General features: G+C 44.4%; 1 protein-coding gene and 1 non-coding gene across 4 annotated transcripts; both read left to right on the plus strand.

Annotated features, from left to right (window-relative positions):
• Positions 1-29,683: 29,683 nt before the first annotated feature.
• LOC123584490 lies at positions 29,684-29,828 on the plus strand. Its single transcript, XR_006705460.1, has one exon. It is a non-coding gene; the product is annotated as a U4 spliceosomal RNA (small nuclear RNA).
• A 1,280-nt stretch (positions 29,829-31,108) lies between these two features.
• On the plus strand, positions 31,109-59,899 carry ADPGK (ADP dependent glucokinase). Of its 3 annotated transcripts, XM_045449159.1 has the most exons (8): positions 31,123-31,417; positions 38,008-38,233; positions 39,517-39,579; positions 50,239-50,359; positions 54,727-54,923; positions 55,532-55,630; positions 58,324-58,441; positions 59,163-59,899. In XM_045449159.1, exons 1-8 carry the CDS (start codon positions 31,191-31,193, stop codon positions 59,360-59,362), a joined length of 1,251 nt encoding a protein of 416 aa, XP_045305115.1. In that variant the 5' UTR covers positions 31,123-31,190; the 3' UTR covers positions 59,363-59,899. The 3 variants fall into 3 exon arrangements, with proteins under 3 accessions (XP_045305114.1, XP_045305113.1, XP_045305115.1); XM_045449158.1 differs by having other exon boundaries at positions 31,109-31,417; positions 58,327-59,899; XM_045449157.1 differs by having other exon boundaries at positions 31,122-31,417; positions 58,324-59,899.
• Positions 59,900-64,103: the final 4,204 nt, after the last annotated feature.

Genomic DNA, 64,103 nt, shown 5'->3' on the forward strand with positions numbered 1-64,103 from the left:
TTGAGTGTCTATCTCAAACTTTCTGGGAGTCAGGGAAGGATTGAGGCAACATGAGGACTGATGAGATAGAAGTGAGGCAATCAGCCACCAAAGAGAGATGTGGGGGTAGGAGAGAGGTGACCAAGGGGTGTTTGACTGTAGTCTGTTTTGCAGTTTACAGAATTAGCCCCCACCCCATGGTTTCACCAACTCATCAGTAAAAGCCGTATCACTTGCTAACGATCTGGGGAGTCCTACTGACTTTTGGGGGAGGTGACCAAATGCGGTGTCCTGCTCCAGGGCGTACCTAGACAAGACTCAGTCGGGGTTCTCACCTAAAGTTTAATGTGCTCCATTCAAAGGGCTGCCTTTATTCTTAGATTGTGTCCTTCCTATCTTTCATGATGATGGGATATTGTTTTCATGTCCTTACTTGAAAAAATATACATTTTAACCTAGTGTTAAATATACACATTTAACCTAGTGTTAATAGAAAAGAAGACTTTTCTATTGGTCCTTGAAATCCTAATATCTGACCTAAAATCACACTCTGAAGGTCCTGTGTCTCACACAAATCTTACTGAGGTCAGAAGTGCCTCTTCCAATGGGAGTGATCTCTCTTTCATAAAGCTTCTGGCTGCTTCTGCATCAGCAGGTGCGGCTTTACTACTCACTGTAACATCAGGAAGGCCGTTGCAGTCTTTCAATCAATGAAAACAGCCCTTGCAAACAACAAATGAAAGTTTTAAGGACACTTTATGTCCTTGGGCAAACTTCTTGGTTTTTTCCTGAATAGGCATTAGACTTTGAGGCACACATATTTTAGTTTAATGTTCAGTTCACAATATCAAATTTTTTCCTCAGTCGTGCTTAAATACTGGTTCATCTTTATTACGCGTCATGAGGGAAAAAACTTTTCAGAGTCTCTTGTAGTCTTTCTATATCCCTGTCATGAAGTTTGGTGGCCGTGATCACTCCTCATCCTACAAACGTGTCCGTGTCCCCAGGCTCCACCTGCTCCTGGGATCTCCTCCTTCCTCTCTGACTACACCCTGATGAAGTGCTTCTTGCATGGTTTGCCCTTGACCCTGTTCTCTTTATTCACCAGAGGTCCTCAAAGTGTCATCTGGACCCACATTCAATCCACCTCGTGTGGGGCTGAGGGGACTGAGAACAGGCTCAAGCAGACCTTAAATGACACAAAGCCACCCGGTGACCAATTTTCCCCTGCTAGGTCAGACCAAGGTTTAGTGGGTGACCATCTAGGACAGGGCTTCTAGTGGCACTTCTCTCCTAGGTTTCCTATCACGATCTTTTAGGAAGGCTCCTACCAGCCAATATGTGCCGTGCCCTCTGTTCCCTTCTCCCTCCTCTACGATCAGTGACATCATCTCTCTGCATGGTTGGCCTTGACCTTCACAGCTCTTAGGTATTTAGGCACCTGTGCCCCAAGGTCACCGGGAAGGAACACACGGCCCCACCTCTCTGTGTCTGCGGGCAGAGAGTGAACATGGGGTCAGGTGGGCCAACACTCACCAGTGATGACCATCCTACCACTCTCTCATTCTTGCCAACACTTGGTATTACTCACCTTCTCTTTTGGCCAATGGACCATGTATGCAGTAATTTTTCATTGTTGTTCTAATTTGCATATCTTTGATTACTAATGTGGTTCGAGCATCCTCTCAAACACTCCTTAGTGCAAAACAAAAAGTTTTCTACTCAGTAAATTGTCTGGTCATTGTCCTTTGCCCATTCTTCAGTGGGCTGCATCTTAGCTGCTTGACTTAGCCCAGGGGCCCTCGGGAGGGGAAAATCAGCCCAGCCCAGAGTTACCTCCACCCACAAAAACAGCTTCCATCGGAGGGAGCTGCAGCCCTGTTTGGACACTCGGCTTCCTGAACTTTCTCACCCACATGTGCTTAGAAAAGTAAGTAGCTCTAAGCCAGGATAAAGGATATTTAAGACCCAGAAGCTCAATGACCAAGGTACTACATTAGGGAACAGTTTCTCTGGTGGGTGGGCTTCCTGGGAGGAAAGAGGCCAAGTTCCAGAGTTTATTTAGCCCCTGTCAGGAAAGGCTTAAGGATTATTCTGGGAGACACCAAGGTGGGAGTGGAAAGGGTCGTAGAAAGGCCTTGAGTACCAAAGGCTCCTTGTGTCTGCACAGGCCCCTCACCTATGGAATGAGGTGGATTATGGGAGGATATTTACCACCCTGCAGAATACAGGCTACACTTCCCTTACCTGTGCTGGCAGGATTGAACCTTCAAAGATGGAGCTTCCACACCAAGGAGGATCAGGGACTGTGAAGCCTTTCACACTAAACCTGTAGCTGTTCCTCTGTACTTTGGGAGCACAAACAATGCGCATGTGCACAGGCATGCCTCATTCTAGTATGCTTTGCTTAATTACACTTTGCAGATGTGGCAATTTCTACAAATGGAAGGTTTGCAGCAACCCTACTGCTGTTTTTCCAACAGCATTTGCTAACTTTGTGTCTCTGTGTCACATCTTGGTAACTCACAAAATTCCACTTTCTGATTATTATTCCATTTGTTACGGTGATCTGTGGTCAGTGATTACAACTTGCTGAAAGTTCAGATGATGGTTAGCGTTTTTAACAATGAAGTATTTTTTAATTAAGTCATGTGCATTCTCTTTTTAGACATAATGCTATTGCGTGCTTAATAGACAACAGCACAGTGTAAACATAACTTATATGCACTGAGAAACTGAAAACCTCATTCAACTCACTTTAGTGCTATGTTTACTTTATTGCCATGGTCTGGAACCGAACCCACAATATTTCTGAGATATGCCTATAGACGTGTGTGTTTTGTGGGACATTTAATGTTAATTATCTTATGTGTGTGTATACCCCCATATACTTGTGTGTGGATGAGTGTGTGTGTGTGTGGATCTGCTAATATACACATAAGTGTCTGAGTGAATATGATTGAGCACAAGTGCTAGTGTGCACATGTATGCACAATTCTTATACAGGACATGGCCTCGAGGCACAACATACTGTGAAAAATGAAGAATAAAGAGAGTTCTCAAGAAAAATAAGAAAAAGGGGCACCTGGGTGGCTCAGTACGTTAAGCATCGGACTTCAAATCAGGTCATGATCTCATGGTTCATGAGTTTGAGCCCCACATCGGGCTTGCTGCTGTCAGCACAGAGCCCCCTTCAGATCCTCTGTCTCCCTCTCTCTCTGCCCCTCCCCTGCTGGTTCTCTCTCTCTCTCTGCCTCTCAAAATACATAAATAAACTTTAAAAGAAAAAAAAGGAATGCTACGGGCCAAAAGTTTGTGTCCCCCATAATTCATATGTTGAAATCTGACCCTCCAAAGGGATGATATTAGGATATGAGACCTTTGGGGTGATTCGATCATGAGGGTGGAACCCTCATGAATGGGATTAGTGCCTTATCCAAGAGACCGTAGAGAGATCCCTTGTACCTTCCACCATGTGAGGACACAGAGAAAAGATGGTTGTCTTTGAACCAGGAAGCAGGACCTCACCAGATCAGGTGGATCTCGGACTTCCCAGCCTCCAGAACCATGAGAAATAATTGTTGTTTAAGCCATTCAACCTATGGTATTTTTGTCATAGCAGCCAGAGCTAGGACAGGAACTGAAAGAATTAAAATTGGGTCTCTGCTTTCTCCTCTTCTTCAGTGGTTCCTTCTCTGACTTTCAGCACATGGGAACTCAAAAAGGTTTGAAAAATCTCAGAGTTGGAAAGAGTCCTCTAATATTGGGAGCCCTTCTGCAGTATCCCCAGCAAGAAACTGTCTCTCTAAACACTCCTGATGCGGTCCTGTGCTCACTGCCACACCAGGGAATACAATCTCATCACCAGGTAGCTCTGGTCACTGGAAATACCTTCCTCATATCACCTGAAATCAGTATCCCTGTAAGTCCCACTCACTGATACAGCTTCTCTCTGACAGGTTTCTCAAAGTAAGTCTCTCTTCTCTGCACCAGCCCTAGCATGGTCTCTTGAAATACGAGCCCCAGGGCTGAACATGATTCTCCAGACTCAGCCAGAGCAGAGTAGGCAGGACAGATGAGAAGTATTTACCATGCCCAAAACAAGATAGAGATAGGAACTGATATCTAGAAAATTCTGAGAACCCCTGCAAATCAATGCTATAGATAGATAGATAGATAGATAGATAGATATAGATATATATAGTTATATAGATATATATAGTTATATAGATATATATAGTTATATAGATATATAGTTATATATAGTTATATAGATATATAGTTATATAGTTATATTACTATATATATATATATATATATATATATATATATATATATATTACTATATATCACAATAATAGAATAGGCAAAGGATAACAAGCAGACAACTCAGGAGGCTAGGGAATATTTGAAAAGATACTCAACCCACATGAGTAATCAAATAAATACAAATTCAAATGACAATGCAAGATTACTTTATATGTGTTAGACTCGCAAAAAGAGAAGCTGAGTAACACCAAGTGGCAGCAGAGCTGTGGGAATGGTAGAGCTCTCGCCACTGGTAAGCATGTCAAACACTGAGCCCAGGTCAGATGCGGCCACACTGCCCTCTGAGCCAGCAGACCCTTGCCTGGGTATACATCCCAAATGCATTCTCATACGGGTCTTTAGGTACACGTGCAGGGGCATTTATATAGTTGTTTTGTGATTGCAGGCAACGGGAGAGTGTGTTTCAGGTAGAGGACGCCACATACACAAAGCCCCCAAGGCTCCAGAGGGGGCTTGGCCTCTGCTCCGACAGTCTGGCCATTATTTTGAAGATAATGAAGAAAATGGCAAGTCCTGGAAAATGCAGCATATCCACCTCTGTGTGTGTTGGCTGTGAGTCCCCAGGAGGGCCCCGGAAGAGACGGAACGTGGCCAGCATACAAGGGACCGGCCATGGGAACTAACAAAAGCCAGAGGTATTTTCTTGTCAACCTTGAGCGGCAAGACAGCAGACATAGCAGAGAATAGCTAAAGCCGTTGCAAGAACGAATTTCCTTTGAAACAGCACAAATGAAAAACAAAATCCTCTTAACCCAGTGACGGCTCCTGATGGAATAAAGCGCTTTCTCTGAAACGACCCCCAAATTAGCAAAACCATAATTAGGATTACTAAATGAATACATCAGAATTCCATAGAGAAAATATTTACTCAGGCAAAACCTCCTCAATTCAATAGCTCTTTCAATTAATTTTTTTCTAAAGTTTTGGATTTCCACAGACTAATCTGCGGGTATTTAGAAGGATTTGTCAACCACTTGCCAAGTAGTTAAAAAGTGTGAAAAGTCTTTGCCAGGAAGCTCTTTGGGGACCTTTGCAAGAACATACAGAGGGGAGTGAGGTGTCCGAAAAGGCCTCCCTGCAGCCAGAAGGACACTTCTCTCTCCACCGCTGGTTCACCCCCCGCTGGAATAGACCTGACTAACGGTCCTGAGTAGCCTAGGATTGTCCAACGCCTTGGAGGACGTGAGAGCCCAAGCGCTGGTTGCCCCTGCAGGAGGCTTCCTGGCTATAGAACCTGGGGCTCCATTGGAGGGAGCTAATGAATGATTGGAGCTTACAGGGATTACACGATGAAGACAGACAGAGCTACGTTGCATTGAACGTGATACTCAATCAAGCCCGGGCCACATGCAGCACTGAGAGCTACTGGATTACCCTAAGATTTTGATCAGAATATCTGGGAGAACCTCTGGTGTGGGAGGTAAGGAAGGCCCTACCCAGAGCCCTAACCCACTTACCAGCATCATCTCCCACCTCTCTGTTCCTCACCCCTCCCAACATCTCAGACATATTCCCCACCCACACGGGTCTCTCCCTCCCCTTCCAAACACATCTTTTGCCCTGGTTGTGCCCTTACTTTAAATGTTCTTTTCCTTAAAGAAGAGAATGGCCAGAATGGAGACCACAGCGTAGAGGTACCCAGGGCTCCCCGTAACCCTGAACCTGGGCCTGGCGCTCTCCCACTGGGAGCCTGTGGCCCACCCCTCACCAACCTTGCGTCACTCTCTCTCCAAAGAAAATCCACTGAACAAAGCATCGGAGTCACCAAGGCATTTTGTTCTGAAGTTTCGACAAGGGAGACAGAGGATCACGTGGCAGAGCACACAGCAAACTCGACGAAAATTTTAGTTAGACGTGTCCACTCTCCCTGCAAGTTTCTTCTCGGCCACACACATTCCTCCCACCCACCACCGCACTTGACCTTTCTCCAGGAAGCTTCTGTCTCTGCTCCCACCACCTCCTATATGTACATATTTCCTTTTCTTTCTGCAGAGCAATTTAACCCATCCCTGACTTGCTTCCAGTTTTGCAGGCCCCCTCCCGGGACCCCCTTGACAGTCTTTGTACTCTATCTCCTTTAGAAGGCAGGGGGCAGTTGTAAATAACAAATGATACTTTCCCACATCACACCTTTTCCCCTTGTGAACATGTACCAGAACTCCATGAGGAGCACAGTTCGAGGCCTGGCTAAGGATGAGTGAACAACTTTAGGGGGCTCTCAAGCCACGGGATCTTCCCAGAGCCAGCAGAGCTTTGCTCTCCAGGCAGACATGAAGCCGCCCTGAGGTCCTTCTGAAAACCTTAGCAGGGCCAGTTCTACCCAGAAGTGGCTCAGGCCTCACCAGACCACCAGAATCAGAGGCCCAGACTAAAGTAAGAAAGTGAAATGATTGATCTTCACAGGAAAAGATGCCCGTACGGCAATCACCTGAGGGCAGTTTCTGTAAAATCTAAAGTCACAGGACATTCCAACTGGGGGGTCACTGGGCTCCCACATGCCTTGGGAAAAGGAGACAACCACATCCTACCTCTTCTCGTCAAGGTTTGCCTACCCATTTCCAGCTGGGAAAGCTGGGGTTGCCATGCCAATCCAAGTCAGGTTACACATTCCCCCCAAAATAGCTGTTTTCCACAGGGCTGGGCCTGAAAGCTGTTGGTGGTAGAACTGAGCTGAGTCTTCAGTATCTGTTTGTACCCACACGTGTTCCTGGGCAGGGGGACGGAAATAATTATCCCTCTCACTCGATGGAGCAAAGTAAAAAAAGCACATCCAATGCACTGGGGAAGCCCCAGCCAGATGTCTCATTTCAAAACCCCTAGGAGAGGCTCACCTTAATGGCACACGAATCTAAACCTGTGACTTGGGGTCCCCTGGGGCTGGGATGGGGGCGGGGAGCACTGGTTAGTGTCCTGGCTGGTGGGGAGTGGCTGTATTTCTGATGTACCAGCAAGGGGCAGCAGTGAGCAGGAACCAGGAGTAATTTGTAGGCTGCCTGCATCCCTGGAAACTGGAAACACCAACAGTGAAACCCTTGGAAGGATTGGACTTCCTGCTACTCAGATTGGTGGGGGTGTAGAGCCTTCATACATTGAGATATTTTTCTTTGGGAGCATTTTACCTGCAGACTCCACCAAGTGGGATGTTGTCAAATATGTATATAGATACTTACACTGATTAGGATATGCAGCTGACGGGTTGTACTTTCCAAAGATGGCCACCTCAATATCCCCCATCCCACACGTCCTTCTGTGGAGTAACCCTGCCACACCCCTATCAGGAGGTGGAGATTTTTTCCGTCTTGTATCTGAGCTGTCCAATGTCTGCCTCAACCAACAGAATACAGCAGAAGTGATGTTGTACCAGTTCTGGGCATAGCTTTTAACTGTCCTGGTAGTTTCTGCTTCCTGCCTCTCAGGACCATCACTCCTGAGATTATCCCTTTCAGAATGCAACTTCTATGTTGATTGTATTTTCTCATTTTCTGTATTCTGAATGCTCTGGCATTTGATCCTGGAGGGACTGCCCCTCCTAGGATTAGTTCATTTCTAGAGCCTCCATCATGAGTGTGGCTTTGATACACAAACCAAACTATCCAGAGCCCACACTTCCCCAACCACCCCATTTATCAAATTCCCACACACCAAGCCAATATTCCCCCTGCCCTAAGTCACCACAGAGCCAAGTATCAGACAACAAAGGACCACCCTTATAGCCAGAGACCGAAATTATTCAAAGTATCCAATCCTAAACTTACTCAGCATATCTACCCTGTTTTCCCATGAAAGTCCCAGGAAAGGTTCTGGACCACACTCTCCTCTCCCTCCTTTCTGTCTCCCCACTGACCCTGGTGCTTTTTTGTGTGACTTTGCATGGCATGCTGTGCCTCCTGTTTCTAGGGATCTAGAGTGAGTGTAAACTCTTTCTTCCATGACAGTCATTTCCGTGTCTGCATGTCCTACCATATCTGATTAACACAAATCCTGGGTACATTTTAGAACAGCCACCATTGCTGGGAGAAGCCCAAGCCACATGGAGAGGGCACGCAAAGGCCCCACCTGAGCTCCCTGACAAAAGCCTGTGTCAGCTGCCAACCACGTTAAGTGAGCCCTCTTGGACATTCAGCACAGAAAACCACAGCTCCAGCCAACTTCTGGCGGCAACTACAAAAGAGACCCCCAGTGGGAACCACTGAGCTGAGTCCAATCAACCCACGGAATGGTAAATGGTGTTTTGGATCACTCTGTTTTGAAGGTGATTTGATACATAGCAGTAGAGAACCAGGACATGCATGATACTCCTTCACCAAAGGATCAGTTCCTATAATAAGAAGTTCCCATGAATGGTACTGTAGCTCATTGCTACTCAGAGCTTGGGCACCGCCTAGAAGCCCATTACAAATGCAGAATTTCAACCCCATCTCAAATTTATGAAGCCAGAGTCTGCATTTTAACAAGAGCCCCTGATGAATCAAATGCACATTAAAGCTTAAGAAGCACTGCTGTGGCCAGTATTGACTATACTCTGCCTCGCTCTCCTTAAATCCTTTAAATAGTTCTCTGTGCCCTTCTCCCACCTTTCGTCTAGGTGTTTTTATTCCAAGACCTTGCTCTTGTGATCTTTAGACTATTGCCCTTGGGTTACTGCGGTTGCTCTGCCTATACACGCAGACAGCCAGAAGAGTCTGAGAATTTATGCCCCTGGATAGCTCACACAATGACTGACTAGTATGGCAGTATGAAAGCTCCACCTTTTGCCTCAAGGTGGAAAAAACTTTAAGGTATCATTTTCTCCAGAGCCGTCCGGGATTAGTATGGGACTTGGACTCTGCCTGAAATGTCAACCTTGCTCCATTTGCCCCTCTTCCTGTGCTGCTTCCCCCACTCCTTTTCCAATTTCTCTTAAGGACTCTTCCTTGATAAATCTTCTGCACGTGAACCCTCCTCTAGGATCTGCAATGGGTATCTAAGACAGCATTGCCCTATCACATCCTCATCACACAGACAGTAGACATTGGCTAACATATCAGGATAGGATTAGGTGGAGGGGAAAGGAAGGAAAAGGAGATGATGAGTATAGACAACTCTCTTGAAAAGCTTTGTGATAGAGAGGAACTAAAAAATAATGCTGTAATTGGAGAGATATGGAAGTTGTGTTAATTATATTTCTATATATGTAACCATTATTCCAAAACTTAGCAGCTTAAAGCAACAAACATTTGTTATCTCACACAGTTTCAGAGAGTCAGGAATTCCTCAGGGTGGTCCCACTCAGAGTCCATTATGAGACTGCAGTCATTATGTCAACCAGGGCTGCAGCCTCATCCGAAGGTTTGGTGAGGGCTGAAGGACCTGCTTCCAAACTCATTCACGTAGCTGCTGGCCAGTGGCTTCAATTCCTCTCCACTTGGGCCCCTCCATAGAGTTGCTTATGGCATTGCTTCCCCTAGGGGGAGTGATGAGAGAGACAGGTATTTGTAAATGCACAGCACGGCTTGGCAAGGACACACGGTTAACAGCTGGCAAAAATCCTTAACTCTTAGGAGGAGGATGGAGGAGCATAGGACTGTAGGGATGGTGAATACAGACTTCCACTTTATATATTTCTGAATTCCTTTTGTAATCTTAAAACATTAAAGGAGAAAGCTTAAGTGAATCACCAGTAGCTTGTAATGCATATAACTAAGCCTGTTGCAAAAATATCTACAAGAAGGAGAAATGAAAAGGAGAGAAAATTTGAACTGAGTCATAAAAAATATGTAAGTGGTAAAAAAAAAAATACAGATAATTTTAGAGGCACGTATCTGTCCTATGTAGGATTGCTGGAAGTGTGTAATAAGCTCTGGAATTGCTGCTGACCCCAGGTGGGTGGGAGTTCCTACCTCCACTAAGAAAGCCCAGAGCATTCTGGGAACCTTCTTTCCCTTTCCATTTGCTCTGCCCACCATAGTGGGACAACAACTCTGACCGGCTCCACATGGTCCTCTTTCACCAGCTGCCTATCTGGGGCCTGACAATAGGCTTTCTGGTCTGATCTTAATGAACATCTCAAAATCAGTTATCTCCTGCTTCCTACAACATGCATGACCATTTGCTGTGGATGCAGCATCCTGACTCCTCCAGCAGAGACAAGTGAAACAATTCATCCCCAGGTTCTAGCATCAGCCCCTAAGAGGAAGGACAGGTGAGTAGATTTCTTAACCCCAGAAATGCACCCGCCATGTGCAGGTGGCCCTGCCAGAGAAGTAGCCGTATCCTCCCAGTTCAAGGGGAAAATGAGCCTGACTCCCTCTCCCAACAGTCTCTGGAGCTGGAGAGGTCCTGGCTGTGTCAAATGCAACATCACACTCTCAGCACTGCCCTTGGCTCAGAAGCCTCTGCTCTCAGTATGTCTTTCAAGTCCCTCATCATCAACTGATGGGGGTGACTCAGGGAGAAGCAGGGGCTGCAGAGGCTTGTGGAGATGGAGAAACCTTGGGGATCTGCACATGCATCGGGACAACGAGAGAACAGAGGACTTGATGGCCTAACACGAGAGCCGCATGACACAGGGGGAAGTACTCAAACCAAGGTGGAAAAAGACAGTGGGGTAGGATTCAGGCTGGTGGTTTCTGGGCCAGAGGGGTCCCTACCCCAGCTTCTGGGACTTTGAGCAGCACGGTAAGAAGTGTGGTCTGTGGACTAGTGCCAGTCCACAAATGGTCTGTTACTGGAGTCTTAATGAGTTACACACAGAAACTGAGAGTAATTTTATATCTGTCGGATCTTTAAAACTTTAGCCTTGTATTTTGTATGGATTTTTTAAAATTCATTTTTCTAGTGATTTGTTTTTATTGGATTCGTACAAAAGAATTGGTCTGGATTGGATCGGAAAATTGAAAACCGATCGTGCACCACAGCAAATTTGTGAAGTCCTCCCATAGAAGGTCCCGCATATCATGAATACTCCAAAAATAAATTGATTAAGGAGCACACAGGATCTGTTGCTCAGCACTGGCTTAATGCAGCCTGCAGCCTAAACACCGGCTCCAGTGACGACACCATTCAGGCCCTAGTGAAACACCATTCCTGGTCTTTTGCCCCATGCCCTCAACAAAAGCAACTGTTGTCTGAATGTCACAAAGGTTTCTGAGCTGTGCTTCTGCCAACAGTGGAGACAGACACAGCTTCAGAGTAAGAGGAAGGTTTGAGTGGCAGAAGCACTTAAGTAAGAAAAAAGACAAATTAATTAACTTGTCAAATCCTTTTTCTCAGATAGCATGAATGCAATAGTTTCTTAGAGAGTGGAGTAGCATTTCCCAGTAGGGTACACGTCCATTTTCATGCTTCTCTGTGTGCTGCAGTTCATGGTCCAGAGCGTACTCACAAATTAGTGTGGTATTGACAGGTGCGTATGGTGGCTGAGGAACGTCTTGCCATATTAACACTTTACCTCTGTATAAACATACATATGGATATAGCGTGTGTAACTAATTCTTCACCTCACAGCATCAGTCTGGATATTACTTTAAGACCTGGTGAAATTTACAGTATAGGAGGTAGAAATTTATATTGTGAAATTTAAATATTTTGTGAGATTTGGGGCAATTGTGATCAATTTACCTTATGGAACTCCATTAACACATTGGAACAGGCTATGTACAATTCATGATTCATTTCCAAATTTAAATGCTGGTTTTAAGATTTTTTTTTTTTTTTGGTGACAATATCCCACTTCTTTCTGAAGCTTTCTCTAAATAGAAATTAATTTTTTTAATTACCTAAGAATTATGACTCAGAAAAGATAATCTAATTTGGCCTCATCATCAAAGAACATAAATTGTGCAAAAATCTTGATTGTAACCATGTTGCAATAAGGAAGGCAAGAAAAATTAAGTTAATAAACGGATACATAATAATTTGTGAATTACGTGGATCTTGATTTTATTGCTCATTTACACATCAGCAGCCAATCAACAGAATATCAAAATATGTTCAAAAATAATTAAATTCTATCTCCTTTACTGCTTTGCCTACTTTTATTTATATAAAAATCATAATGTTACATTAAAAAATGTTTTCTTTTTTTTTTTTATCTCACGAGGGCATGTTTTTTAAGGCAGGAGGATAAAATATTTTTACCTAAGAGTTTATTGGCTTGGCTTATAACTTTAAATATTGACACACCGACTATGTGGGCCTCCATTTAGGGTAGAGGTCTGTTTAGAGCTGCCTTCCTAAGGTAAGCCAGGGCCCCTCCCCCCTCCCCCCCTCCCCCCGCCCTGCCCCGACAGCTTGCTGGAGTTTAGCAAGTTTCCCCCACATTTAAAAAAATTTTTTCTTAACATTTATTTATTATTGAGAGACAGAGCGTGAGCAGGGAAGGGCAGACAGAATCTGAAGCGGCTCCAGGCTCTGAGCTGTCAGCTGAGAGCCCGACGTGGGGCTCGAATTCACACACCGTTGTGATATAATGACCTGAGCCGAAGTCGGACCCTTAACCGACTGAGCCACCCAGGCGCCCCTCCCCCACATTTTAATTCACTTAAGACAGAGAGCCTCAGGTGGATGGAGATGTGGCTTGACCACAAACATGAGAAGGGAGACATGGTTTTTAGAAATAATTATTTGCAATTGATCCCTTCAATTAGTAGGAAATTTTTGCCTGACTTTGGCTTTAAAAAGCCACCGTAGGTGTGACTGGCAGTGAATGTAAGAGCCACCCTCGTGGTCCTCCTTTGTTGGTGTCCCTTCTTTGATCCTGAAGGCCCTGCCAAGAGGGGCTGTAGGAATGCCTCTGTCCCAGGTGATCACTTCTCCAAATTCTGCTATGTAATCAGTGCTGCTGGCTACGGGCAGGAGGAACAGGGCTTCTAATCGTCCACAACAGCCTCCCAGTCAAGTGCCCCAGGTGGAGACATCCTGTGGACTGAAAAGATTGCAGCTTACCCCAGGCCTCTGGACTATGAGCCCTAAGGGAGAGCACAGTCATTTACACCATTTCCTGCTGAGAAGCATTTGCTTTGTTTCCGGGCTGAGTGTCTGTGTGCGCACGTGTGTGCGTATCTGCACGCACACGCATCATGCATGCACCTCTACGATCAATGCTGCAATAAACACCCTTGTACACGAGCCTTTAGGTAGATGCTTTTATTTCTCTGGAATAGATTCCCAGGAGTGGGATTGCAAGGTCAAAGGGCATATGTATTTTTAATTTTAATGGATTTTTCCAGATTGATTTCCAAAATGGCTGTAATAATTTACATCTCCACCAGCAATGATTAAGAGCACACTTTTTCCCCCACATAAAATAGATGTAGAAGCTCTTCCTAATTTTTCCAGCCTGGAGGGTGCAAACTGGTATCTTATTATTACTTTAATTTACATTCTCCTGAATTCTAATGAATTTGAGCATCTTTCTATACAGTTGGATATTTTCCTTCTCTGTGCCTATTCATATCATTTTGTCTACTTCTCTATTGGGTTGTTTATCTTATCAATTGATAGCTCTTTGCATATTACAGCTTTTAACCTTTGTCTATCATCTGCATTGCAAATATTTTTTTGCCAAATCTATTGCTTGTCTTTTGACATTGCTTGAAGTATCTTTTGCCATAAAAATGCTTCCATATATATACGGAAACATCTATCACTTAGATCTCCAAAATTTCCAACTTTGGTTGAGAAGGTCTACAACCTTAGTTTATAAGAGACCTATCTGGGGGCGCCTGGGTGGCGCAGTCGGTTAAGCGGCCGACTTCAGCCAGGTCACGATCTCGCGGTCCGGGAGTTCGAGCCCCGCGTCGGGCTCTGGGCTGATGGCTCAGAGCCTGGAGCCTGTTTCCGATTCTGTGTCTCCCTCTCTCTCTGCCCCTCCCCCGTTCATGCTCTGTCTCTCTCTGTACCAAAAATAAATAAAAAACGTTGAAAAAAAAAAAATTCTTTAAGAGACCTATCTGCCAAAATTTTTTATTGAAGTATAACATACTTATGAAATAGTGCCTATATTTTTATGGATCCATGATTTTTCACAAAGGTGAACACACTCATGTAGCCAGGACCCAGATCAAGAAACATAACATCTCCAGCATCCTAAGAGCTCCTTTGTGTCTCCTTCCAGTCACTCCCCTTCCAAAAAATTAACCTCTACCCTGACCTCTAACATCATAGGTTAATGTTTAAACTTTATTCAAATGAATCATCCGTATGTACCCATTTGTGTCTAGCTTCAACTCATATTATGTTTGTGAGATTCATTCATGTAATTCGTTCATTCTCATTGCTCTGCTGTATTCCTTTATATAAGTATACCACACTTTATTTGTTTTACTGGGGTTTTTTTGTTTCACTATTTTTTAAATTTGTTTTGGGCATGTGGTTTGCTTCCAATTTGGGGCTATTACAAATACTGGTGCTATGAACATCCTCGCACATATTTTTGGTGAATTTATGTCTGTATTTCTGTTATATGGAATTTATGTCCATATTTCTGTTGTATATTTACCCAAGAGCATAATTTTGGGGACACAGGGTATGTGTACGCTCAGGTTTGTAGACACTGCCAGTTTTCCAAAGTGGATGTACCAATTACACTCACATCATAACGTAAGAAACATCTAGTTGGTCTATATCCACCCAGTACTTGGTAGCATCTGACTTTTTCACCAGCCATTCTAGTGGGCATATGATAGTATTGCATCATGATTTGTCTTGCCAAATTTTTTAATATTTTATTTTTTACATTTTAAGCCCTTAGCCCATCTGGAATTTTATTTATTTATTTTTTTAATTTTTTTTTTTGACATTTATTTATTTTTGAGACAGAGAGAGACAGAGCATGAACAGGGGAGGGGCAGAGAGAGAGGGAGACACAGAATCGGAAACAGGCTCCAGGCTCTGAGCCATCAGCCCAGAGCCTGACGCGGGGCTCGAACTCACGGACTGTGAGATCGTGACCTGAGCTGAAGTCGGACGCTTAACCGACTGAGCCACCCAGGCGCCCCTAGAATTTTATTTTTTTTATATGATACAGTAGGAGTCCACTTTGACTCTCTCTATTCCAGACAATAGGCAGATATGTCAGATTAGATAATACATCCTTTGCCCTGATAACGCCTTGAGGTATAAGTAGTCAGGTGGAGAGTTGAGTGGGGCAAGCACTCCAGGCTGATGGAGCCATGTGAACAAACGCACAAGGCATGAAGGAGGATAGATGTGGTTAAAGTTAAAAGAGAAAGTGCCTGGCTGGCTCAGTCAGTGGAGCATGCGACTCTTGATCCCAAAGTTGTAAGTTCAAGCCCCATGTTGGGTGTAGAGATTACTTAAAAACACAAATCTTCAAAAAAAGTGTATAGCAGCGAGTGACACAGGAGGGTAGGCAGAGCCAGATCTTACCATTCTCGCACGGGTACATGGGTACAAGGTTGCTGTTGAATGGGCACACCAAAGGAAGAATGACCCTCTCGATTCTGATGTTTGGGGATGTTCTTTGAGATGTTCATTCTGAAAAGTGTGATTCTCAAACTCTTACTTTCAGGGGGATGTTGACTGAGGTACTTATTAAGATCCATTACATATATTATTTAATTTAATCCTCACAATAACATCACAAGGTGGCCACCATTAACCTCGATTTATAGATGAGGGCATGAGGCTCAGAGAAATCAAGTGACTGGCCCTCAACCACACAGCTACTAAGTGGCAGAGCTCAGTTTGGAACCCAGGTCCGTCTCCTTCCTGAGTTCCTTCTCTTTCTCCCAGATCCACTGCTGGTGCTGCCAGTGGACAGTGAATCAAGTTTCCAGCCACTTCCTAAACAATGGAGCAGGTTACAAAGCAGAGACTTATCGTTACTTCAGCCTCCGCCAACAGAACCTGCTGGTGGCTGTTTTCTCTTCCCCAGTCATGCTGAGTGGTGGTTTCTTGAGAAACAGTCACTGTTCCAGGTAGCAACGGCCTCTTCTGCTGAAAGGTTTGCAGAGTCAGACCAGGGTGGCTACTTTGGGGCCCATGGACAAGTTCATGGGTCTGTGGAGAGGAAGGGAGTAGCACCCCAGCAAAAGCACATAGGGCAGGAGAGACAGAGAGTACGAGGTTGCTACTGTCCTCAGTCCTTTTCTCATTAGCAGTGCTAGAAGGTCCAGCTGCTCTTCTTCTCCAACTGGGAGAGACCTCTGTGTCCCACATGAATCCCCTGGAAACCTGTGCCATTGTGAGCTCTCTGCTCCCCCTGCAGCCAAGGAGACATGAACACTCACCGGCATGGACACACGGGCACTCAGACATCTTGCACACAGACACACAGAGGGAACACACAAGCTCCACACTGACATAGAGCACAAACACCCACTTCCATAGAATCTGCCTCCTGGAATGTGAGATCCTGGGGAACCAAGCTAGCTCAAGAGTTTTCAAATTATGCCATGTGACTTATTCTGCAGAGGAAGGTCACACAAACAGTGAAGCAATTTCTCATCAAGGGGAAGATTTTTAACTGCTAGAGATAATTGTAGAAAAGTACACTGAAATGATGAGGGGCCATTTCCCTCTATCAGATCGACAAAGATTTAAAAGTCTGATAATACCCACTCTTGGTGGAGATGTAAAGATATGCCATTTGGCAGGGAAAAAATAAATGATTACAACTTTGGGGGAAGGTAACTTGGCAATATATATCAAAATGTTTAAATGCACTTGTCCTTCAATGCAGTGATTCCACTCCTAAAATTTTATAGATCAATAGACAGATACAGATATATCAGGGCGCCTGGGTGGCTCGGTTGGTTAAGTGTCCGACTTCAGCCCAGGTCATGATCTCATGGTTCGTGAGTTCGAGCCCCGTGTCAGGCTCTGGGCTGACAGCTCAGAGCCTGGAGCCTGCTTCGGATTCTGTGTGCCCCTCTCTCTCTGCCCCTCCCCTGCTCATGCCCTGTCTCTCTCTGTCTGAAAAATAATAAAAATTAAAAAAATAAAAATAAAAAGATATAGATGTATCACCACACAAAAATACTGATTAAGGAAGCTCATGGAAGCATTTGTTTATGATACCAAAAAACTGGAAAACAACTAAAAAATATCCATTAATAGAAAGCAGGCCAAATAAGTTGAAGGTAACTATACCATGGAATACTACTAAGCCACTTAAAATGATTAGGTGGGCCTCTATGTCCACAGTATATTTTTAATTGAAAAAAAGAAAAGAAAAGAAAGTACAGAAGAGCAAATTGTTTTTATCTCATCTGTGTTTTAAAAACCACATGTTTGTATATGTGAAGAGGGTGTCTTCTGAGGTATGCAAAAATCTTCCATAGTAGGTAGCTCTGGAATTGAAAGGAGAGAGGGAAAAGGGAGAAGAGAAGGAAGACAAATTTTTATTTAGTAACCTTCTGTACTTCCCCACAATTTTACAATGAGCATGTATTAACTGTATAGTAAATGATTTTAACTGAGATTTAAAACGTATACATATACATGGCACAAAAACAGACACTAAGATCAATGGAACAGAATAGAGAACACAGAAATGGACCCAGAAGCATATGGCCAGCTAATCTTTGACAAAGCAGGAAAGAATATCCAATGGAATAAAGACAGTCTCTTCAGCAACTGGTGCTGGGAAAACTGGACAGCGACATGCAGAAGAATGAACCTGGACCACTTTCTTACATCATACACAAAAATAAAATGGATAAAAGACCTGAACATAAGACAGGAAGGAAGTCATCAAAATCCTTAAGGAGAAAGCAGGCAAAAACCTCTTTGACCTTGGCCTCAGCAACTTCTTACTCAACACATCTCCAGAGGCAAGGGAAACCAAAGCAAAAATGAACTATTGGGACCTCATCAAAATAAAAAGCTTCTGCACAGCAAAGGAAACAATCAGCAAAACTAAAAGGCAACCAACAGAATGGGAGAAGATATTTACAAATGACATATCAGATAAAGGGTTAATATCCAAAATCTATAAAGAATTTATCAAACTCAACACCCAAAAAACAAATAACCCAGTGAAGAAATGGGCAAAAGACATGAATAGACACTTCTCCAAAGAAGACATCCAGATGGCCAACCGACACATGAAAAAATGCTCAACATCACTCATCATCCAGGAAATACAAATCAAAACCACAATGAGATACCGCCTCACACCTGTCAGAATGGCTAACATTAACAAATCAGGCAACAACAGATGTTGGCGAGGATGCGGAGAAAGAGGATCTCTTTGGTGTTGCTGGTGGGAATGCAAACTGATGCAGCCACTCTGGAAAACAGTATGGAGGTTCCTCAAAAAACTAAAAACAGAACTACCCTACGACCCAGCAATTGCACTACTAGGTATTTATCCAAGGGATACAGGTATGCTGTTTTGAAGGGACACATGCACCCCAATGTTTATAGCAGCACTGTCAGCAATAGCCAAAGTATGGAAAGAGCCCAAATGTCCATCGATGGATGAATGGATAAAGAAGATGTGGTATATATATACACAATGGAGGATCACTCAGCAATCATAAAGAATGAAGTCTTGGGGCGCCTGGGTGGCGCAGTCGGTTAAGCGTCCGACTTCAGCCAGGTCACGATCTCGCGGTCCGTGAGTTCGAGCCCCACGTCAGGCTCTGGGCTGATGGCTCAGAGCCTGGAGCCTGTTTCCGATTCTGTGTCTCCCTCTCTCTCTGCCCCTCCCCTGTTCATGCTCTGTCTCTCTCTGTCCCAAAAATAAAATAAACGTTGAAAAAAAAATTAAAAAAAAAAAAAAAAAGAATGAAGTCTTGCCATTTTGCAACTACGTGGTTGGAACTAGAGGGTATTATGCTAAGCAAAATTAGAGAAAGACAAATATCATATGACTTCACTCATATGAGGACCTTAAGAGACAAAACAGATGAATATAAGAAAAGGGAAGCAAAAATAATATAAAAACAGGTGACAAAACATGAGACTTAAATATAGAGAACAAACAGGGTTGCTGGAGGGGTTGTGGGTGGGGGGATGGGCTAAATGGGTAAGGGGCACTAAGGAATCTACTCCTAAAATCATTGTTGCACCATTTGCAAATTAACTTTAATGTAAATTATAAAAAATAAATTCTAAAAAGTAAAATATATATATGTATATATGCACACACATGGATTTCCTGCAAGATTTCACTTAGAAAAAGAGTTGCACTACTAAAAACTTTGGAAAATCTTTATGCAACCCAACCCTATTGTACAAATTGCCAGGAAAAAGTGTGAGAGATTTTTGAAATGGGGGTGGGGGAGGGGGAAATGCCCTATTGAATACTGGGCTAGTGTGCCCTTCCAGGCTACCATCTCATTGTCTTTGAGTCTATAAATTGTAGAAAACTGAAAATAATACAAATGATTCATGTTCATCGCAATGCAAATAAATTTTGTCCGGTGGAGGTGTAATTGATCCCCCGCCCCAGGGAAGGAGCCAATTTTGTATCAATTAACAAATTCATTTCGTTATTCCTGATTGATGGTATGTGTGTCCGGCCTTTGTATTGTCCTTTGAACTGATTTTTCAACATATTATTCTCTCACTAACTAAGGAGTTAAAATCTGACACATGGTCATTTCATACTTTTATGAGAGATTTTCCATTTAAACAATTATCTTTTACCAAAGTGGCAATGAAGACCAGTTAAGGAAGAGATTTGCCCAAGGTAAGATGCCTATGGTTGCGAATACAGTATTAATCCCCATCCCTCAGATTTCTTGGCTATTTTACCTATATCCTCAAGTAACAAGGATTAGAATCTTTTCCAGTTCCACTTTAATACTTACTCCATACATAGTTAATTTAGAAGATGCTTTCTCACAGTACGTGTACAGTCACACAGGCACAAACACGCAGCCGACAGGCTGCACAAACTCCCACAAAGACGCACAACGATTCCCCCCTCCCCCCGAAACACACACGCACAATTGGCACGCCCCAATTGGGACCTTTAGCAAATTGGCTAAAGGGTGGGAGGTGCAGCATAGCCCTTTCCGAGGACCTTTGCGCTCTGCGGGGAGAAGAGGTGGCTCCTTCGCTTCTAACGATGGGCCCGAGGCGAATGGCGCTTGCGTGCGGTAATAAGGGGATCGAGTCCCGGTAGGGAAGCAAAGCGCCCATCCCCAGAGACAGCCAAACGCAGGAAGTGGGCCGCACACTCGCGGAAGCAGGCGCCGCCCGGGGCGCCACGCCTTTTGAGCCCTGGGGGAGTCCAGCAAGGCTCCCTGGAGGCGAAGCCTCCCCGCGGAGGTTTAAAAACCCTGGAGCCAAGACTTGGAGCTCAGGACCGCTGGACTGAGCGGGGAGGGGAAAAGCCAAGCGAGGACCTGTTAGGCTGCTGGCGTTTTTGTTGCACGGGAAAAGAAATCCCCCGAGATGAAGACCCAGCGTGGGTACCGGCCGAACGCCGGGCGGCGCGTTCCTCCCTGGTGGCTCGGCGGCCCCGCCCCCCGCCGCTGCAGCTCGGGCAGTGGGCTCGCGGCGCCCCCTGCAGGCCCGGAGCCGTTCTCCCGGCGTGGCGTGGCTCCCTGGCCCTCGGCCTCCTGCAGGCGCAGGGGCGCTCCAGCAGGCGGGGCTCGGTTTTGTGCACCCCGGAGGCGCCGCATCCACGCGTCTCCATCACCAAGGGAATCCATCCCCGTTCCGCAGATGAGGAAATCAAGGTTCAAAGACAGAGCCTGTGCCACGCAGGGACAAGAGGTGACTCCTTCCATAGGCCCACCCTCATTCGTGCTCTCTTCTCTTGGGGACACCTCCCTTTGCCCTAGAGGGCTTAGATGGGACCACAGACTCAACGGCTTGCTGTGCACGCTACGCGCGCTCTACCCCAGGTTCCTCGGAGCCAGAACAGTCGTCTGGCGCGTACTTCCCAAAGCTGGATGGGTGGGCTGCGGTGTGGACAGGAGTGCGTGTGGCATGGGGTTACTCAAGGGAAGCCTGAGAACTGCATCGGGCGTGCCCTTGGCTGTAGCCTTTCCACTTGTGTAACTGTCCTTAAGGAGACAAGTAAAGAAACAGAGATTTTGCGATGAGCATGTTCATCTCTCATTGTTTGTAATACCCAAAACTTGTGAACAGCCTCTCTACCCATAGGTTAAATAGTCTATGCAGTCATGAAAAATCATGTTAGATAAAAAATGTTGGTGATATATCCAAATGTTCAACTGTATTGTTTTTAGAAAGTTACCAGACAACATATATAATAATAAAATAACATTTCTGTGAAGATGTGTGTCTATGTGCACACATTAAAAAAAATCTGAAAAATGTACACCAAAAAACTAACGTTGACCAGTAGGATCAAGGGCGATTTTTTTTTTCTGAAGTTTACTTATTTTGAGAGAGAGAGAGAGAGAGAGAGAAAGCGTGCATTCACAAGCTGGGGAGGGGCAGGGAGAGAGGGAGAGAGAATCCCACACAGGCTCTGCTGAGCGTGCAGAGATCGTATGACCCTGAGACCATGACCTGAACCAAAATCAGGGGTCGGAGGCTTAACCAACTTAGCCACCCAGGCGCCCAAAGGGTGATTTTTATTTTTTTTTTTTATTTTTTTTATTTTTTTTTTTTATTTTTTTCAACGTTTATTTATTTTTGGGACAGAGAGAGACAGCATGAACGGGGGAGGGGCAGAGAGAGAGGGAGACACAGAATCGGAAACAGGCTCCAGGCTCTGAGCCATCAGCCCAGAGCCCGACGCGGGGCTCGAACTCACGGACCGCGAGATCGTGACCTGGCTGAAGTCGGACGCTTAACCGACTGCGCCACCCAGGCGCCCCCCAAAGGGTGATTTTTAAAACACTTCTATCTTTCTGTATTTTCTAAATGATACATACACACTGATCATGTCTTGTTTTTATGGTGGTGTTTTTTTTTTTTTTTTTTTTTAAAGCAGAAAAGGCCCAGTGTTCACTTATCCACCCCAAAAAGGACAGAGCAGCTTAAAAAGTTGGCTCAAGGCAGTAGGAAAGGGGATTTATTGGGGCTTTTCTTTTCCCTAACCCCACAGGAATCATGCTTCTGAAGAATAGGACAGTGATGATACATTTTCCAAAGTGTTGATTATAACACAAAGTTTCCAACATGACCCAACTGACAGATCATACATTTGGCTACGGATCAGAAGCTCTGGAAGAAAGATTGCTACTGGGTACTCACATTGTAATGGATAAAGTAACCGACTGATGTGCCAGATTTTTGTTCCAGAAAGTTCACAGACGTAAGTGATGTGGTTCCTTTCTTATACTAGCTTCATGCAAATTGACTGGAGCACATAAAGCAACACCTGAAATCCACAGCTCCATCGAAGAGGCAGGGGATTTATCTACTCCAACCGGGATTTGCAGCTCTAGGCTGTGCATGGCGAGTAGGTGAAGCCATCATGTTGACAGATTCAGCTGTGACTGGGAGCAGCGATGACAAAGTAGGCTGTCAGAAAGGAGCACGTCCTCCAGACTCTCCCAGGCAAGGAGACAACATGGAAAACTCTGTTAGGCTTTTTCCTTTCGAAACTTGGCAAAGCAGAATTTGCTGAAAAGTAAGCAGTGCCGTCTGTTTTTAATTTCATTTCTCAAGAAAATCCAGCTAACTTTCATCATGATTTCTTAAGTTTGTGTCTTTTTGGAAATTAACTTTTTAATATAGTTTAACTAAAAATATGTAGATTTGGGGCATAAAAGTAAAATCTGTTTCTTGGAATAGTTTTTCAGTGAAGTGCTATCCACTTTTTATTTTAAAAGTTGTTCTCTATTGTTCTAAATGATAAATAGTGCCAAAAAAAACTAAAACTAAAAAAAACAAACAAAAAATCATGCATTACAGTTTCAACATCAGAACTGACTTGTTTAAAGAAATCCATTTGCAATAAATGGTGATGAACTCTAATGCCTCTTTAAAAAAAGATTTAGAAATAAATGCCAGAAGTATTAATTCGTTTAAAAAAAAAAAAAACATAAGCATGAATGGGGATGGGGGAAATTAGTTGCCTGCTCTTTCTAGGAGGTAGGGAAGTCCAGCTGGGACTTGTAAGCCCTGCCACTGCTGCTGGGGCCAGTGACCCCAAGGGCTGACCACTTGGGATGTTAGCTGTCACTGGCCTGGGCACTGTGGTCGGAGTCTATGGTATGAACAAGGACTACTGCTATAGAAGAACATAGAGATAACCAGCTTCATTCTGCCCTGCTTCCTGTCTCAGAATTTTTTAAAAACAGGGTGTCTTTATAAATCAGAGATTCACATCTCAGCACCCAATATCCCCACCACCACTACTACAAACTGTGCAGTTTAGGGCACGCCACTTTATCTTTCCCAACCCAGTTTTTCATCTGTAAAATAGAACAATATCCATGTTATGCAGTTGCTGGGAGATTTAGTATTTTATTATTCAACAATGATTTATTGATGCCAGGCTGTATTCTAGTCACTGACTAGGAACAGACAAGGTCTCTGTTTTCACAGAATTCATATTCTAATAGGGTGAGATCACAATACAGAAATTAATAAACAAATGAGAAAAATCAGCTGTTAGTAAGTTCTAGGCAGAAAATAACAGAGGGAGAGGTGGTAGAGACCCACCAGCTGACGAGATTATATTGTTCGGTCAGAGCAGGCTGTATTTGATCAGACGTATTAGTGACAGAAAGTACCCAGGCATGCAAAGATCGAGGAGGAGAAACTGGGTAAAGGGTACAGGGAAACTCTGAACTATTTTTGCAACTTCCTGTGAATATGTAACTATTTCAAAATAAAAAGACTTTTCTAAAAAGCAACTATTGATATACACTGTAGCCTAAATGAATCAAAACAGTTATGCTGAGTGAAAAGAAACCAGATCAAAAAGAGTACATACTACATGATTTAATTTATATCATATTCTGGGAAGTGTAAACTGATCTAGAGTGACAGAAAGACAGTTATTGATTGCTTGGGTACAGAGGAGATAGGGGGGATGTTTGGGAAGGAAGGATTACAAAGGGACATGAGGAGTCTTTTGGGGGTGATGCATATATTTATTATCTTGATTGTAGTGATGGTCTCAGGTGTATATGGTAAACTTACCAAGTCATACCCTATAAATATTATACAGTTATTGTATGTCAACCTTACCTCTATAGAGGTATTAAGAAATATTATGTGGCTAGAAATAAGTCATGCTAAAGATGTGCAAAGCCTCTATACAAAAGTTGAATATGTTACTGTGAAACATTTAGGTGGATCTAAATGTGAAGAGATCTACCATAGTCTTATATTGGACAACTCAGTTCTGTAAAGATGGCAATCCTCCCCAAACCGAAACGGATCAAAATCCTAACTGGTTTGTTTGTATTTGATAAGTCAATTTGAAAATGTATATGGGAATGGAAAAAGGCCAAGGATAACCAAGATGCTCTTGAAAAATAAGGTAGATAGGGCACCTGGGTGGCTTAGTCGGTTGAGCATCTGACTTCAGCTCAGATCATGAGGTCGCAGTTAGTGAGTTCAAGTCCCACGTCAGGCTTGCTGCTGTCAGCCTGTCAGTGCAGAGCCTGCTTCAGATCCTCTGTTCCCCTCTCTCGCTGCCCCTCCCCCACTTGCGCGCGCATGCGTGTGTGTGTGTGTGTGTGTGTGTGTGTGTGTGTCTGTGCTCTCTCTCTCTCAAAAAATAAACCATTTTTTAAAAAGAAAGAAAAATAAGATACAAAGAACCTACATTATCAGATATCAAGATAATGAGGTGCTGGTACAAGGATGAATAAATAGATCCATGAAAGAGAATAAAGAGCCCCTAAAACCAGTCCAAACATATCTGGACACTTGATACTGGACAGAGATAGGAATGCAGGTCATTGAGAAATGGCTAGTAAAAACACCGGGTCAACTGAGTATCTATAAGGATTCCTCCCGTGATACACAAAAATCAACTCCAAAGTGGATTAACTCCCTAAACATGAAATGCAAAATCATACAGCTCTGAGAAGTATAAAGCTTCTGTAGTATAGTATAGGAGGGTAGTATAGGAGAAGATCTTCATGACCCTGGGTAGGGAAAGATTTTTTTTTTTTTAAGCAAGTAACACAAAGCACTAATGATAATGGAAAAGGCAGCAAGAAAAAGGAACAAGTTACTAACAGCATTAAAATTAAGAACTTTATTCACTAAAGGTATTATAAGGAGAATGAAAACACAAGGGACAGGGGTAGAAGACAAAATATTTGTAACTAACAAAAATGTTGTCAAGACCACAATGAGACACCACCACACATTTTACAGAATGGCAAAGCTTTAAGAACCTGTTGGTGTGTATTGTGGAGCAACAGCCAGTCTCATATGCTGTGAGTTGGTGAGTGAGCTGGCATACCATTTTGGAAGGATGTTTGACATTATCTAGTAAAGTTGAGGACAGGTGTTTCATATGACCCAGAAATTTCACTCTTGGTGACCCTCTTTGACACCCTGATGAAACTTACCATGCATGTGTATCAGCAGTATGTACATAGCAATGTTGTACGGAACAGTAAAAACTTGGGGAAATTCTAAGTGTTCTACTTACCATAAACTGGGCAAATAGATTATAGTATTTTTATTCAATGGAATATTACATAGATGCTGAACAACCAAAAAATAGAAAAGGCCACTGCACAGTGATCTATGTGGAGATGACTGTCCTCTTTATAGTGAGAAAATGGCAGACCAGCAGGGCTGAGAAGAAAATTAAATAGACTTCTTAGGAACCAATTGTAGCAATGGGAGGGAATGTTCTGTCATGTAGCAACATGTAGCAGACACTGTGCTAGGCTCTTTTAAGATATGTCTACCTCTCACAACCATTTGGTATGGTAGGAATTATTTTGCAGGCAAGGAAACTGAGGGTCAGAAAGGTTAAATGACTTGCCTGAGATGCAGAGACTGGGTGGCAGAAATAGAGATTTAAAAACAGGCATCAAATCCCACATTCCTTCCACTGGAGTAGAGGTGTTGATTGCCTTGCAACGGCCATGTGCCAACTCTCCTTTCTTTCAGAACCCCGATTTTATCATGGCACACCCTCCCCTCTATGCCATCACCCTACAGATGGCAGAGCAACAGATGGAGCAAGCCTGGGCCCCCGGCCGCTCCAGAGCAGCCCAGACATGCCATACCACTTGGATGTTTTTGCTTCCTTTTATTTTCTCCTTTATTTATTTTTGGAAAACAACTACTGGACTAAGTGGTCCTAGAATTGTTAGGGTTAGGGTTGCTGGATGGCTCAGTAGGTTCAGCTCAGGGCATGATCTCGCAGTTCGTGGGTTTGAGCCCCACGTGGGGCTCTGTGCTGACAGCTCAGAGCCTGGAGCCTGCTTCGGATTCTGTGTCTCCCTCTCTCTCTCTCTGTCCCTTCCCTGCTCACGCTCTGTCTCTCTGTCTCAAAAATAAATAAGCATTAATATGTATAGAATTGTTAGGGTTCTTGAAACAAGAAGGACATATAGTTACGGGAGCTTGGGTGGCTCAGTTGGTTAAGCATCCAACTCTTGATTTCAGCTCAGGTCATGATCTCATGGTTTATGAGTTCAAGCACTGGGTATCAGCACAGAGCCTGCTTGGGATTCTCCCTGCCCCTCTCCCACTCTCTCTCTGAAAACAAATAAATAAACATTTTTTAAAAAGAGAGGAAATTCTTAAAAACTGAGAGCAAACTGAGGGTTGATGGGGGGTGGGAGGGAGGTGAGGGTGGGTGATGGGTATTGAGGAGGGCACCTTTTGGGATGAGCACTGGGTGTTGTATGGAAACCAATTTGACAATAAATTTCATATATTGAAAAAAAAATAAAAAAAATAAATGTTAAAAGAATTAAAAATAAATAAATAAAAAATAAAAAGAGAGGAAATGCAGTTAAAAGGCAAACTTTCCATTTCCTTCTAAACATACACGGCAAATATTACAGAACCCAGATCTGATGGCTGTATCATCCTCCAGGACCTACAGCAGGGCTGGTTTATACAGCCTGTAGAGGAGCACCAAGCTGGAGGGTCCCTAGTGTGAACAGGCTACAGCAGCCAGTGTGACAGCTATGTTCCAGAAGCATGCCTCACACTGCCCCCTTACACACTTGCCCTGTGAAGCTCATAGGCCCCTGCCAGATAGAAGCCCAGGCAGCTCTGCCCCTCCCACTTTCCCACGCTCAGCACTTCCTCCTGGCCCAAAGCAGTTAATCCCAAAGCCCAAAGAAATCCAGCACCACCACACTGTTGCATCCCCACAAACTAAGAAGTTCTCTGCCCTAATCTATGCAGGAGGTCCTATTAATGTCCATGAACTATCATGATTTGCAGCTGACATCATGTCACCTGGCTCCTATGCCTTGAACACTCTGCCTTTCCTTGTTCAGCAACGTATCCTCCCAGCTCTTCTAGTGCCCTCCTGATGGCAGATTAGGGAGGAGGGTGTCTGATTGCCCAGGGCTATGGCTGCAGACATAAAACTTTCTCTTTTCAGATCCTAGGATCCTTTATCCCTTCTCTTTTGTCTCCTTAGAGTTTTCTACAATCTTCAAAGCTGAGCTCTCACTCTGGCCTTTGGGTGTGGCCTGTGGTGGTCTGTGTCTCTGGCTTGAGCAAAGGCCTTGACACAGTGTGGACTTCGGAGAGCAGCTTGGATGAAACTCCACAGGCCTGCAACTGTGGAAAAGTGGGTTAGCCCAGCTTACATAAGGACTATTTGGTACCACGTTAGTTTCTGTTCCAGTGTGGGAACAAACTTGCTCCTTAAAACCCCTCTGATCACATGGGTGGTGTTGACTTGTGTTGTTGTCAAAGCCAAAGCTTCAGGCTAATTTGGGAACTGATAGCACTCTGCTAATTCCTTGTAGAAATATGGGATCTGCACCTTGGCCTTCCAGGTCAGGGTCTTGGGGGGGACACCTGGGGCCTCCATTTGCCTCTGAATTTTCTGGAACCAAATTGCTTTTTTTTCTCATTTCAAGATCCTAAGAGAGAGAACCAACTGCAAAAGGCCATGTCTGGAAGCAATTTGAGTAGGGGGAAGGGATGTCTTGAGGCCTGCCCAGCCCCTTTTTCTTTGTTCAGCCTAGAGAATGGAGCCACGGCTGCCCATTTTGGGCTCTTTTGTATAATTGCCCCCAGAAATCTAACCTCTAGAAAAATTGCTTGCAATGCATTGCAGACTCTCTAAACAGATAAGATTATCAGAATCCAAAATGACTATTTTTCATTAAGGAAATATTTTAAGCGGGGTCGTAGCACCAAAAATAGCTGAATGCTCACCCCTGAGCTCCTGATAAGTGAGAGGGAATTTAAGGCCATTGTGATTGTACAGGTGACCAGAAGTCACATCAGACTCTGCCACGACTGGCAAATGTAACTGGTATTCTTCCTATAGCTCCTGCTGTTCTCAGTTGGAACTGAGGTCCACACTCTGGGCTCTTTGTCCAGCCCTGCCATCACCCACAACACAAACCTACACTGAGCGACCAACCAGCAAGAGCCCCAGAGCAGCCTCAACAATGGGCAGATGGCTGCAGCCCACAGAGTACCGGGACCCCATGTGGACTTTTACATGAGAAATAAATCTCCATTTTATTCAAGCTGCTGTAGTTTTGTTTCTGTGGCTAAATCCAAAGTTCTAGTATAATGTGTTTTTTAAAAAAAATTTTTAACATTTATTTACTTTTGAGAGAGAGACAGAGAATGAGCAGGGAGGGACAGAGAGAGAGAGAGAGAGAGAGAGAGAGAGAATCAATCTGAAGAAGATCCAGGCTCTGGGGTGTCAGCACAGAGCTCGACACGGGCTCAAACTCATGAACTGTGAGTTCGTGACCTGAGCAGAAGTCAGATGCTGAGTGGACTGGGCCACCTAGGTGCCCCTAGTATCATGTATTTTAAAGATGCTAAGAGAGTACAACTTAAATACAAAGAAACAAATGTTGTAACTATGCGAGGTAGTGATGTTAACTAAACTTATTGTAATCATGGTGCAGTATATACATGCATCAAATCATTATGTTGGACACCTTACTTATACAGTGTTATAACTGACATGTCAATTATATCTTAATAAAACTGAGGGGTTAAGGGGGCGGGGGTAGTTCTGGCAAGCCTGGAAAGAAGCGTTAGTTTCAAAGTGCTGGCAGTTCAGCAGCTACCTTGGGAGCCAGAAGGTAAGGCCCCAGGCAGCTTTGTTTCCGCATGACTCTGGTGTGGAGCATTTCCCTGTATCTCTAGGACTGTCTGCTCCATGGTCCTCCCACAGTTTCCTGAGCGCCCCCAAAACTTCATCTTGGAAATATATTTAACTAACTCTATCTGACCATCAAGCCTATGTGATCTTGCGGGTCCAGAAAAGGAAAAGAAAAACAAACAAACACACCTAGCCACGGACTCTTGACTCTCCGTCCAAATTCTCAGTAGAGAGAAGTGTTCCGTGAGCTTTGTGCAGGGGCAGTATCATAGCCAATGAGGTTTATCTGAGGCAAAATTATTGCTAATTGAGAAGTGTCCTCTGCCATTGGTGGATTCCCTGCTTTTGAGTTAGGTGCTGGTTCAGTCATCTCTGGGATGGTAGGGAAACATGCCCACTGTGGGCCATGAGAGGGAATAGTTTCTCTAGGAACTGATTTGACACATCTCAGGAGAGAGAAGGGACAGGCAACTCTAGAGAAGGCAGTTTCGTGGCTCCACGCAAATCTTACTGGCTCCTTGGCTTCTTTCTTTTCCTATAGCAGCCCAAATCTCTTCCTGTGTGAACATCTCCTTTGAAAAGGCTGCTACAATCAGGGATCAGGTGGGCTGGATGGGGTGAGCTAGGAGAAGGTAGATGGCCAGGAGGGGGAAGAGCAGGTGATGTGGGGGTTGGGGAGTGTGGGAGGTGGGGGAATAAACCCTATAGCCCAAGATCAAAGCTAGGGAAATTAAGTTTCATTGCCAAGTCCAAAGGTCAGAGGCAGAGTGGAAAGTCGGACACAAAGCCAGTCAGGAGAAAAAATGGCAACAGGCCAGGGAAGAAGACCAGGAGGTGCATGGTGGCCACTGAGAAGGAACTGGCAACAAGCCTAGCTTCACTGGTTTCAATGTGGGCTCGTAGAAAGAGGGCCCCAACGAGGAAGACAGGGCCTACCTGGGTTGAAGCCCTACCACCAAGGGAAAAGAAAAGAAACCAGTCTTTCTTAACCCAAGTCCATAACCTCCCTAACACAAGATTGTGTGCCTGTGTGCGTTTTTCTGATATTGTTAAAGGGAACAGCGCCCCCCCAGAGGGTTATCTTAAGGCTTGAATGTGATCATCCCTAGAGGAGGAACACTGCTGGCTCTCCCGTCTTGGAATGGGCCTCGAGTGGCTGAAGGCCTCGGCTACCCTCTAAAGGAGCAGAATCCCCTGCCACGCGCGTCCCAGGGGCTCGCTGCGGCGCTGCTGCCCTCTGAGCTAATTCCCCCGGGAGGAAGAGGAATTGTTAAATCAGCGGTGGAGGATGGACACACGCGGAGGGATGGCTTAAAAGACGGGGAGTGTAACTGGTGTCCTTCCCGGCAAACGCAGGCGCTGCTCAAGCGGGGACACTGACCGGCCCAAAGATTAACGTGAGGTTGGCCCGCTTCTTCATAATCCGTCTGTTCCCTCGTTTTGGAAAAACAAACGTGCCCTCGCCCCTCTGGTTTGGGGTCCGGGATGGAGCTGGGAGGTGGGGAGACGCGCGGGGCTTGCCTCCCGGCTCCGCGTTCGGACCTTTATCCAACCTTCTGCAGGGCCTCGCAACCGCGCCCCCCAGCGCCAGAGTTGGCGCCTGCGGAGAGGCGCGGAGCCCCGCCCCCAGCCCGCCCCCGGGGGCCGCGGCGCACTGGCGTGACGTGGCGCGTGTGGACGTCGGCGCACGCAGAGACGGAAGAGGCGCGGGCCGGGAAAGGAGCTGTCTGGACGCTGCGGCGCCTCGGTCCCCATGGCGCTGTGGCGCGGCTCTGCGTACGCCGGCTTCCTGGCGCTGGCGGTGGGCTGTGTCCTCCTGCTGGAGCCGCAGCTGCCCGGCTCGGCGCTGCGCTCGCTGTGGAGCTCACTACAGCTGGCGCCCGCGCCCCCGGGACCCGGCTCCCCTGAGGGCCGCTTGGCGGCCGCCTGGGACGCGCTCATTGTACGGCCGGCCCGGCGTTGGCGCCGCGTGGCCGTGGGGTGAGTGCCTGCGGGGCCTGAGTCTCAGGGTCTCTCCAAGGAGGTGCGGGCGCTCCGGGCCTCTTAGGGCCACATTGGCGGAGTTCGGGCGGCTGGGGAGCTGGGAGGTAGAGCCGCGCGGAAACAGGGGTTCCCAGATGTCCCCGGGAGGCCCCTCGGCGCTGGTGTCCACGCTGCCTCCTTGACGAGAAGCGTCAGACGTCTAGGACGAGCCCCGTTCGTCGCTGCTGCAAGGACTCACCAGACTGCTTTTTGCTCTCGGCTAGCCTCTGCATCCTTCTCTCGTCTTGGTAGGACCAGCCTAATAGCTTCTTGCAAATCCCGCGCAGCCTGACACCCTCATGTTCCAGTCTCCTTCATTCCTGTTTCGGCTCGTCTGCCTTTTTGCGGTCAAAGACACCTGGTCTTACGGCGCTCATCCTCTTGCTTCTGAACTTCTTGAGTGAGTGGCGTGGCCGCTGCCTTTAACTGCTGACTTTATTTCCCTTGTTTTCGCTTCCTGAACGTCCGGGAGACCCCCACTCTACTGAAACTACTCTCTCAAAACTCACTGGTGACTTGTTGATTTTCCAGTTCAACTGCCTTTTTTTTTTTTTTTTTTTTTTTTTTTTTAGTCTTCACTGCCAACTGTCTGCAGTCTTGCACGCGCTAAAGAGTTTCCCTTTTTGAAACTCTTTTCTTCCCGACTTCAGTGACATGGCATATATAAGGTTCTCCCAGCTCACAGCGCCTCCTTTCTGTGTGTTCCTCTCCAAAAAATGTATTTGTTCTCCTCACACAAACTTTAAACACTGTCTCAGTTCGACTTAAATATCTTGTCTTCACCTTTAAAGCACCATACAAAAGCAGGCCGTCTATGAAATATTCTGCTGTTTCTTTGTGAGTGTTGGGGGAAAGCTAAGGTAGAGAGCCAAGTTATCCTGAAGGTTAGACAAAATAATCGTGTAATCTAGCATGCCTTCTGCTGTAAAGAGCACTCAAACGTTAGCTAGTTTTTTCGTTTTGCTTTGTTTTTTAATACCAGTGTATTGTTTCTTCAGATATATCCCCTTTTATCTCTTCTTTCAAGTTCAGGCCCTTTCACCAACTTCCTTATCAGCTTCTTAATTGTCCTCCCTGGTTTTATGCACATTCAACAAAAATCATCAACTGCATGGTATGTGTCAGGTCTGTGCTAGGTTCTGATACAGAAATGGGTGAAGCAAGATCCCCGCCTCATTTGTTGAAAAGAGATATATTTACTATTAGTGCTCATGCTGCCATAACAGTATACCACAGACTGAGTGGCTTAAACAACAGAAATTTATTTTCTCAACAGTTCTAGATGCTGATAGTCTCAGATCAAGGTGAGGTGCTGGCAAGATTGGTTTCTAGTGAGTCCTCTCTTTCTGACTTGCAGATGCCCCCTTCTCACCGTGTACCCATGTGGCCTTTTCTCTGTGCATGCACACTCCTGGTGTCTCTTCCTCTTATATGGACTTTAGCCCTGTTAGATTAAATAGTCCCTATCTCCAAAAACAGTCACATTTGTGGTAAATGCTTCAGCATACGAATTGGTGGGGGACAGGGGCACACAGTGCTCTCTGTAACAGTTATCAGAAGTGCTTTGCAGAACTAGGGCTAAAAACAAGGTAGCCTCGTGTCTCAAAGGATTACTAATTCTTCCCAGGATGAGGCTTTGGAAAATGCTCTGAGAAGGTGATGTTACATTTACTAAATCACAAATCACCCCAAAACTTGGTAGCTTAACACATGGTCATTTTATTATCTTTTCTGATTCTCAGGTTCAGTTAGGCTCTGCTAGGCAGTTCTCGCTGGAGGGGCAGCTTCAGTCAGATGGTGTCTGGGACTGGAATCCTCTTGAAAGGTTGATTGTGGTTGTCAGCTACAGCCTCAGCTGCATTCTGAGCACCTACAGGCGTTCTGCGCAGCTAGCTATGTAGGTTTCTCCTAGCAGAGTAAATAGAATGTTCCAAGACGACCAGGCAGAAGCCTTAATGCCTTTTACGACCTAATCTTAAAAGCACAGTGTTACTTCTACCACAGTCCTAGGTCCAGCTGGTTTCAAATGGATGGGACTTAGAGCACATCTTGATGGAAGGAGTGTCAACATCACATTGTAAAAAGGATGAAACATCTTGTGACCATCTTGGACAATATAATCTGCTATAGTGACTGCATGGGATAGGCCCTGGAGAAAAAAATGGGATTTCTTCACAGAAGTGGGGTGGGGTGGGGTGGGGGGATAAGACCACCTAAGCAGAGAGAACCAAATGTGAAGTACACAGTTTAGGAACAGCAAGTTGGCCCTGTTTTGAGGGCAAGGACCTTATGGTAGAGAGAGGTGAGTAAATGATGCTGAGAAGGGCCTTTCATATCAGGGTAGGTGGTAGGAGAGCAGTAACGGTTTATAAGCAGGTAAATAAGACTAAGTTCTTTGCTGAGAATAACTGGTAGGAACGTAAAGGGTGGGTTTTGAGCCATGGCTGTAACCCGATTGACAGTTTCACATCACTTTTGTGGGTAACAGACATCCGTTGGTAACATTTTTCATTACCCAAAGGGATTTTAGCCCTAAAGATGGTGATGTGCAAGAAGTAGGTGAGAGAAGTTGCACTGCTTGTACTAGAATTTCATTTGGGGGAGGGGATGTTGTAGTTTGACTTGTCAGGAGAACACACACTTTCACTTGCACTCTGGATGCACAGTGTAGTGTGGTTGATAAGGAGGAAAGTCTTGACATCCTGACCTTAGTTAAGAGGCCATTGTAGGGTCTGGGTGAAGGGAGAGAAGAGCCTTTTTTCATTCGCAGTGTACTAAATGTGAAATTTGTTAACAGGTTGAGTGTGGTAAAGAAAGGCAGTCCAGAATGACAAGTTTTTAGCATCGGGCATTTTATAACCTTATGTACATAGATACAAATATTGTCATCCAGTTTTCATAGATAAGTAAACCAAAGCTTTAGAAATATTGATTGGCCCAAGATTACACAGCTGTTAACTACCAGAGTCACAAGGTAAGCCGGTTTCTGGCTCCGATCTTGTTCATGCCACATTATTGCTATGAGACTAAGAAAAGAGATCAAGTTTGTGTTGAAAAGTAACAGGTTGGATTTCAGAGGAGGGGGCACTGTGCCTGCTTGTGGGATTTCAAATGAGACTGAGCCTTCAGCTGACAGGCTGAAGTTTAGGAGCATATTGAGGAGAAGGCTTGCAGACTTTGGAGATGCCAATGGTTAAGTTGAGGTCAGAGACTGGATAGGATTGCCCCGGAAGAGAGCAAGAAAGGCAAATAAATGGCAAGGGTGGAATTCTGGGAGGCACCAGCATGTAGGGGGCTGGTGGAAAGGACCCAGAGAAAAAACGGATAGGACATGTTTCAAGAAAGATGGTCAGCGGTGGGCACGCTACCACACCTTTCTAAAATGTGCCACCTCCTCTGCTCCAAAATCGGACTCTGGTGCCTGAGACCCATTGAGTGAATCGTGAACCTAGTGTTCATTCCCCAATACCTGGCTTTTCCCTGACCTTTGAAGCCTGTCATACTCCACTCCTCTCTTCAGCTCTCCATTCTAACTAGATCCACATTCTTACTGTATCCACACGTAAAGTTAATCTCTTCATCTGCACCTGTGCTTGTGCACACTGCCTGCAAGGGCTTCAGTATCGGATAAATCTGGGTTTGAATTTAGCCTCCTCCATTTGCGGCCTTTGGAATGTCAGTCAGCCTCCAGCCTCGGCTTTTCTCAGCTGAAAGCAGTGAGAACTACTTGCCTATCTTACCGTGTTTTGCAAACTGGTGTGATCTCTCTGAAAACACCTGCCTCACATGCATTGCTTCAGAAATACCAGCCTTCTCTCTCTGACCAGAGCACCATCCAGAGTTCAGCGCAGGGACCACTGCCCCTGCACCTTTGGATCTCTCTTCTCTGCAGTTCTGCATCTTCTGGTGATTATGATTACCCATTGTAAATATCTCAGGTATAGGGTTAAAGCTAGGAAGAACTTGAAACATTTTACAGATAATGAAACAGAAGGAAGGTGATTAGAACCACCATCCTTGCCTTTAAAGAATTTACAGTCTAGAAGGGGAACTGTGCCCCCATCCCCAGCCCCCCAACAAACCTCTGGCAGTAGGGCACGGAAGCCCAGGCTTCCCTGTCCTTCTGGTCCTTCCTCTTGTTTGGACATTCAGTATCTGTTGCCTTGCTTTAGTTTCCAGTTATTGCATCTGTGTCTTCCTTTTCTCCAAACTCACATTACAATCTTTTATACCTTTTGTACTCAACTGTGAAATTCTGCCTGAAGTCAAATGAACATAATTTTGTCTTCTGGTTCTTTTGCTCCCTCCATCTCTCTAATTCCGCTGGTAATAAAGCAACGTAGGTAATGTGCTTGTTTACATTTTCAGATGCTGTTGAATTAAGGTAAGTGCAGAGGAAGAGTCTTGCTCTGGTTAAAGGGTGACTAGAAAGCACATGGAGAAGTACTTAGTTTGGTGTCTGGCACAGAGATGTTCAATGATCCCTTTTGACTAAAAGCTACTGAATAAAATGTTTTCCTTTTATAAGATTTTTTCCCCCTTTGTATTCATGGCATGATTAAGTTAGGGGTGGAAAATGTTCCTATGGTAGTTACATTTTTTTAAATCAAAATTCTGTTGTTTTGTCTTGTATTGCAAAGTATGCTGAACATTGTTCCTTTTGGTTTTTTTGTAACTTTTGCAAACTTCCCCCATTCCCATCTTTAAAGAATCAAACTCTATTCAAGGTCTCAGCACACCACTGGATATGAAGGCGATGTGTTAAGAGTCTACCCTTTAGATATATAATGTTGCATCCAGTAGAAATAAAGAACACCCTGTATGAGGTGGAATTGAGACTGGTTTATAAGGTTTGCTTGGTTTATGATCATGCAGGGCTGTGAAAGGGATGTTTTTTAAACACCGTTAAGCTCCTGCCACATGAATGTCAGTGTGTTTTATACACTGAAGGGCATAGTAACTCTTAGATTATGCCTTTCCAGTTGACCAGAGTATGTATGTATCTTTAATTTTAAAAGAATAAGTAAATTTGAATATTTAAATGCTGATTGGTAGGCAGAAATCTTTTTTAAAGCATGGGATCCATAGGGGAAAAATAAAGCATCCTTATGAAGAGGGTGTAGTTAGTTTGTATCACTAGGAGAGATGTGTCTCTTCCTTGCCATTGTAAACCTTATATCTAGTCTACATATGAACCTTTTAAAAATTATAGTGCTTTTCAATTATAAACATAATACATGCTTATAAAAATTAGAAATCTAATGAAAAACGAAATTCCTCTCTCTTACCCAATCTCATTCCTCTTAGGGTTTACCACCATTAATGACTTTGTTAATTTCCAGATCCAGAGATTTTTTTTTTTTTTTTTTTTTTTTAAGAGACTAGAAGGGAAACATTGTAGCTATATTCCACACTAGAATCCAGTCCTTCCACCCTTCTTTATTGATGATTATACTTTCTGGTTTGAAGCTGCTTGGATTTCACCTGCGAGCCCAGCCCCCTTCTCACCAGGAGCTATTTATTGGCCTTCTGTGGGCCTAGGTTCTCTCAGAGGCTTACAAGCTGTCTGTGTGGTCATCTAGCCCCATTGGCAAGAATGACATCCCCAATAGAAGCAAAAATAAAGGTGACTATGGGTTGGGGGGCAGAAGGTCCTCATCTAGCTACCCAAATTATTTGACCCTTCTCTTTTAAGGGGTGGCTTTTTAACATTAAAAATATAAGCCAGAACTTTTCTGTGCACACATAGGAGAGAGGCCATGCCAGACAACCATAACTCTTTATAATTTGATTCCACAGAGCCAACCAGGTGATGCAGCATTGATTTCTTAGGAGCCCTTTAAGGTCATGGATTGGTCCAGTGAACACCTGCCAAGTGATGAGTCGTTACAAGACTGCAGGTGTGCCTGAGTCTTTAAGATACCACTGAACTCTTAAGAGTTTCAGCTGGGAGTATTTACACATTTAGGTATTTAGTGTTTTACCACCTTCCACATGTGTCTTTGGAGGTAGGCTATCAGATACTTGACTTTTGACCAAAACTTACATTTTGCTTACTTTGCACCAGTGTTCCTAAGCATATATTAACTTAATCTTTGAAACAGTTCTATAAGTTAAATACCCTATTATGCCATTTTATAAATAAGGAAACTGAGACACAGAAATTTGACTTGCCCAAGTCACAAAGCCAGTGTGAATCCAGACAGTTTGGCTCTGCCAGCATTTTCTCAGAAATGCTGTATTTGTGTTATCATGATATCTATTCTAAAATGCTGAGCACTTGTCTTCTCTTTGTAGCTCGCAAAGGTTTGCCAACCTATTGAAAAGAATCCTGTGTTCCAATCCTCAGAAATATTCTGGCATACGTCCAGATAAAAGACTCTTCCTTCTGCCATATGCTGTGTACTTCCCAGTTAAGGTTTCAGATCCACTTCGTCTGTTTTTCTGTTTGAATATGTTCCTGGAAACACTTCTCTGTTGTTAAATGCAGAATAGGTACTTCTGGTTTTTTCTTTCACACTGCCTCTTCCTTCCTTCCTTCCTTCCAGAGTCAATGCCTGTGTGGATGTAGTGCTCTCAGGAGTGAAGCTCTTGGAGGCGCTTGGTCTGAGTCCTGGGAATGGGAAAGATCACACCATTCTGCATTCAAGGAATGATCTGGAAGAAGCTTTCATTCATTTCATGGGGAAGGGAGTGGCAGCTGAACGCTTCTTCAGTGATAAGGAAGCTTTCCATGACATTGCCCAAATTGCATCAGAGCTCCCAGGAGCCCAGGTCTGTTTGGTTCACCAGCAGTAAATTAAGAGAAGGTGGGGAAAGATACCTTTTTGTATGCTTCCTAGAAGCAACTGATAAGCTTTGTCTTCATTCTCCCCCAAATGTGATTGTTGGGAATCCAGTTCTGCAGTGTTTTCCCTTTTTGTAGGACTGTATATCTGAACTTCCATTAACTCCACTGTTTCCAGTCAGTTAAATTCAGCCAGTATTTATGAAGCATAGTTACTAAGAGTTTGGTTCTGGTTCATCCCTTAAATTGCTCTTTTTTCATATTACCCAACTTTAAGGTGGGAAAGATACCTACCTCTTAACTTGTTTGGGTATTGCTTGTGGCTGATAACATGGAATAATTGTAGTATGACTGAGTCCTTCCTGAGCAGAATAAGGCCAGATGCACAGAGAACTAGTTGTAGCTGTTGCATGGCAAGGGAGAGCTGGATCTTCACCTCTGCTCTAGTGTTCCAGAGCCAGGCTCCTTACCTCAGCATTACTGACACTTAGGGTTGGTTAATACTTTGTTGTAGGGGCTGTCCTGCCCATTGTGAGATGTTCAGCAGCATCTCTGGCATCTACTCATTGGATGACAGTAGCACTCCCTTCCCTCCCTGGGTGTGACAGTTAAAAATGTCTCCAGACATGGTCAGTTTCCAGGGTTAGGGAGAGGAGAGAAGCAGACTGGTTGAGAATTGCTGGTTTAGATTAGTGGTTCTCAGACATGAAACACAGAATCACTCGGAGGGGGTATTGAAACAGTTTCCTGGGCTCCACTCCCAGAGTTTCTGATTCAGTAGATGTATGGGACTCAAGAATTTACTTCCTTTCCGGGAAGTTTCCTGGTTACATGATGCTGTTGTTTTGAAGACATTGTTTTGAGAATCCCCAGTCTACGGGGTAGAACCTGTCAGAGATGGAGAGAGCCTAGAGGGCCCACATGGTCCAGATACTTTCTTGAGGTTCGCATGGAGTAAGAGGCAGTGGTGGACCCAGAGACCTCAGACTATCACCCCAGCATACCAAAGGCCAGATTTGATCTGCAGTTACGACAGTTATATTGATTTTCATGGTTGGCATTTTTTTTTTTTTTTTCACCTTTGCTTGTAACTCATGGTTAACCTATGAGGTTAATGATCTTATGAACCTCATCTGTGTGGCATTGTTATAAGGTAGCCTCAAAATGTTTTGGGAAAAAAATGGACTATAAATTCAATAAATTAAATTATTAAGCTTGGGTAACATAGTTGTGTTAAAATATTGTCTGATAACTTTGAACTATCTTACAGCACTATGTAGGAGGAAATGCAGCTTTAATTGGACAGAAATTTGCAGCCAACTCAGATTTAAAGGTAGGTCAAATTCCCAGTTTAAAACTTCTATCTTTCACTAGTGTTTTCAATAAATTTAGGGGTAGGAATGAATATTCAATTTATGGGCCACCTAGTATGTGCCAGACCCTAGGTGTCTTGTTAGGAGGCAATATAGTAATGCTAGTGTAATAGCTAATGTTTTTTCAGTGCTTACTGAGTGCCTGACAGAGCTTTACATAGGTTAGTTCAGTCCTGGCAACAGCTGAGACCAGTTGGTACTCTTGTTGGTACTTTAATTGTCTTGCTTTCCACATAAAGCTTGAGGCATAGAGAAGACACAGCTAATCAGAAATGGAACTATTCTAACCTAGGACCCTACAGCCCACATTCTTAAATACTATATCATGTGATGGTTAAGAGCCTGTGGGCTCTGGAATCAGGACCTACGACTGGGGAATACTCAGTGATGAGAGAAAATGTAGATGACTATATTGATAAGCCTGGATCCAGAGTGTTGGGATATGAAGTCCTCAGGTGAAGGTCAGTAAGGAGGTGTCTTCAAGTCTTAAAACATTTGGTTTAAATAGAATTCAAAATTACTGCTCTGTTCGACATAACGTGAGTCAGTGAGTTCTCTGTTATGAGTGGAATAGGTCTGGTGGGAGGGGGAGGCCAGCAAGGTTATCGCTGTTGTCCTACTGTAAAATGATTAAGGTTTGGATTAGAGCAGCCAGAAGGGGAGAAACGACATATCTAAAGCTTACTGAAATGGAATCACTTCTATGTGAGGACACAGAAGATAGACTTAACAATGATGATTCTGGAGTAAACAAACTTGAGAAGTACAAAATAGATATGGCTACTGATGATGGGGGGTGGGGGTGGGGGGGGCACTGTAAACAGTCCTCAAGTTTGGGAGAACCAGCCTGAAAATAGAAATGTGGGTCAGGGGCACAGAATCAAGACCCCAGGGATATATTCAGAAATACAGATAATCAGCTATTTGAGGGGAAAAAATTCATCTGGAGCCACACTGTACACCAAGAGATGGATGTGCAAAGATGTGGAGAGCATGTTAAAGTGTGAACATTGGCATTTAAAATTTTTTTTTAACGTTTATTCATTTTTTGATAGAGATAAAGCCTGAGTGGGGGAGGGGCAGAGAGAGAAGGGGACACAGAATCCGAAGCAAGCTCCAGGCTCCGAACTGACAGCACAGAGCCCAACACGGGGCTCGAACTCACGGACCGTGAGATCATGACCCAAGCTGAAGTCGGACGCTTAACCGACTGAGCTACTCAGGTGCCCCGAACATTGGCATTTTATTTTATTTTTTTTTTTATTTTTTTTTTTCAACGTTTATTTATTTCTGGGACAGAGAGAGACAGAGCATGAACGGGGGAGGGGCAGAGAGAGAGGGAGACACAGAATCAGAAACAGGCTCCAGGCTCTGAGCCATCAGCCCAGAGCCTGATGCGGGGCTCGAACTCACGGACCGCGAGATCGTGACCTGGCTGAAGTCGCACGCTTAACCGACTGCACCACCCAGGCGCCCCAACATTGGCATTTTAATAAGAATTAAAGTTCTCATGAAATATGAGGGTGAAAATACAGATTTTTTGCAGCTACTTGTCTTTGTGGGTAGTAATTAACTCTCAAATAGAGATGACAAATTCCAAAGCTGACTTACACAAACATCACCAGTTAATAGATAGAAGAAAAGATCAGTTATAAGCTCATTAGGGCCCAGGCTCTTCCCATCAGAATCTTGGTTCCTAAAAGGCCACCCTCCTGACCCCGAGATGTCATTCTGGCCTCTGGGAGGACAACACCCTAGAAGTCCTGGGTGAATACAAGATTGACCTTTCAACATTGACCTCTTCAGAGAAGAGCATTTACTGTTGGTTTCTGGAAAACCTGGGCCTAAGCCCAGTCCAGCTGGAAGGCATCCTGGTAAAATAAGCCTGGCCTTAGTAGGAGATTGAGGCCAGAAAAGAGACATGTACATAATCATCACAACAATCTGAAGAAATAAAATACTATTACCCTTTTACACATGACAAAAGAGGTCCAGAGGGGTTAAGCAATGTGCCCCAGGACACCTAGCCAGTAAATGATTGAGCCAGGATTCACATTCTAGCTCTGCCATGACCTCACCGCTCACACTGCACTCTCAGATTTACTTTAAACTGCTGAAATGCTGGGGCGCCTGGGTGGCGCAGTCAGTTAAGTGTCCGACTTCAGCCAGGTCACGATCTCGCGGTCCGTGAGTTCGAGCCCCGCGTCGGGCTCTGGGCTGATGGCTCAGAGCCTGGAGCCTGTTTCCGATTCTGTGTCTCCCTCTCTCTCTGCCCCTCCCCCTTTCATGCTCTGTCTCTCTCTGTCCCAAAAATAAATAAACGTTGAAAAAAAAAAATAAATAAACTGCTGAAATGCTTCTCAGCATGGAAAGAGTGATCATCTGAGAACAACCAGAGATTAAGTGCTAGGTATTTTCCAAAGGTAACAATAATAGCTAACACTTACATAGTTCTTACTAAATGCCGTTCACTGTTGTGCTTTAGATATATATTAACTCATTTAATCTCATAACTCCCTATAAGGGAAGTCTTATTATTATCTTCATTTTGTATATAGGAAAAATGAGGCATGGAGAAATTACAGCTGTTCAGGGTCACACACCTGGTAAGGGACAGAGCTGGGATTTGAACCCAAGTAGTATAGCTCCAGAGTCCACACTCTTTAATCACCATGCTATATTGTGTTTCAGAAGTAGACCCTGGTGAATTTAGCAAAGGTATATTTAGTGGAATGGTGGAATAGAAACCAGACTGCAAGGAGAAAGAGTGCGTTTAGTAAGTGTATTTATGTTATTTAGCCAAGAATTAGGAATAGATGTTGGATTTTTTCAAATGCTGCTTCTGCATTTATTGAGATGATTGTATGGTTTTCTTTTTCTAGTTTGGTATGTGGTAATTACACTGGTTTTCAAATGTTAAACTGACCTTGTGTCCTTAGGATAAACTGCACCTGGTTCTGATGTATTTTCCTTTTTATATATTGCTAGATTCAGTTCACTAAAATTTTGCTTAAAAATTTTACATCAATTTCCATGAGGGATATTGGTCTGTATTTTTCTTGTGTATCTGCCTGGTTTTGGTATTTGGGTAATACTGAATGAGATGGGAGATACTTCAGTATTTTTTAAAAAGACTTTAAATAGATTTGGTATGATAACCTTCCTTAAGTGTTTGTAGAATTCACCAGTGAAACTCTCTGAGCCTGGAGTTTTTGATGTGGAAAAGTTTTTCACAACACATTTGATTTCTTTAATAGATACAGAGAAATTCAGAATTTGTATTTCTGGTATTGTCTTTGATAGTTTTATCTTTGAAGGAATTTATGTCATCTAAATTGTTGAATTTATTGGCATAAGATTATCTCTTATCCTTTTAAGGTCTGTAGAATCTGTAGTGATCTTATCTCTCTCATTTTGCATATTGGTAATTTATGTTGTCTTTTTTGGGGAGAAGTTCATCTTTTTTTTTTTTTTTTTTTTTTTTTTTTTTTTTATATATTTTGAAAGAGAGGGGAAGATAGAGCACGTGCATGAGTGGGGGAGAGGCAGAGAGGGAGAGAGAATCGGAAGCAGGCTCCATGCCCAACACAGCCTGACACGGGGCTCAATTCCACGACTGTGAGATCATGACATGAGCTGAAATCAAGTCACTTGCTTAACAGACTGAGCCACCCAGGCATCCCATCTCGGTTTGTTTTTTCTGTGTTTTTTTTTTTTTTTTTTTTAATTAAAGTATAGTTGACAGAAAATAATACTGCAGCAAACATTGAATTAGTGTTTTCATTTTCTTTGGGTCAGTACCCAGAAGTAGAATTGACTGGATCATGTGGTATTTCTATTTTTAATTTTTTAAGGAATCTCTGTACTGTTTTCCACAGTAGCTGCACCTGTTTACATTCCTATCAGTGGTGCCCAAGTTCCTTTATCTCCATATCCTCGTCAGTCCTTTTTATTTCTTATCTTTTTGATCCTGGCCATTCTGAGATGCATGAGATGATCTCATGTGGTTTTGATTTATGTTGCATTTCCCTGATGCTTAGTGATGTAGAGCACCTTTTCATGTGTCCCAGTCCTCTGCCCATTTTATTTATTTATTTATTTATTTATTTTTAACGTTTATTTATTTTTGAGGTAGAGAGAGACAGAACATGAACGGGGGAGGGTCAGAGAGAGGGAGACACAGAATCCGAAACAGGCTCCAGGCTCTGAGCTGTCAGCACACAGCCCGACGCGGGGCTTGAACTCACGAACCACGAGATCATGACCTGAGCCGAAGTTGGCCCCTTAACTGACTGAGCCACCCAGGCGCCCCCCTCTGCCCATTTTTTAAACCAGATTTTTTTTTTTTTTTTTTTTTTTTTTTGGTGTGAGTTGTAGGAGGTTTTTTTTTTTTGTCATTTTTCTTGTTTTTTTTTTTTTTTTTTTTTTAACATTTATTCATTTTTGAGAGAAAGAGCATGAGCAGGGAAGGGGCAGAGAGAGGGAGACACAGATTCCAAAGCAGGCTCCACGCTCTGAGCTGTCAGCACAGAGCCTGATGCGGGGCTTGAACTCACAAACTGAGATCATGACCTAAGCCGAAGTCAGAACGCTCAACCAAATGAGCCACCCAGGTGCCCCTGAGTTCTTTATATATTTTGGATATTAACCTTTTATCAGATAATCACTTGCAGATATCTTCTCCCATTCAGTAGGTTGCCTTTTCATTCTTTTGATTTCCTTTACTATGCAAAAATTTTTTTTATTTATTAGTTTTTTTAAAAAAATGGTTTTTTTTTTTTTTTTTTTTTTACATTTATTCATTTTTAAGAGACAGAGCTTGCACAAGTGGGGGAGGGGCAGAGAGAGAGGGAGACACAGAATCTGAAGCAGGCTCCAGGCTCTGAGCTGTCAGCACAGAGCCTGACACGGGGCTCGAACCCACAAACCAGGGGTTTGATAGTTGATCTTACTATTTTACTGTTATTGTCTTTTGCATTTACACTAGCTTTATAAGTGGCTGATCAACTACCTTTATTGTATGTTTGTTTTTACCAGTGAGGTTTTTTTCTTTCATAATTTTCTTCTAGTTACGGCCTTTTCTTTTCCACTTAAAGAAGTCCTTTAACGTTTCTTGGAAGGTCAGTTTAGTGGTAGTGAACTCCTTCTGTTTGGGAAACTATCTTCTTCAGTTCTGAATGATAATTCTCCTGAGTAGAATCTCCTTGGTTGTAGGTTTTTTCCTTTTAGCTCTTCAGATATATCATGTCACTCCCTTTTGGCCTGCAGTCTCTGCTGAAAAAATCAGCTGACACTCTTATAGATGTTCCTTTGTGCTTAACTTGTTGCTTTTCTCCTGCTGCTTCTAAGATTCTCTCTTTATTTTTAATTTTTGGCATTTTAATTATTATGCTTCTTGGTGTGGACCTCCTTGGCTTCTTCATCTTGTCTGAGGATGTCTGTGCTTTCTGGACCTGGATGTCTGTTTCCTCTCCCAGGTTGGGGAAGTTTTCAGCTGTTATTTCTTCAAATAGGTTTTCTGCCCCTTTGTCTCTTCTGAGATTGATCAGTTCTGTGACCTCCAAGCTGCTGTTGATTCCCTCTAGTGTATGTTTCATCACAGCTGTTGTTGAGTTCTGATTAGTTCTTTTTTCTATTTTCTGTCTCTTTGTTGAAATTTGCACTGAGTTCATCTACTCTTCTCTCAAGTTCAGTGAACATCTGTATGACCATTACATTGAACTCTTTTATCAGGTAGATTGCTTGTTTCTGTTTCACTTAGTTTTTTTCTGAGGTCTTGACTTCTTTCTTCGGAACATATTTCTCTGTCTCATTTTCTGTCTCTCTGTATTTGTTCCTATATATTAGGTAGTTCAGCCACATCTTATGCTCTTGAAGGTGGTGGCCTTATGTAGAAGGTATCCTTCGGGGCCCACAAGTACAGTCACCCCTGGTCAAGCAGAGGCACTCTGGAGCGTTGCCTTGTGGGCTGCACGCATCCACCCATTGTGTCTGGGATGCAACTGCTGTAGGCACCCTGGTGGGTGGGCTTTGCCTAGCTATTTCAGAGGCCTAGCCTATGAGGGGTACTGGTGGTTGGGGTGGCCTGCCCCTACCTGGGGCAAGAGTCGCTTTGGAGCGTTGCAGATGCCAGCTGAGGCTGCCTACCAGGTGTGGTGGGCAAGAGCCACTTCAGACAGGTGCCTGCCAGGGTGGGCAGGCTGGGCGGAAGAGGTCTGCAGGAGAATGTGGGAACAGGGTGAGCAGTTGTAGTAAAGTAGATAGATAGTGTTAGAACTTTTGCTCCTTAGCGTCAGGCCAGCTAGGCTGAAGGAGGGCAAAAAAATGGTACCTGCTAAGCTTCTGTTCCCAGAGAAAGTTCCTGCAGATCCCTGTCCTTCCAGCACATGTCCTAAAATTAGTAAGTGTCTTCCATGGCTCAGGTGCTTCTCAAACCGCTGCCTCTGCACTGGGTCTTGGAGTGATTGCGATTCTGTGCAGGCCCTTTAATAGTGAAGTCTCCATTTACTATAACCTTCCTGCTCCCCCAGAGTTAAGCCCCTCTGATTTTCAAAGCCAGATACTACGGAGGCTTCTCTTTCCCATGCAGATCCATAGGGCAAGGAGTGCCCAGTGTAGGGTTTGAACCCCTCACTCCTCAGGGAAGACCGCCACATCCGTGATATCCCTCCTACTTGCGGGTCAGCACATCGATGATTTGGTTCACGACCAGGCTGTGTCTCTTTCCCTTCTGCCCTTCTCAGTATGTCTTTTTCTTTATGTCTTTAATGTGGAAGAGTTGTTCCTGCTGCTCTTCAGGTCATTCTCAGGAAGAGTTGTTCTATATGCAGTTGCAGCCTCGGTGTATCTGTGGGAGGAGGTGAGCTCAGGATCTTTATACTTTGCAAGTTCCCCTCATGATCCCCCCACTGCCCCCCCCCCCCCCCCCCGTTGATCAGTTTGCTTAGAGGTTTATCAGTTTTATTGATCTTTTTAATCAATAATGAGCTTTAGGTTTTATCAGTTTTTCTCTATTATTTTTTTCTTTTGTATTTCATTAGTTTTTATGTTAACTTGCTCTTCTCTTTCTACTTTAAGGTAGAAGCCCAGCTCATTGATCTGAGACTTTTCCTGTTGTCTGATATAGGGATTTAGTATAAATTTCCCCTTAAATACTTCTTTAACTGCATCCTCAGCTGTCCATACAGTGTGTTTTTCTTTTCATTCAGTTCATAGTGCTTTCTAATACCCCTGTGATTTCTTGAGATGGGCTGTTTGATAGCCCATCCATGAACTATTAAAAGTGTGTGATTTCATTTCTAAACATTTTGGGGTGTTTCCAGATATCTTTCTTTTATTGATTTCTATTTTCATTACATTCTGGTCAGAGAATGTGCTTCTCTGACTCCTGTTAAATTTATTGAGACTTTTGCATGGCCTAGAAAATGGTCTATCTTGGTGAAGTCTCGTGTGCACTTAAAAGCGTGTATATTCTGCTATCGTTGAATGGAAAGTTCTATAAATGTCAGACCAAGTTGGTTGGGAATGTTGTTCAGGTCTTCTGTATTTTTATTGATTTTGTGTCTATTTGATTTATTAATTATTGTGGGGCAGGTATTGACAACTACATGTGTACTTGTAGACTTTTTTCCTTCGCAGTTCTATACCTTTTTGCTCTGTATTTTTAAGCTCTGTCGTTAAGTGTATAACTATTTATGATTGTTATATCCTCTTCATGAATTGACCCCCTTTATCATTGCCAAGCATAAGGAAAGTCATTTTATGTTCTTTGAAATATTCTTTGAAATCCATTTTGATTAAAATTTGCTATCATAGCTTTCTTTTGATTAGTGTTAGTGTGATATATCTTTTCCCATTTTTCTCTTTTTTCCCTATTGATGTCTTTATTTCAAATGTATTGCTTGGGCAGTGAGAGGATGGGCAAAATGGGTGAAGTGGAGTGGTAGGTGCAGGCCTCCAGTTATGGAATGAAAAAGTCATGGGGATGAAAGGTATAGCATAGGGAATCTAGTTGATGGCATTGTTATAGCGTCGTCTGGATGAGGTATGGTAGCTAGCTACACTTGTGGTGAGCATAGCAAAACACATAGACTTGTTGAATCACTATATTGTACACTTGAAGCTAATGTAACATTGTATGTCAACCAAACTTCAATAAAAAATAATAGTAATAATGTAACCAGATAAAAACAACATACTGGTAGTTGCAAAGTAAATAAAATGGTGACTTAGATTTCATAGTTTAGTTAATAAATAATATATTTCTTGTAGGCAACATATATTTGGGGCTTGCTTTTTAATTTTTTTTTTTTTAATGTTTATTTACTTTTGAGAGACTGAGTGTGAGCAGAGGAGGGAGCAGAGAGAGAGGAAGACACAGAATCTGAAGTAGGCTCCAGGCTCTAAGCTATTAGCACAGAGCCCGACATAGGGCTTGAAACTATGGACCATGAGATCAAGACCTGAGCCAAAGTCGGCTACTTATTAACCAACTGAGCCACCCAGGCACCACATGGGGCTTGGTTTTTAATCCACTTTGACAGTCTCTCTTAATTGGACTGTTTAGGCCATTTGCATTTAATGTATTTCTTAATAGATTAGATAACTTTAAATCTGACATCTTGCTATTATTCTCTGTCCAAGCTCTTTATCTTCCCTTTTTCCTCTTTTTCTGCACTCTTTTGAATTATTTTCTAGCTTTCATATTCTTTGGCTTATTAGTTATAATTCCTTGTTATTATAGTGGTTGCCTTAAGATTTATAGTGTATGTTTTTAGCTGTCACAGTCTGTTGTCAGTGATATCATACTTCATGTATAATGTAAATACTTTATAGTAGATAGGTGCTTCCATTTCTCCCCTCCGGTCTTTATAGTGCTATTGTCATATGGTTTGCTTCTGTGTATATTGTAAACCTCATTCTGTGTTGTTAGTATTGCTCTTTAAGCAGTTGATTATCTTTTGAAGGGGTTTAAATAATAAGAAAAAGGTCTTCTGTGCTTATCCAGAGTCACCATTTCTGGTGCTCTTCATTCCTTTGTTTAGGTCTTTATTTCCATCTGGTATCATTTTCCTTCTGCGTGAAGGATTTCCTTTAACATTTCTTGTAGTGCAGGTCTGCTGGTAATGAATTCTTTCAGATTGTGTATACCTGGAAAATCTTTTAAGGTTATTGATGGGGCATTTGTACGTTTTACTCTGTTTTGGGTTTATTTTTCTTTCCTGTTATGGCTCATTGTCCTTTGTTGCTAAATGTTTAAGTGTTTTTGAAAACCATTGTTTCCAAGTATTTTGTCTGTTTTTTTGTGGTTGTTTTGGGCGGGAGGGTAAATTTGGCCCTTGTTGCCTCATCTTGGAGGCTGAAGCTCTGGCCAGGAATTAGAGAAAAGAAGTAAAGTGGTAGTTGTACCAACAAGCAGTTAATTAGCAAGTAAATGCCTTTTGAAGCTTCTGGGTGGAGCATATTAAATCTGAAGTGGTGTTGATCATCTCTGAGAACTTTCCTTTACATCCCTGTGCAAGCCCTCATTGTTTGGTGGTTTTGAGCCTGTTGGTCTGGCTGGGAGTGGGGTCCAGACCTGTCAGGGCAGGAGCAGCAGCTTATGGGAACTGAGGAAGAGCAGCAGATGTGAAATGACTTCTTGAAGGAATAGCCAGGGAGAGGCCCAGGTTAGAGTTGAAGAAAAGGTTTGGGGAATGTGGCAGAGCACCTTCCCCCCAGCTTGCTGAATTGAGGTGTGCTCTTTAATTCCCATCTCTGGAAGGCTAGCCCGCTCACATAACAGCTGAGTGCAGTAAAGAGCCTGATTCCACGAATTGGGTCCTGTGATTAGGGAGGCTTTTTTCTATATTGTGTAAAAGTCAAACAATTGCTTTTATCTGGCAGCTTTGAGCAGACAACATCCCGTATCAGTTTGCTGATACAGGACGTGAGTGAGTAAAGAAAGTGGAGGTGGGGTGGGTCTTAGGTTGCTTGGACAGCCATAGCAACAAAATGGCATTGACTGGGCAGCTTAAACAACAGAAATTTATTTTGTCACAGTTCTGAGGCTGGAAAGTCCAAGATCAAGGTTCCAACAGGATCCAGTTTCTGAGGGCTGCTTTCTTGGCTTGTGGCCACCTTCTCGCTGTGTCCTCACATGGCCTTTCTTCAGTGGGTATGCTGGAAAGAGAGCTCTATCTCCCCCTTCCCGTTCTTAGGAGGCCACCAATCTACTGGATTAGGACCCCACCCATATGACTTCATTTGACCTTACTTACCTCTTAAAAGCTCTGTCTCCAAATACTATCACATTGGCAGTTACGCTTCCACATAGGAATTTGGGGGAGGACACAAATATTCAGTCCCTAGCAGGGTGTAGGAGATTCAGCAGCTACATAGGTACCTAACCTGTATTACTTGGGTCTTTTGTCAGCCCCTCATTTCTGGTGGCCATTCCTTCCAGAGGCCTAAGTCCTGGTAATAGCCCCTCCAGACCAAAAACTTTGGAATTTAGATTTGGATTCTAGTTTTTTGTTGAAATGAATAGAAGTGGTCTGGATGTACCTTTTCTTTTACTGTATAGATTCCATGGGAACAGGGACAGGTCTTCTGATAGGTTTCCTATTTATTGTCTCCAGGTTCTTCTTTGCGGTCCAGTTGGCCCAAAGCTACATGAACTTCTTGATGATAATGTATTTGTTCCACCAGAGTCATTGCAGGAAGTGGATGAGTTCCACCTTATTTTAGAGTATCAAGCAGGTAAGAGAAATGACTAAGTAATGGTGTGAGACTGGACAGGGAACCGTGTGTTGTCAGATTGGGGTGTGACTATGCTGGAAATTTGTCTTTGTAAATTGGTGGGACCCTTTCTTGCTTTACCGAAAGTTTCCTGACCTCTTGCTTCTGCTGAGCTGATACTGGCCATTGTCTCAAGAATGATGGAATATTCCAATATTGAAGAAAATTCTCAGATCTACAAACAACTGATCTAAACCCGTGAGAAATCAAGCTATAGGAAAGTAGGCATCTTGAGCGAAAATGTGTTAAACATAAATATACAAAGTTTTTCTTTATTACTAAGGAAAGAGAAGGGCAGGTAACATCTGTTCAACACTGTGCTGGATTGTGCCCTAGGCTTTTCTGGCCAACTGTTCCAAGCTGCTTAGGATTGATTGATTCCAAGCCTCTGGCAAACGTCTTTTGAAGCATTTTATTTTCCCTTGGGTGTGTAAGTGGAAGTGTTTGTATTTCACAACACTTATATTATTTCCCATTATATAATATTCCAGTGTTTTATCAGTCCAAATCCAGCTCATCTGGTGTCATTCCCAGTAGATTTTGCGTATTACATAAACTACAGATCAGATTCTCAGAGAATCCTAAATACCTAAACATATTTTAACTGTATTTAATTCTGTGTATTTGCTGTTGGATCTTTTCTCTGCTCGGTATTCAGACTCTTGAATTTCTGATTCAACACATTATTAAGTTAAAGACTCAAGCATATAAACAGACTAATTGGTCCCTTAAAGCAGTACTTAATAAGCTTCAGTGAACTGCTTCCAAGTCAATTAAGAGAACCTCACCTTCTAGAGTAATTAACTTTAAGATATGAAATAGAGTGTTTCTTAAAAATTGGTTTTTTCCTCCATGTATGAAAAAAGGAATTGTTTCTGGTTCTCTCTTGGGTGCTTATTGGGAGCAGGAAGCTTCCTAACTTTAGGAAGGGTAAGATCTGAACTTTATGGACAAGGTGTTGCAGTGGGCAGTTCACATTTAATCATATACAAGTTTTGAGTTTCTCAGAAACTCAGAATGATCATTCTTACTGCCTGAAGATTGTGGTAAAGATTAAGAGGTTACTGTGTACTGTGAGCTCCTTCAGTGGAAGGCACGAACAGGACTGTTGACTTGGAAGGGTCTAGAAGAGCTAACAATGCCTTTGAGGTGCTGCTGCTGCTGCCAGTTCCGGGGTCCTGTCACTTGCACCCTGCTGGCGCTCACATGGTGAACTGAGGACCTTTCTAGTTCCTGGTTTCTGTCATGTTCCCTGTTGACCGCAGGGTGGGGAGACTGCTCTCTTCAGTATGATTTTGCTGTTGGATTTGACAGCTATGCCTTGTGTGGAGGTAAGAAAATGGCACAGCTTGTCTTGAAAGCAGACTATCTCCATCCTCGGGTTTATGAACCCCACACTTCAGTTTTTCTCTTCTGGGTCTTATTTTCTTAGAACAAAGCAGGGCCTCCCATTGAACTTCATATGAAGTTACAGTCTACTGGCCCTGGAGGGAACCTAGTCTGGTGGCAGACCCTCGGGTCACTTCTCTTACAGAAGTCCGTCCCCACCTTCTCTCAAATTTCGATGAATAAATTCCCAGAGAGGATTTGTCACCTTTCATTTCCTCCTCCTCCTCTGCCAGACTTGCCCAGAGAAGCTTGTTTCCAGGCTTTGGCCCGGGAGTGCACTGAGTCACTGCACAGGTTTTGCTGACTTCGTGGCCGAAGGGCAGGATGGTAAATTGAGTGAAGGGCTCCCTTAGAGAAACACGTTCGGAGCTCTGTGAGAACAGGGGGGCATGGAGGTTCCCGGCTCACCCTGTCTGCGTTCCAGTCGTTCTGTCTCCCTCGGGCCACTCCATCAGTCCTGTGTCCTGTGGGAACAGCCAGGGAGCAGCTCTCCACTTCCCTCCTTGTCTTTGCCTTGCAGAGGCCTGTGTGTTTTGCCTCTCTCCTTTTTTCCCTGGGGAAATTACTTTGAATGCTAAGTTGCTTTTTCTCTGGGGGTAAGTTAGGCAGTGCCTCTCAGAAGCCTCGCTCCTTAAGGGTCAGTTCCAGGTCTTGCCCTCTGCAGGACGCTGGCGTGGATTTCTCCCCTTGTGCAGAGTCTTGTCAGTTGGGGGATGGTGGTTGGGATTTGGAGTCATATCCATATTTTTTGTTGTCATGGGCATTGAAGTCCTCAGTCTTTCCTCTCATTCGCTTGTTCCTTTGCTCATTCATTTGTTCACCAGCTGCATGCGGGGCAGTGTGAGGCCGGAGGGGCTGGTGACAGACATGGGCCCTGTGCTCAGCTCACAGCTCATGACAGCGCATGGGCTCCTGAGCAGATGATTACAAAATCATGTGCCACATCCTGAAGCGGTTACAGCAGTGGCCCAGGGGCCGAAGCGGCCGAGTCTACTGGGATCGGCAGAGTTAGGACAGACTTTGCAGGGGAGGCCGCGCTTGCTCTGGGTCTTTGAAGATGAGGCAGGATGAGAGTGTTGCACTCAGCTGTGTGGACCATTATTGGGTATGTTCTTTGGACAAATAGTAAGCTGGGGGCCAGGAGTTGAAAGCATGTGGCATTTTAACGGACATAACCGTTGTGTTGGGGTTTAGTAAATAGGAAATGTCTTTTTCTGCTTTCGTAGATTTTTATACACCTAGAATATGTTTTTCAGAAGAATGGATTCAGTAAAGCTGAACTCAAAGCAAAGGAAGGATGGGCTCTCCCCACCTTGGCACCCGCCCCAGAGTCAGCCCTGCACACTCATGCATACTCCCCATGGAGAGGCAAGGCTTCTGTTTGGGGAGACCTGTTGTAGAAAGGAGGAAGCAGTTTGCTGACTGGAGTCCGTTAATCAGCCTGCAGTAGGAGGAAACCCTCTGCTGGGTCTGCCTGCCTTGGGGAAGAACTTTCTAAAGGAACATCCAGGAAATATGTTAGAACCAGTATGAAACCAGGCTTCAGCGTATGGACTCTAATTTTGTAAATGGGATGAATCCTTCATTTGGAGGAAAAGCTGTAGAAGCCCAGATAATAAATCCTTGCCCCTGGAGTCTCTAGAAGTACCTCCATGCTGGCAGGGGCTCATTTAGGAATTGCCCTAAGCAGTAGCAAGCCTAGTAGCAGTGGCCCTTGGCTTGACTGAGTTTCCAGATTTTCTATCAAGTCTTGAGAGAAGAAAGAGCGCTGTGCTCCAGTTGTGAGGCTTCACAGGTGAGCCTGAGGAGGGCCCCTGTCGCCTGTCCTGCTTCAGGACTCCCAGCCATAGCGCACTCCTCAAACCTTGGCAACTGTGGGGTCCTAATAGGTAGCTCTCCACTCACCTACACGTCAGGATCTCCAGCGGTGGACCTCACCACCTGACATTTAAAACTCAGCTCCCCAGGAGATTCTGATGTGTGGCAGGTGCTGAGAGCCACTCCCGTGGGCAGGCCCAGATCCTAAGCTCCTTCCCCCCACCAGAAGACCCAGTCAACTGTGGATCTGGCCTCCCTCTGCTGGCGTCAGTTCAGCAGATGCTGAGTGGCACTCTCCACAGGGGCCTGTGACAAGTACTGCGAGAATCAGAGGCGTACAGTCTGGCATTCCATTTGGGGAGATGTGGCACAAATGTGTAAGAAGTTAAGGGATGGTATAAGTTTGAGTACTAGTTCAGAACAGTAGAAGTAGAAGAGATAGCTCAAAGCAAAATGCTATTCAAACCATGTGGAGGGAAATCTCTGTGGATACACCTCAGGCTGGAGCAGTCAGCAGCCACTTAGGGAGGAAGTAGCATTTAACCTTGGTCTGGAGCAGGCATTATTTCAAAGCAGCTCACTCACAGGAAGCTAGAGCAGCCAGATACTCTTGCCTTCTGGATCAAGTGCAGGGAAACCACCCGTGACAGCAGGGAGGAAAGGCTGCAGTCAGCCTGACTCTTGGAATTTCAGCCTCTGTAGGTCCTGGCTAACTGAAAGGTGGCCGGGGCACAGCTGCAAGTCGGCAAGTGCTTCAAGAAAGATAGCATGTCCCGTAGGCAGAGACACAGGTATCCTGTATGTGAGAGCTCAGCGGGCAGTGGAGCCTTCCCGGGACTAACTGCCAGCCCCTTGCCAAAGGCATAGAGCACCCAGGACGCGTGTGTTGTTTTCTGGGGTTGGGGTTGGGGTTTGGTTTGTTTGTTTCGTTACTGGCCACGGTCCTCCTGGATGCAGCGCCGTGCTTGGCTGGGCCCTTGTAGCTGGGCTGCACTCAGCCAGCAGCCAGCGGCCAGCATGCCCAGAGCCAGGGCTCCAGTGAGGCCCCTGCTAGCCCCCCACAGCTAGGAGACTTAAAGCCTCTTCCTTTTCTTCCCATTGTGTTGACTGGGCTTTTCTAGGGGAGGAGTGGGGCCGGTTAAAAGCTCCCCATGCCAACCGCTTCATCTTCTCCCACGACCTTTCCAACGGGGCCATGAATATGCTGGAGGTGTTTGTGTCTAGCCTGGAGGAGTTTCAGCCAGACCTGGTGGTCCTCTCTGGATTGCACATGATGGAGGGACAAAGCAAGGAGCTCCAGAGGAAGAGGCTCTTGGAGGTAATAGCACTGTCACAGAATCTCACGGATCTCAGCTGGTGTTTTTCCTCAGGTTCCTGCCTCTCTCCGCCTCTGCAGCTTGCGCTGCCTGGTCCTCGGTCCTGGCCTCCGCAGGACCCTTCGTGGCAGCCGGCTCTGAGGCCTGCCTCCTGGTGCTCTTTTCAGGCACACGGACGGCAGCTTGAGTAGGACAGGGCAGGACCTCTTGCCTCAGCCTCTGCACCCTGCGCTACGCTGGACGTGGCTGCCGCGGTGTTTGTGGTCTGCGTCCTCTGTGTCGTGTGTGTCATCTGTTCACATCAGCTGTGCCGCGGCTCCTGTAGGCTCTGCAGCGGTTGGAGCCAGCCGCTCCATGTAGGCCCCCAGGAATAGGCTGGCTCTGTGAGCAGACAGGGGCGGTTCTCAGTGCCCTGAGTCTGTGACCCCAGCGCCTCCCTGTTGGGAACAGTGTCCCCTGTCTGGAGGCTGTGGTGACTCCCAAGGCTTAGAGCTTTTATGATGAGGCAAAGAAGGCAGTGACCCGAGGCACTGCCTCTCGGCCTTGACCCTTTCTTCCCTCTTGCATGACTTCTGTCTTTAATGGCACCGCTGCCCTCTTCTGTTCGCAGGTTGTGACCTCCATTTCTGACATCCCCACTGGTATTCCAGTTCACCTAGAGCTGGCCAGTATGACCAACAGGGAGCTCATGAGGAGCATTGTGCATCAGGTAACCACATGGGCAGCACGTGAGGCCCTCTGGCGCCCTCACCCTCGTGGGCCTTGCTGAGAAGTGCCGTTGTCCAGTGGGGCCAGCTCTTTGGGCTCAGGGGCCGGCTTACTGAGGTGTGGATGTTCTGTCATGCAGTCCTGGGGCCATGGAGATCCAGATAAGGAGTCATGGCCATTCTGGAACAGGATCTCTTACTAGGTTAGAAGTATGGCAGCGTAACTGATGGATTTGTGGGTCCTGTTTCTCCCGGAGTGGAGAAGTTGAAAGTGAATGGTTTTTGCGGTAGAACTCCAAGGAGAAAACCACAGGTCCAGCTCAGCTGCTTTCAGTTGAAACTCCAGAAGCTCAGAGGAGAAGAACTTTGGGGGAGCTTCACTCCCTTACCACCAGGCACCAAGGTATTTAACTCCTGCCTCTGGACAACAGCAGTGCTTAGGTAGATCTGGGAGTGTGGTGCTTGAACACAGACTTCGGAAGCCGGGGTTGGGATGCCAGTTTGCCACTCTCTAGCTTTATCAACTTAGGCAAGTTACTTAACCTTTCATTGTTTTAGTATTTAACCTATTTAATGGGTAATATATTCATGTGGTTCAAAACCCAAAAAATACTAAGATACAGAGAAGTCTCCCTGCCACTGTTAGTAACGTTCTTGGTTTTATCCGTATACTACCAGAGTCACTGTGTACAAGTATAAGCAAATGTGGGAATATATCCTTATTTTTTTGTCCTTTTTTTTACCCCAAAAGATAGCACAGCACACCGAACACAGACCATTATGCATTTTGCTTTTTCTCACTGATGGGACTTTAGAGACCTTTTCTCCACCATCCCCTGGGAAGCATCCTGTGTTTTCACAGCCAGGCAGTGAAAGGGAGCCCAGGTTGCTTAGCCTGCACCATCTTGGGCATCTTGGTTTCTGTCCTTTGCTGGCCCATCAGGAGGTGGCAGGGGAGAAACTTGTACAGGATTTTCATTTCCCCGAGAGCAAGTAGGTACATATGTTGAATTCTCAGAAGAGCTGTTAGGTGGAGCAGAGAAGGTCTTTGTAAATTTAATGCTGCCAAGACACCCTTCGTGAGAGCTGTGCCCATTTCCTGCTGCTAGAAATCTTTACAAGTGTTTATTCCCTCTTTTCCTTGCCACGAGAATGTGATTAGAAACTTGTATTCTTTACCAATCTGATAGGTGAAAAATACTTGAATATTTGTGTCTTCTTTTAATAGACTTTACTTTTTAGGGCAGTTTTAGTTCATAGCAACAGTGAGTAGCACGTGGTGCATTCCCATATACCTGCCACACACAAGCCTACCACCTCCCCCGTCGGCACCTCGCTGCCCTGCAGTGTCACAGCTGTGAGTGCCTGACCCTACACTCAGGTCGCCACAGCCCACGGTTTACGTTGGGTTTCACACTTGCTATTTCTCAGTAGAGTTTTTAATTTGCATTCTCTTTTGAGGTTATCTTTTCACTTAAAAAAAAGCCATTTTTATTTCATTTTCTGTGTGTCTGTTTAACCTTTCTGAGCCTCAGTTCCCTTATCTGTAAAACAGAGGCGATCCCTCCTTTGAGAGGGTTACAGTAAGAATGGAATGAAATAAAGCCATCCACTCAGGGCCCGGCACACAACATGCCATAAATTACATTGGCAAAGGTACAGACCATTGGTTTTTTGTTTCTTTTTGTTGTTTTGTGTTTTTTTTTAATTTTTTTTTTTTTTTTTAATGTTAGAGAGACCGACAGAGTGTGAGCAGGGGAGGGGCAGAGAGAGAGGGAGACACAGAATCCGAAGCAGGCTCCAGGCTTCGAGGTGTCAGCACAGAGCCCTAAATGGGGCCCGAACTCACAGACTGTGAGATCATGACCTGAGCTGAAGTCAGACGCTCAACCGACTGAGCCACCCAGTCGCCCCTAGACCATATTGGTTTTTAAATAATAAATATATTCACATGCACCCACACATACCCCTCCCCCTCCCGCCCTCCCTCCAGGGGCTCCTTTCTCTTGCACAACCTTATGTGCAGTTCTCTGGCTCTAAGGAGAGAAGTGCTGAGTAAGAGATAGTGAGTTAGACACAGTGGTTCCCCTTGAGACAGAAACAGGCTTAGTGGCTTCCATTCAGTACCCTTTTGCACACGGTTATTACTGAATACAGTCTTCCTTACCCCACACCTGCTTAAAAAGCTTAGCTCTAACCTGAAACGTTTCTCTTTGCTTCTTGGTGTTGTGTACACGGAACCATGTGACCCTGACTGTGTTGGTAGGGCCCTCATTTTACTGGTACAGCACCTGCTGGTGTTCAGGAACCGGGAACCCCGTCCCACCAGTAGGAAGAGGGTCTGCTGTGTATGCAAAGGCAAAAGCGAGGCCCATGGAAAGCAATACGAAATAAGTGTTCCCTCTGCCCTTTGTCTTAGATGAATATAACAGAAGACTAAGTCTAAAACGGTGTGACTGCAACTTTCTGGTCAAATCCCAAGTGATAATGAGGGTGTAGTTAGAGGTGCAGTAGCCAGAGCAGCAACCTGTGGTCCGTCACTTCCCCAGCGTGTGCATCAGGGGTGGGGAGTCCTGTGGTAGGAAGAAAGATGCCATACTGCCTGCCTTCCCTGACTTCAGTCATTGGCTGTGTCCTGAGGCATCTTGGGAGTTGGATGTTCATCAGGAAGAAACCTCCGTTTTGTTTCTGTTAGCAGGTCTTCCCCGCGGTGACTTCCCTTGGGCTGAACGAACAGGAGCTGTTATTTCTCAGCCAGGCGGCATCTGGACCTCACTCGTCCCTCTCTTCCTGGAATGGTGTCCCTGATGTGGGTATGGTCAGCGACATCCTCTTTTGGATCTTGAAGGAACATGGGAGGAGTAAAAGCAGAGCCTCAGACCTCACCAGGATCCATTTCCACACGCTGGTCTACCACATCCTGGCAACCGTAGATGGACACTGGGCCAACCAGCTGGCAGCTGTGGCTGCGGGAGCTCGCGTAGCCGGGACACAGGCCTGCGCGACAGAGACCATAGATGCCAGCCGAGTGTCCCTGAGGGCGCCCCGCGAGTTCATGACTTCCCACTCAGAGGCCGGCTCCAGGATCGTGATAGACCCCAGCAGGCCGGTCGCAGAGTGGCACAGGGAGGGGGTATCCTTCCACTTCACACCAGTACTGGTGTGTAAAGATCCCGTTCGAACCGTGGGCCTCGGAGATGCCATTTCTGCCGAAGGCCTCTTCTATTCAGAGGCCCGCCCTCACTATTAGGGAGGTGGCTACGGGTCACTTCCCTAAGGAGAGCTAGCCGATGTAAGAACTACAGGCAAAATAGGATGGAGGGTGTCAGAACAGTTTCTAGATCTAATTGAAAGATAGCCAAAGAGACAACAGATTAAACTGTATCAGATACATTCCAGCCTGTTGAAGATTTCACAAAAACATTTCAGGTTTTAATCAAAATTTAGCTGTCTACTAACGAGACTGGATTTTTGGTTTTTTATGTTGTGTGTTACGGGGGTAAAACTTGATTCCCATATTCCCATTTTACGCAGCCTTGCCAAGTATCTTAGGCCAGACTTTGCCCTGGAGAGCATGTCAGCTGGAGAAAGCACTTCCCCTGTTGCCCCCCGAGGAAGCGCATGCTCGCTCACCCGAACTCCCGGTCTCCAGTAAAGCCCAGCGTGAGGGTCCCGTGTTTTCTGGGCTCCGCGCTCCCGGGCAGGATCTTGATTTCCATTCAGTGTTACAATGAAAATATTTAATGAGCACACCTTCTGAGTCTTCTGCTCTCAACCTTAAGACAGAGCCACAAATGAGGACAAAACAGTCACTCCCGTGCATCACAGTCACAGCAGAGGCCGGGAGCCCTGTGCAGCCTTTGCGGGGGGCCCGCGTTCGTCATTTGTTCAGAAGCCTGGCTGACCTGCAGAGCGGCCATGGGAGCTGCTGGGCCCTGTCTTCGTGCCCTGGCTCTGAAGGTTGTAGGCTGGCTGGTCAGAGGACCCCAGCCTGGGCCCGGTCCCCTCCCCCAGCTCTGGACACACTTTCCACAGTGGAGGACTGATCTTTGTTCGTTCGGATCCTTGAAGGAATTTGCTTTTACAACTGGAATATGCTTGTGTGTAACAGATCATGTTTGTTTTACATCGACGCACCACATCCATTAAAAAGTTTTACCTCATAAGAGCCCCAAGATCATGAATAAATCTGTCATGTATTTATTTTTTTATAAATCAAGGAGACTTCTGTGTGCTTTTAAATATATTAAAAATAATTTACATTTCAGGAATCCTAAGTCTGTGATTTTGTTTCTTTCCCCACCACTCTGGAGCCAGGTAAAGTATGAATCTTTCTGACCTTGACTAAGGTGTGAGCTGTACGTTACTCTGCTCTTCAGGTGTTTGGTTATCTTGTCTTCCTTTCACTGGGCAGGCAGCCCCACACACTGAGCCTGAGCTATATATAGGTCTGTCCTCTGTTGGTTTAAGGCGACAGAAGACAGTAGTTTCAAGCAGCAAAGCCGCTGTGAAACAGTTTGAAAGTGTTTGGTGAGTCTTCTCAGTTCAAAGAACAGTATAAATATGGCAGCGGGTGGCAGGCCCACTTAGGTCAGGGATGACCATTTCATACCTGGCTCATAGCAGCTTCTAGAACTGCAAAGCTACCTCAGATTCTTCATTTATGACCTCTCCTTTCCCGCTTTGGATAAGAAGGAAAGGCTTGATTACTCCTTCAAAGAAAATGTAAGCCTAGAGCTTGAAACTCAAAGCAAATAGCTTATTAAGGAAATCTCTGGCTGCTATTTCATCAGTCTCTGCTTCCAACCTAGGTTAAAAATAAACACCTACTTTCTAGCCTATTTGTATTAGAAAGGCTTAAGTGAGAAGAGATTTCTGTTTTCCCAAGAATTGGAATAACTCCTTGTTTACGTTATAAACCTAAAACTTGGGGAGCACTGATGTTTTCCATGTGACTTTTTCTTACCATCTGTCTCTATAGAAGTTCTGTCTACTGGCCCCTGCCCTTGGTCTATGCGAGTTCTCCAGTTTGCTCTGGTGTTGTCAATAAAGTGTAATCAGCGCGTACCTTAGAGCAATATTTTTCAAAAGATGGGTCTTGAAGTATTGATAGTCACGAAATCAATTTGGTGGTTAACACAAAAGGTATCAAGATGCATCCTACTCAGGGGCAAGTACTCTTTTTGTGAATCTTTACATGTGCCTGAATGCGTGTAGTCGGGAATGTACATGCGCCCCTCTGAACGCCCACCCTTTAGAGGAGTCAGCTAATCTTTGGAAGGAAGGCTGGACTCATGACCTAGGACAGGCTTTGTGGAAGTGAGCTGGCAGGGCAGGATACAGGTAGGCCTCAGGCCTCTCAACCCTTCGCTCCGAACTGTATTTTACAAAAGTTTCCACATATGACTTGATCTGAAGAAGGGTGAAGATCCACTGGACTAGGAAAGGGTGCCTGGTGAGAAATGAGCCTTCCTAAAAATGTTCTAACACTCTTACGTTTGCTTGAAATTGATTTAAAGCCAGGGAATAGCGCCAGCACACAAAACACTACTGAGATCAGAATCTGGCCAAAAATCGGTAATCTCCACCTTGCAGATTGAGTTTGCATTTTATTGTCGAGTTTAGTGGGGAAAGGTGAGTCATCAGAAGAAATCCAAATTCTATGCGGTGTGTTGAGATGACAAGTGTATGACAGGGCATGTTACCTGCACTGAGCCTTACTTTCCTCATCTGTAAAACGGGGTGTATAGTAGTCTGTAGCCTTAGGGTTCTTGATTAAAAGAGAATGCTGTGCAAAATAGCATGGTACATGGTGCATATTTAAAAGTTTAAGAATTGTCACTGTTACTAAACTGAACAGGTGATTTCCTGGGTCTCTTTAGAACTGTTTTTAAAACATTGAGAAGTTACCACAATGATTTAACATTTCACTTTGGAGTCTTGTCCTAGGTAAAGATTTGCATACAGTGAAGCTACACAAATTTCAAGGGTACCATTGAGTAGGTTTGACAAATGTATGTGCCCATCTAACCCACATGCCTATCCAGGTACAGAATGTTCCCATCACCCCAAAGTGGCTACACCATTTTACTCCCACTAATGATGTAGGACAGCTCTGGTGGCTTCTCAACGTCCCCAAGATTTGGAATTGTTTAATTGTAGCCATTTTGGAGGGTACAGAGCGGCATTTCATTGCAGTTTTATTTTGCATCTATAACATTCTTTGTGTTTATTGGCCATTCATGTATCTTTGTGACATGTACAAATGTCTACTCCCTGCCCCCCCACAATTGGGTTATTTTATATATGCTGATTGGGTGGTTCGTTTTGAGTTGTAGGAGTTCTTTATATATCCTGGATATAAACTCTTTGTCAGATATATTTTGTGACTGTTTTCCCAGAATATACTCCCATTCTGTAGTCTGATACTCGTTTTCTTCATGGCTTATTAGTCTGAAGCACTGGACTATTCCTGTCCTACCTGTAGTCTCATTATTTTCTTCTAGGAACTGTAAAATTTTAGGTTTTACATTTAGGTCCATCTATTTTGAGTTACTTTTGTGGATGGTAACAGATTAGGATCAGATCCACTTTTTTCTACACCGCTGTCCAGTCGTTCTGGCTCTGTTGAAAAGACCTACTGATCTATTTGCACCCTCACCTCCCCATGCCAGCACCATGTAATTGCTATTTTGGTCAAGTCTGGAAGTGAGGTAAGTCCTCCAACTTTGTTCAAGATTGCCTTGGATGTGCTGAGTCCTTTGTATTTCCCTCACATTGGAGAACCAGCTCTCAATTTCTACCCCAAAACCTGTTGGGCTTCTAGGAATCCATGAACCTATTTGGAAAGAATTTTGATCTCAACAAGAGTTAGTTTCCCAGTGTGTGAACATGGCCTATTTTGGTCTTTTTCACTACAGTGCTTTGTAGTTTTCAGGGTACAGGCCTTACATGTATTTTGTTAAATTCATCCCTAAGTATTTCACGTCAGTAGTATCTGACAGTATTGTAAATGGATTTTTTTTGAATTTCATTTTCAAACAGTTCCTTGGTGGAAAACAATTGATTTCTGAACACTGACCTTGCCAAATCCAGTTATCACTGGTGGCACCTTCATTTACTTGCTTTTAGGATTCCTTAGGTTTTTCTATATAAATAACCATGCCCTTTTCTACCTATGCCTTTTTATTTCTTGCCTTTAGAACACTGACCAGAACCTCTAGTATAATGTTGAACAAAAGTGGTAAAAGCGGACATCCTTACCTTGGTCCTCTTCTTAGGGGCAAAGTATTCAATATTTTACTGTTAAATGTGATACTCACTGCACCTTTTTCCACAGATGCCATTTGTCAAGTTGTTGATGCCGCCTTCTATTCCTGATTTGCTGGGGTTTTATGATGGCTTTTTAAAAGTTGCTTTTTCTGTATCTACTGAAATTGTGTGACTTTTCTATTTTGTTAACACATGAAACTACTTTGATTTTCAAATATTAAACCAAGAGTTTAACTTCCTGGGATAACCCCGACTCAGTCATGATGTACGTAGTTACTTTTTATATATTGCTGGATTTGATGCACTAGTACTGATTTGCTAATATATTAAGGACTTTTGTACCTATGTTCATGCAGAATGGCCTGCAGTTTCCTTATTCTGTAATGTCTTTGTCCAGTTTTGATATCAGGGTTATACTGGCCTCATAAACAAGTTGGGAAGTTTTTGCTCCTATTTTCTAAAAAATTTTTGTCAAGTTGGATTTAATACAATTTACCAGCTAAATCATCTGGGCCAAGAGTTTGCCTCAGGTAAGTTTTGACTTATAAATGCAGTTTCTTGAATAGGACTTTAAAAAAAATTTTTTTTTTTAATGTTTATTTTTGAGACAGAGACAGAGCGTGAACGGGGGAGGGGCAGAGAGAGGGAGACACAGAATCTGAAACAGGCTCCAGGCTCTGAGCTGTCAGCACAGAGCCCGATGCGAGGCTCGAACCCACGAACTGTGAGATCATGACCTGAGCCGAAGTTGGATGCTTAACCGACGGAGCCACCCAGGTGCCCCTTGAATAGGACTTCTAAGGTTTTACATTTCCTCATTTCAATTTCGGTAAGTTATTTTTCAGATATTGTCTGTTGCATACAAGTTGTCCGTTTTGTTCTAAAATTGTTCATATTCCTTGATCTTTCTCTCATCCATACTATCTGTAACACTGTTCCCTCTTATTGGTGATTTGTCTCTTTTCTTCCTTCATTAGTTTAGCTGCGGTTTTGTTGTTGTTGCTTTCTTATTTTTTGAGAGGGAGAGAGGGAGAGACAAAATCCCAAGCAGGCTCCACAGTGTCATCGCAGAGCCTGACATGGGCTTGATCTCACAAACCATGAGATCATGAACTGAGCAGAGATCAAGTGTCTGTCACTTAACCGACTGAGCCACCCCAAGTGCCCCTTGTCATTTTTTTCCCTCACAAACTTTTGGCTTTT

Source organism: Leopardus geoffroyi, chromosome B3, assembly GCF_018350155.1.
Source record: "Leopardus geoffroyi isolate Oge1 chromosome B3, O.geoffroyi_Oge1_pat1.0, whole genome shotgun sequence".
Taxonomy (NCBI): Eukaryota; Metazoa; Chordata; class Mammalia; order Carnivora; family Felidae; genus Leopardus; species Leopardus geoffroyi.

What these genes read in the sequence shown, in the direction of transcription:
- ADPGK (XM_045449157.1), top strand. Translation starts at nt 31,191, where the DNA reads ATGGCGCTGTGGCGCGGCTCTGCGTACGCCGGCTTCCTGGCGCTGGCG. An exon ending in TGGCGCCGCGTGGCCGTGGG is followed by an intron (nt 31,418 to 38,007) that starts GTGAGTGCCTGC and finishes CCTTCCTTCCAG; the next exon opens with AGTCAATGCCTGTGTGGATG. An exon ending in TGAGGAGCATTGTGCATCAG is followed by an intron (nt 55,631 to 58,323) that starts GTAACCACATGG and finishes TGTTTCTGTTAG; the next exon opens with CAGGTCTTCCCCGCGGTGAC.